The 70238-nt window shown below is 46.2% G+C and overlaps 3 protein-coding genes and 2 long non-coding RNA genes across 9 annotated transcripts; 2 read left to right on the top strand and 3 right to left on the bottom strand.

The window, feature by feature from the left end:
• Nucleotides 1-11290: 11290 nt before the first annotated feature.
• Nucleotides 11291-14141, bottom strand: foxg1a (forkhead box G1a). Its single transcript, XM_029138092.3, has one exon. The coding sequence runs from the start codon at nt 13833-13835 to the stop codon at nt 12501-12503; it is 1335 nt and encodes a 444-aa protein (XP_028993925.1). The 5' UTR covers nt 13836-14141; the 3' UTR covers nt 11291-12500.
• A 5564-nt stretch (nt 14142-19705) lies between these two features.
• sptbn5 (spectrin, beta, non-erythrocytic 5) lies at nt 19706-51281 on the bottom strand. 5 transcript variants are annotated; one of them, XM_029138086.3, is made up of 81 exons: nt 50996-51281; nt 50218-50379; nt 47486-47653; nt 47225-47341; nt 46985-47142; nt 46683-46911; nt 44591-44677; nt 44399-44506; nt 44056-44140; nt 43834-43967; nt 43527-43747; nt 43258-43396; nt 43011-43145; nt 42850-42938; nt 42595-42748; nt 42195-42398; nt 41915-42121; nt 41620-41752; nt 41352-41488; nt 41027-41245; nt 40752-40904; nt 40541-40671; nt 40205-40456; nt 39927-40002; nt 39608-39819; nt 39155-39404; nt 38906-39045; nt 38683-38782; nt 38419-38589; nt 38180-38344; nt 37889-37978; nt 37676-37812; nt 37409-37595; nt 37194-37303; nt 36853-36943; nt 36588-36704; nt 36336-36493; nt 35565-35697; nt 35113-35258; nt 34773-34887; nt 34589-34699; nt 34263-34442; nt 33983-34186; nt 33746-33895; nt 33562-33666; nt 33290-33478; nt 33041-33196; nt 32221-32412; nt 32051-32146; nt 31836-31957; nt 31625-31739; nt 31428-31541; nt 28963-29084; nt 28691-28853; nt 28428-28616; nt 27737-27814; nt 27485-27657; nt 27162-27252; nt 26942-27088; nt 26546-26683; nt 26224-26391; nt 26014-26102; nt 25740-25926; nt 25372-25440; nt 25125-25268; nt 24844-25040; nt 24551-24755; nt 24154-24333; nt 23930-24079; nt 23577-23794; nt 22972-23146; nt 22711-22887; nt 22506-22613; nt 22076-22433; nt 21692-21990; nt 21546-21611; nt 21362-21445; nt 21205-21296; nt 21020-21127; nt 20340-20482; nt 19706-20257 (listed from the first exon to the last, which is right to left on the bottom strand). In XM_029138086.3, the coding sequence occupies exons 2-81, from the start codon at nt 50374-50376 to the stop codon at nt 20043-20045; spliced, it is 12084 nt and encodes a 4027-aa protein (XP_028993919.1). In that variant the 5' UTR covers nt 50377-50379; nt 50996-51281; the 3' UTR covers nt 19706-20042. The 5 variants fall into 5 exon arrangements, with proteins under 5 accessions (XP_028993919.1, XP_028993921.1, XP_028993920.1 ...); XM_029138088.3 differs by having other exon boundaries at nt 41352-41440; XM_029138087.3 differs by having other exon boundaries at nt 50218-50332.
• Nucleotides 20966-29129, top strand: LOC129603654 (uncharacterized). Its single transcript, XR_008693759.1, has 4 exons — nt 20966-21105; nt 21238-26469; nt 26586-26659; nt 28988-29129. It is a non-coding gene; the product is annotated as an uncharacterized LOC129603654 (long non-coding RNA).
• Nucleotides 49391-50232, top strand: LOC121201941 (uncharacterized). The gene is made up of 3 exons (XR_005897168.2): nt 49391-49483; nt 49689-49926; nt 50038-50232. It is a non-coding gene; the product is annotated as an uncharacterized LOC121201941 (long non-coding RNA).
• Nucleotides 51282-51399: 118 nt separating the features above from the next.
• Nucleotides 51400-61090, bottom strand: ehd4 (EH-domain containing 4). Its single transcript, XM_029138091.3, has 8 exons — nt 60626-61090; nt 59446-59622; nt 58646-58743; nt 56712-56878; nt 56498-56631; nt 55654-55765; nt 54159-54323; nt 51400-53382 (listed from the first exon to the last, which is right to left on the bottom strand). Exons 1-8 carry the CDS (start codon nt 60853-60855, stop codon nt 52825-52827), a joined length of 1641 nt encoding a protein of 546 aa, XP_028993924.1. The 5' UTR covers nt 60856-61090; the 3' UTR covers nt 51400-52824.
• Between the last annotated feature and the right edge of the window lie 9148 nt (nt 61091-70238).

Here is a 70238-nt window from a genome sequence, read left to right as displayed (position 1 = left end):
TCACGCTGACGTACGATGTAAAGGAGAGAGAGCGTTCATACGAGGCCTCGCGGTCCGGTCCAGAACCGAGCCTGCTGCAGGCCATGCCTCACCTCCATGAAAACACAGAGCACAGCGTCCGCCCTCCTTCAGAACAGGCCTCGCTGTCCGGTCCAGAACCGAGGCCATGCCTCACCTCCATACTGTCCCATAACGCTTGAATTTAGTCGTAAATATTCGGCGTGTGCTGGTTGGGGGCGGAGTCGGGTGTTAATGAGTCTGGAGCGGTTTGAGTGTCTGTGGCTTTACAGGAACACAGATGTGAAACTGCCGTCACATCATAATAACGATGGGTGTGAACGTGGCTTAAAACAGGAGCAGCTGCAGCCACATTTTCTCACCGTGATCAGGAGCTGCTCCTTCTGCAGGAGCACAGATGTGAGCGAGGCGACTACAGACCTGCAAAGGACAGAATGTAAATAATGACAGACATCATCTGGGTGAGAGGAACAGGGAGCCGGACCACGGGACGGAACCCCAGCACTTCCCGACCCGTTAAGGCTTTGACTTGCTCCTTTCAGGGTTTTATGTTTGACGCCACTAAACAGCGACACTTCAGGGGATATTTGGTTTCCTTTTTCCTCCTGCTGTGAAATGGCAGCAGGTGACTTGTTGGTAGTGAGGTTGAAACCTCTTCCTGGCAGTGACTGGACTTCCCCCCGGCCCGGCCCGGCTCCCTCACTCTCTCCTCTCACCCAGGTGATGACGGCGATGGGAGGACGACATGTTCCCTCGCTGAGCAATAAATCTCTGTTGTGTAACACAAGCCGGCGGTGCAAGTGTCCCACACAGAGGAACCGGCTTCACCACCCGGCGCCGGTCCACCCGGCTGCAGGTCCACCCGGCGCCCGGTCCACCCGGCTGCAGGTCCACTCGGCTGCAGGTCCACCCGGCGCCCGGTCCACTCGGCTGCAGGTCCACCCGGCGCCCGGTCCACTCGGCTGCAGGTCCACCCGGCTGCAGGTCCACCCGGCGCCCGGTCCACTCGGCTGCAGGTCCACCCGGCGCCCGGTCCACTCGGCTGCAGGTCCACTCGGCTGCAGGTCCACTCGGCTGCAGGTCCACCCGGCTGCAGGTCCACCCGGCGCCCGGTCCACCCGGCTGCAGGTCCACCCGGCGCCCGGTCCACTCGGCTGCAGGTCCACTCGGCTGCAGGTCCACCCGGCTGCAGGTCCACCCGGCGCCCGGTCCACTCGGCTGCAGGTCCACCCGGCGCCCGGTCCACTCGGCTGCAGGTCCACTCGGCTGCAGGTCCACTCGGCTGCAGGTCCACTCGGCTGCAGGTCCACCCGGCGCCCGGTCCACCCGGCTGCAGGTCCACCCGGCTGCAGGTCCACCCGGCGCCCGGTCCACTCGGCTGCAGGTCCACCCGGCTGCAGGTCCACCCGGCTGCAGGTCCACCCGGCGCCGGTCCACCCGGCTGCAGGTCGTCAGTACTGCATCGCAGGGTTTTAAGGAATGTTCTTGATGCCGATCCAGACAAAAGGTTCTGTGAGTGTCTGTTGATCGTCAGCGTGATAGTGATTCTGCAACTGCACCGCTGTCACTGGTGATCCGGACCGGGCTCAGCTTGGTTCTGCTGTTCTGACCAGGAACGACTGGTGAACTGTGGCGGTAAAGTCTCTGACCTGCTGTTTGTATTTATGCGCCGTGCATCATCCAACAGGCTGAAAACTAATCTTGATATGTTGAACAACCACGTCCTCTGCCCTGTGTCCCCCCCTCCCCCTTCCTCACCCCCTCTGATAAATAATAAATGACCTTTGAGTGGATCCAATTTATGAGCTGGTGAGAGCGGGGGCCGATAATGGACTAATTAGTTGTATCTCACATTAACTGATATTGGACACTCGGCTCCTCAATGCTAACTTTTATGTCTGGGCCCTGATCGGGACGGACCGCAGCCGGGGGAGGGGGTGAGTGGGGTGGTTCTGTGCTCCGGTGGGCCCGGGGGGGGGGCATGGGTCGACAGCTACAAACAGGTATTTCTGTGTATCAAAGCTTCCACTATCCCCACGGAAACAAAACCAGAGTGGAAAATGCACAAAGTGACAAAGTGGAGTGTTTCAGAGGCTGCTCCTGCAGCAGCGCTGCTGCAGGAGAACCGGGCCGGTGCTGGAACAGGTGAGGCTTTGTTTGGCTGAGTTTCTGAGGTAGATCGGTATCAGGAATCCTCTCCCGCTCTGCCTCGCGCTCTCTCCGAGGCAGATCGCTTTACAGCGTGGAGACTTGCTGTCGCCTCTCCGTCGGCTGACAGACAGACGGGCAGGAAGGGAGGAAGGAGGCGGACGAGGCCGAAGGAGGAGGAGGAGGAGGAGGAGGAGCGAGGAGCGTGGCTGTCGAAAAACCGGATTCAGATGAGATTAGATGGAGGTTTTAGGATCCCTGAGGGGGAAGAGCATCTGCGAACTGGATACTGATAAAACCTGAGAACAGGGCAAACAGAGACCGTTGAAGATAATGCAACATGTACAAACAATAATAAACAATATGAAAATAGAGCAACAGACCCGGATCAGCTCACACTGACGGCGCCGGCGCCGGCCGAACCCTGGGCTCCTCCAGGTGAAGCTCGCTTCTCCACGTCTGTTGACTAAACATTGTGCTGAGGTTGTTCCCGTCTGCTCCTGCTCAGACGTGGGAGCAGGTTGCCACAATTAGTCGCCTCATTTCCACTTAATTAAGGGAGCTCACACCGGTAGCCTGGCTGCAGGTGTACATGAACCCGTGGTGTTTAATGGACAGGAAGTCTGCTAGAACAGCATTTCCCACAATGCCCAGCGGCTGCGAACTGTCTCTACAGTGCAGTGTGTCTGTTCGGGTGGTCTTTGATTATTTTGTGATATTTACATGGTCACGTTAGAAGCTGTGATTGGTCAGTTTGAAGTGGGTGGCTGCGGTTCTGCTGGGAGCGGGTTCTGGCTGCAGGCCCACTGGTCCCATAGTTCCTCGTCTCCTTGTCTGTACACAGCCAGAATGTCCTCCAGCTCTGGCGCTGGTCCCAGTGTGTCAGAGCACATAGCGGATGGAGAGCCGCTCCAGCAGTGTCACCGGCACCGCGGCCCCACAGCGGGTCGACCCGTCCGGCGCTGCTTAGCGACTTAGCTTGATCTCCCTGATCTCTTTATCTCCTGGTGCCGGGATGGTTCTGACTTCCGTGTCCTTTCACTGCTTCAGCTTTACTTCGCTCACGTTCTCGGACCACGCGCCTAAAATAGATCCGATTAGTTTGGCTCCTACCTGCGGGAGGCAAAACCCATCAGGTGTTGGCTGGTGGACCGGCTGGGTCACACCCGGGTCCCAACCCTAAGACGGACCATTGGATTCAACACGGGCACCAACAGAACATTTACTCAGCGCCTTTTATTTTGGAGGAGTCGTGTGCGTGAGCTGATTGACACGGTGTAAAAATAGTAAAATAAGTCACCTGCCGCGTCGATTGTGGTTCTGAAAGTCATTGAGCTCGTGTGAACACGTTGGCTTGTTTTATCCGCCGGTTGTGAAACCCAAATCCACTTTGAATAGAGCTGGTATAAATTAATGAGCAGCGTACGCAGGTCTCCTTTCTGCACACGCATGATGCTTAAGTCCATTTTGACAGGCAATTAGGAAAAAGGCCCACAGAAATATTTTTCAAACAAAAGCTCTTGATGGATTAATGGCTGGTAAATGCGAGCGCCCTGCAGCCGGCGCCGGGTGGGCGAGCCGCGCGCGGCCCCTTAGGACGTCCCCTGTTCTGTGTGTGACCCAACACGGGTTCTACCGGTCCAGTCTGTTCTAGTCGGATCTGGTGCGTACTGTACCTGGCACCTGCTGGGCTGCGGCTGTTCACCATGTTCTGTTCCGGGCATTGGACCCGTTCTGTTCTCTGTAACGAGCAGAACCAGGCAGCTGCAGTGTGAGCAGAGCCCCATCAGCACCAAACGGATCAATGCCGGCTCCAGTCTGGCCAAGCACACGCTCCTTCTGGAGAACCGAGCCTTCCACCACATCAAGCGTGGCCCAGTGCGACGCCCCCGGCACCACAGCAGCAGCTCCAGGAGCAGGTCGGACGGACCCTGGAGCCGGTTGGACTCCTGCTCCAGCGCGTCGGCTGCTGCAGCACAGAAACATATTGGGCTGCAAACAATGAGGCTCATGCGTTCCCGCTGGCTGCAGGTCCATCAGCCCAGAACAGAGGCTGCTTCTGCTTCTGGTTCTGGTTCTGGTTCTGCTCTGTAGCACTAGACTCTGCTGCAGCTGCTAACATGAAATGATGGGAAATGATGTTATGTTCCTGGTTCCTGGTTCCTGGTTGTGGGTTCGGTTATTCTGCAGAACCGTGGGAATGGAGCCCGGCTGCTGGTGTGGATTTTGGTGGTTTTAGTTTTAGCCTTTGAGCAGCCGCAGGTTCAGATGTTACGTGCTCTGTGTTTAGCAGCTACTGAGGGTCTGTGAAGGCCGTCGAGTCCAGGATCACGCCGGCTTTAAGAAAATATTATTACGCCTTGTAATTGGCAGGAATGAAGGGAAGGAGGGGCGGTCGGCTCCGAGTGGAGGAAGGAGGAAGGAAGGAAGGAAGGAGGAAGGACAGGGGTCCAAATTGAAACGACACCACTTTGCACTTTGACAATCGGATTTGGTGAGTTTGTTTAACCCGACGGGCCCCGACCGAGCCGCCTGCTTTTACCGCTCATTAAAACGATTATTCACGAGCCGTCGAGTGTTTTCTGGCTGCGCACACACACACATATACGTGCACATGCACGCACACACACGTGCACACACATATACACACACGTGCACACACACACACACACACACATAAATACACACAAACATTCATGTTCGTGCACACACACACACACACACACACACACACACAGCACATTCTGGTGGTTCAACAGATGAACAGTGTGTTTAGAAACCTCCTCGTAGCTGATGCTGACGCGTCGTTTACTCGCGTGGAGCTGTTTTAGTGCGACTTCCTGTGAATGGAACATAATTGCTTCAGGCTCTTCTATACGTGACAACTGCTGGGGTGACTCTGTGTTTTCATTTACTTTCTAAATGATAAATAAACTTAACGAATAAAATCGATCAATAACTCCTAGTTGAGCATTAGGAGACACAGGATCCAAATAAAGACCTCCACGTTTCCTTAAGACGATGAACGGCTCTGAGCAGATTTAGTGTCTGTAGATCAACAGGTCAGATAATAATAAACATGAGATGTGCTGCAGCCACAGAGCAACCAGAACCAGAACTAGAACCCCTCACCGTCCTGAGCTTCCTGCTCCAGCAGCTCTGGGACCCACCTGGTGATGAAGCATCGCTCAGTCATCTCAGCCAGTGGAGGAAATGCGAGACGGAGGACGACGACCAGCTCGTCCTCCTACAGACGGACACAAACTGACTCTGGTGGCTTTAGTTTATTATTTGGAGCAGATTCGTCGTCCGGAGGCTCAGAAGCAGTTTAATACCAACACATGAGCACAAAGAATGTGAATAGACCAGTGCGGCCGAGCTCCTGCTGGTGTGTGTGTGTGTGTGTGTGTGTGTGTGTGTGTGTGTGTGTGTGTGTGTGTGTGTGTGTGTGTGTGTGTGTGTGTGTGTGTGTGTGTGTGTGGCCCTAGTGACTCTGCGTCCGTTCACACCTGAGCGCTGGTCCTCACCTGCAGTCGCGTCACGTGCTGCTGGGATGTTTCCCTTCACTTCTAGCTGCTGTTTCTTTCTTGGACAAAGACTGAGGCTGAGCCGGTTCATAACTGCCCCGTGGTGCGTTCAAGTCCCCTGAGCTCTGCTTCCCCTGCATTCCTAATATGTTGTTTGTGAGGGGACTTCAGTGAATATATTTGCTGGTTTGGTTTCTGGTCTGAAGTTTCCTGTTGAGTTAAACTCCAAAACTATGAACCAGACACAAAACGGTCGTTTGTGTTTTTGCATGTGATTAAAATCTTAAGAACAGGAACATTAACGAAAAATAGATAAAAGTATAATTTTGCTGATCATCTGACGGATTCAACTTTGACTCCGGGAGTTAAGTCTGCGTTCAGTGGCCACTGAACGCAACACGGCCTCGCGTTCGCTGCAGCTGAATGTCACGTGTCACGCTTCTTACACCTGCAGCTCAGGTGTTTCCGACCAAGTGACGTCTGAGTCATTACGTCAGCCGCGTTAAGGGCGCGAGGAAATATTTATGACAATGATGACGCGCAAAATTATTGCGACGAACAAACGAGCATGAAATGCGCGCGTTTATGAAGCTGCTTTTTCTTGATCAATAATTTCTCAGACGAGTTTCAGCAGATATTATGTTCTTGTAAACAACGTTTTGAGTGGCAGCCAATAAATGTTAATGAATATGATTTCATGTTTAAGTTTAACGTAAATATTAAATTAAAGTCAAAATTAAATGTTAAACGTTTTTCCGCACGCGTGAAATAATTAAAAGCATAAATTAACAAGGTTAATTTTTGTTTCATCTTTTATAAAAGCACTAAATAAAACCGAGAAAATAAAGCTATAAATAAAACGTTAAAGTCGATTGTCTAATAGTGGACGCTTTTATAAAATAATAAAAACACAAAATTACGTCATTATTTCACATTTACTTTATGACTTTGTTTCTGTTTTTATTTGTATTTAGACTGACTTTTTTTTAAAATATAAATTATATATGTAGGTATATATTTATTTTAATATTTGGGTTTAAACTGTTTGAAGATTAATGGACTAAAATAAATTGTTAATTAATTGTTAATACAAATGAAAGCGTAATAAAAAGATATCTATGATAATAACTAGCAAGGTGCCACCAGAGCTTTGCTCTTTAGAATGTGTACAATTATCATGAAGCTGCTCCAGGAAGTAGCCTGAACCAGACCTGCAGACACATCTGACCTTTGACCTCAGAGGATCTAATCCTACAACAGCCGCCTGAACCAGTCTGACCCCCAGGGAGGGTTTAAACGCCGGTACCACAACCGATACCAGCAAATCGACTGGTGATGGACTGGTTCCGTTGGATTGTTGGTGACTGACACAGGTTTTGTGCTGGACAACGTTCAGTGCAGGTAAACAATTTAAAAATAGAGCATGACATAAATCAGGTTGGACAATAATTTACCACATAATATTAATTTAATTGTTATTTTCATTTTACATTTTGACTTTTTTAATCAAATTACTTTTAGTCTGTAAAACATTTTGTTTCTCCCTTTTTTTCTCCAACTAAAGAAAAATAATGAGTGGCTGAATATATACTGTTTATATACTATATATACTATACTATATACTGTTTTCGCTCATACATAAAATTTAAACGTGTAATCAATAAATTAAATTAAAAATGATTAAGTAAATAAAACAACTTATCATTACAGAATAAAAACTCATTAGTACTAGATAACATTTATATTTCCTACCAGGATGTTTCTATATTATTTATGTATAAATGGAAACACTGCAGCACAGGAAGTAGTAGCATGTAGTAATAGTAGTAATATGTATGTAGTTCTGGTAGTAATAGTAAGTGGGGCAGAAGTAGTAGAGTGCTGCTGACGGTTGGGATGGGTCTCCCTCCACATAAGGTACTGCAGTAGTAATACTAATAGTAATAGTAATACTACAAAAATACGAATAGTAATACTGCAGTAATAATACAGTTATATTAAGTGTAATATTATGGTAATACTAATCGTGATAATATAATATTTACTGTGACACTACAATAATAGTAATTGTAATACTAATAGTAATGCTGCAGTAATAGTAATATTAATACTACACTAATACCTATAGTATTACTGTAGCAATACTAATAGGAATACTACAGCATTACTGGTAGTAACACTGCAGTAGTACTAATAGTACTCCAAGCCTGACCCAAATAAAAGCTTGAAGCCGGCTTCATTGTGAGTTCTGCCCGCGGTTTAGCACTCGGCCCGTTGGACGCTTCCTTCTAGTAAACATTTGGTTCTGGGGAGGTTCGGTTTTGATGAAGCCACTTGTTTCTTATTGATTCTCTACTTGAATGGGACCAAATCTGAGTGTGATCCGGTTTAAAGGTTCTGAAATGACAGAGCGTTCGGCTCCAACATCCTAAATCAGACAGATGTGCTCCCTCCCTTCAGCGCAGCGCTCGTCTGATCCTGGATCAGCTCGGCTGCATTTCCTCTCTGCAGACTGTTTGTTGTTAGAGGCTCGGCTGCTCTCGGATCAGACCCCACAAACAACAAAGACGGACTTTCAGCAGCAATTTGTTCGTTTCCTAAAAGAGGGCTCGGAGTTAAACGAGTCCCGCTGTAAAGCAAGAAGCGGCCCCTCCCCCGCGCCGGAGCCGCCGGGAACCCAATCTCCGTCGGCTGATGCTATCTGTGCCGTGTTAAATGGGGTGACCAGCAGTCAGAAGACAAAAGCAGCAACAGAAGGACACGGGGAGGGGACGAGCGGGACGGGGGAGGACGGACACGCGCTTCCGGTCCAACCGACGGCACTGCGTCCAGTCTGGACTCGGATCCGGACTTTTGGATCTTGACCCACAATTTGAGAACGGATATTTTCTGTCTCTGTGTCTGTTGAAGTTTTCAGTGAGGCTTGTTCATATTTACAGGACGACGTCAAATTGATCCAGTAGAAAATCCTAAATAAATAAAGACCTTGCTTCAAATTTGTTGTTTCATCGTTGTCTGCACGGGTTTTCTTCCGGAGCGGAGCCTTTTTGAATTCAGTGTTTTAGCCCAGGTCAAAGATTCTCGGTGATTTAACGTTTAACTAACTATGACGAACAAATTTTGGTTTCACTGAAATGAAAAATGTTCCTGAACCAAAGTGACGCAGCTTCGTTTCTTCAACCTGCAGTTTAATCACTTGGCTTCGGTATAAACGCAGCGGAGTCTCAGGGCACGAGTCCCATCATTAATTTTATTATTTCACTTATTTTTGCTTTAAACGCTGATGGTGACATTTGAGAGACCGGACTGAGCGCGACAGGAATCAAACTCAGGACATCCATCAATATTTATTTAACTTTATTTATTTTTGCCACAGTTTTACTGCTCATATTTTTCCAACATAAAACAAACCTAAGTCCATAAATTCTGGTTCTGGAGGGTGAAAACATGCAGCTATGTTGTCATATCTCTTTCCACACATTCACTTGATTTTGAGAAACAAACCTTCTGCTTCAACCTGAACCTCAAGCACGTGATTTTAATCTTTAATTTGGCCCAATATTCATTATTGTTATTATTATTATTGTTTTATTGGCTCTGTCACGCTCAGAGGTAGGCTCTTGCTTTATTCGGGTCAAAGCCTATTGGACCCTGCACAGTGTGAGGTTCTGTTGCTTTGAAGCAACAATGATACTGCATAGTTTAAGCAGCCACATGTATGAGATTTTAAAGATTAAATTCGTTCATTTTATGATTAAATTCAGATATTTATTCTCCAATTTGGTGCCAAAATTATGAAATTAGCCTGGTTAAAATCTGCTTAGAGCAAACTGACCAGTAAAACACTAAATTCAGGACGGTGAAGGTCCAAACTGAGCTAAAGGGAAACGCAGCTGCACCTTCTAGTGTCAGAATCAACAGAACCAAAACCATCACACGCTGCTCCACCGAGAGCAGGCAGATGTTGAGCAGCTGCGATCAGAGCAGGATCCACCTGTGTCTCAGAACTGAACCCTCCACTGACCTTTGACCCGAAACATGTGCAGTGTGTTGAGCTGTACTTAACATTAAACCATTAGAGGTTTAGAATAAAAGAAAGCTATTTATAATAAAGCAAGTTTATTATTTCAGATATTGATTCAATAGTCAAAACTAAACCGTTTCCGTGGATTCACTAGAGACAAGGTTCCACTGAGGAACAAAACTCTGCAACAACAGCAGGAAAACAAGTGAAGTTCAGAAAAAATGACTGAATAGGACTGAAACTGCAGGAGCAGCTTTGCGGCCGCGCCGCTAAACGGACTCTACGCTCAACTAGTTATTGCATAAAAAACAAACCAAAATGTCGGATTGGACCGAAGAAGCCCCAGAGAACTGCTGAAATCCGCAAACACAAAATGAACCTGCGGCGCTGAGACCCACAGAACCGAGCACCAGAACCGCTCAGAGGTAGCAGGATCTGGAAACTGACCCAGTCTGGTTCCAGACAGCAGCGCCCGCACAGGCAAAGGTCCAAATTTATGCTGCAAACGACGTAAAAATCCAAAGACATTCAGAAAGCCGGTTCCGAGCTTTATCAGAGGAAATAAAGAAAACCCACAGGCTGAAAAAATCAGCTGATTACAACGTACCTCAGAAGCAGACGGAACACGGCCGCGTCCGAAAAGAACCAAGACCGAATTCAGCCTGACACCGAATCCACGGAACGTATTTTAAAACCTAGTTTAAACTAAATCCAACGGTTGGTTCAAAAGAAAACGACGCGAGCGGATGTGAGAAAACAAAAACTACACAAAACCTTTGACGGAAAAAAGTGGACTTTTGTTCAGAAAAAGTGTTTAAGGGGAACGTTTCGTCACAGTTTAAGGCTCAACCCAAACATGAACTGGACACGAGCACAGACAGAGCCTGGTGCGCGCGCACAGATATTTAAGGAATAAATTGAAGTCGTTCGCAACATTTTTTGAGGTTTGATCTGTGAAGTCGGAGGAAGCAAAAGCACAAACACACAAATGTGGACACAGCAACAGATGAAGTGACAAACAAAAACACGGAACCAGCGTCTCAGCACGAATTCAGGTCTGATGCGCGAATACGGAGCCAGAGGTGGAATAAGGCCAACCCCCCCCCCCCCCCCACACACACACACACACACTGCAGCATCAACGCCGCCCGACAAAGGAACAGACATGAAAAGTGGTTCAGTTTGACGTTTTAGCTGCACGAAAAGTCGGACGAATGTGACGTTAGGGACGATTTGCGCAGCTGCGCCTCAGATTCACCGCTGCAACGCTGCGCAGCGCAGCGCGGCGGCCTGGACGCGACCCCTGCTGCATCATTTGACGCAGTCACACAAACGGGCTGGATCCTCAGAGCCTCGAGCGCTGGAGCGGATTTGTTGTGGGATTTAAAATTGTCATGTTTGGTTTCTGTTTTGTCTCCATTAAAACCATAATAATGTGTCATAACCCAACGCCGAACGCCACAAAGTGAAGCTGAAAAGAGCCCAAAGCTCACTGCAATTAGATCTAAACGGGCTTTGGTTCGACTTGATAAATCTGTGACAGGAGCAAAGAAGACAAAAGGATTTGCGTTAGTTATGAATGTAACCTATTCTTTTATTTGTATTGTAGGATTAAAACATTTTTTTCTTTTTTACTTTTGTAAGCGACACACACGGGAATAAGAATAAGACCACAATAGTATCACAACCATAAAAATCGTTTTAGAGACGACAATTAAAGGACAGTCATTCCAGTAGGATTAGATAATGAGGCATTTTCTTCTGTCAAACGAACGGATTTTTACATTGTTCTTCCTCTTTGAAAAAAAATAAAGACAAGCCTAAAACCTTAAATTCAACTCACAGGTGAACATTTCTCTTGTCTAATTGTACAAAACATAAAAGAAGCGTGAACGTCCGTGATCACGTTTACAATCAAATAAGCACATGACGGGCAGCTGCGGAAAACATCCACCAAACGAGACGCTGACGCTCAGGCTGTTGGACGTTCACGCGCAAACGTGGCGGATTAAGGCAAATTCCCTCCAGCTGGTGAAACAACGAGCCCGCGTGAGAAGGCAAAGGCGGGAATCTCGTTTAAATGGATCTTTTCTGCAGTGAGGGAGGCATCGTTGACCTTCACTCGCTCACACTCACTCATTCACTGAGCCACTGGGCCTCGGCTTGTTCTGCAGCTGAATACTGACTACATTCCCTAGAACAGATTCTTTGGTCTACACGAACATGAACAGGTTAAAATGAAGCGATGGAGAAACGGCCTCGCGACTTTCACGTTCTGCCTAGAACACATTTCACTGGATGGAAAATAAAAAGTCAAAATAAAATATTAGTGTTTAAATTTTGTCAAATAAAATCATTCACCGCCGCTTCGTTTCTAAGCGCATGATACCTGATAATACTGCAAACATGCGGGAGAAACGGCCATTAGACATATTTAATTCTTATTATTAGCTTTAGATCTGGAAATTAGACCAAACTATTTTAAATACACATTCTCTAAAAAGTAATGCCTCGTCCAAGAAGAACAGAAGAACAGCTCTCATCACTCTCTCTGTTGAGCTCGGAACACATTGCACGTAGCGGACAGTACTTTACAGACAGACGTTATGTACACACAGTAAAACTGCAGAAGAAGAAGAAGAAGCGCAATAATAATATTAAAAAATACCTGGAACGTCAGGGCTGCGTTCTGCCAGTCTCTCCTCTGTTTCTATAGCGGGCGCCTCATAATCATTTGTTACTCTGTACACTGTAGTTCAGTTCAGTCACGCTCCTTCGGACCGTTAGTGTATAAGCGGGTTGGAGGTCGAGCCCTGGTTCTGATGCGTAAAATAGTCAGACAACCCCCCGGAAAGTCCCGAGGAGAAGGCCGGCAGCGGCGCCGCCAGCGCCGGCCGCAGAGAGTCACAGGGCAGCGAGGACGAGGACGGCGCCTGCGGGGAGTTGGAGGCCGAAGCCCGGGCGGCCTGCAGCGCGCCGCCGCCGCCGCCGCCGCCGCCCTGCGCGGCCATGGGCGGGTGCGACACGTGCGGGAAAAAGTAGCTGGTCTGCCCGGCCAGCAGGTTGACCGAGCACGGGTTCAGCGAGTACGCGGCCCCGGAGCAGGGCACCGACAGGCCGCACGGCACCGCCGAGGCCGCCAGGGCCGCCGCCGTCAGGTGGTGCGTGGCGTACGGGAGGTCCCCGCCGACCAGCCGCTCCATGCTCAGCCCGTTGGACGCGGGGAACGACGAGTGGCTGCTGCCCATGTTCTGCGTCAGCATGCTGCTGTAGGACATGGGGTGGCCCGCGTAGCCCGACGACGCGCCGTTGTAGCCCAGCGCGCTGCTGGCGCGGGGGTGGTGCAGCGACAGGAAGGGCGACATGGGCCAGTAGAGCGAGCCGGCCCGGTCCATGAAGGTGAGGCCGGAGGTGAGGCGCGCGCCCCGCTTGAAGGCCAGCTTGGCCCGGGACGTGGTGGAGCGCCGCCGCAGCTTCCCGGTGGTGCCGCCGATGAAGACGTCGTCGCTGCTCGGGTCCAGCATCCAGTAGTTGCCCTTGCCCGGGTCGTCGTAGTGCCGCGGCACCTTGACGAAGCACTTATTGAGGCTGAGGTTGTGGCGGATGGAGTTCTGCCAGCCCTGCTTGTTCTCGCGGTAGTAGGGGAAGTTCTTCATGATGAACTCGTAGATGCCGTTGAGCGTGAGGCGCTTCTCGGGGCTCTGCCTGATGGCCATCATGATCAGGGCGTTGTAGCTGAACGGGGGCTTCTCGTACTTGCCGCTCTTCTTGTCGCCGTCCTTCCCCGCGGCGCCGCCGCCGCCGCCGCCGCCGCCGTCGCCGTCCTTCGCCTCCTTCTTCTCCTCCTGCTGCTGCTGCTCCTTCTCGTCCGCGCAGCTCTCCTGGTTCGACGCGTCACTTTTGGGCTCCGCTTTTCCGTCCGGTGCAGGAGCTTTCTGCTCCAGCTCGTCCGCGCCGCCGGGCCGGTGGTGGTTCTGGTGGTGGTGCTGGTTCTGGTGGTGGTGCTGGTTCTGGTGGTTGTTGTTGTCGCTTTGCACGGCCTCGGGCACCAAACTGTTTATACTGAACGACGATTTAGGAATCATTTTCACCTCTTTGCGCTCTCCCATGTCCAACATCACCGGCAACGAGGGGAAACGGCGGCGAGCAAAAGCGACGAGCACAGCTGGGCTTCAATGTGTCCTGTCTGTGCCTGCGAACCAGGACGGGAAGGAAGGAAGGAAGGAAGGAAGGGGGGATAGATAGGAAGAAAGAAAGTATAGCCCAACAAACTATCTCATGTTCGGTTTGAGGAGAAAAAACCAAACACACACACACAACACACATGTACACACACATCGATAGGAGACAGATAGCTGCAATTAATTAGGGAGCCACAGCCACTAAAGCAAGTAAAAAACATTGGTTGGACCTTTCCAGTCCTCAGCCAACCAGGGGAACATTAGTATTAAATATTAAGGCGTCCTCTGCGCTTCCAGCCAATCATGACGCACAGGGAAACACACACATCCACCAATGCCGTGCACGCTGCAAAAAATGCCCGCAGTGACGAGCGTTCGCGGCTTATGGAGCCTTCACACAATCTCCGTTCAAAGGAACGAACGCCGCCGATTATTAGTGCTTTTATGATCTGCGGTCAGATTCGTTTCTGAATTCTTGCACATTTCTCCTAATCACACATTTACGTCGATTAGAAAATAAAGCGCATGAAAAAAGTCACCGTACAAAATTTGAATTTTAATCAAATCGTGTCATTGTGATAAACATTTGTGCGTTTTTTCATTTCTGTTTTTTAAAGACTAAACCAAGAAATGAGCCTTGAAAGGCGTGAACTCGCCCCGATGCAACACGGACACTTTTTGCAGCGTAGAAAACGCACTCACCGCTACCAGCGCGCGCCTGCCTCCCCCCCCCCTCCCGTTCTCTCCCCCACCTAAACTACAACCGTGGCTGGAAAACACACACCGTGTATGCGTACACCCAAATCCCCGCCGCACCTCATATTTACACTCCTTCGATTCAAATATTTCCCCTTCGGCGTCTCCAAAACTGTTTACATCCAGACTCGCAGGGAAAATAAACAGGGCGCGGGTGAGGAGTGCGGAGCGGGCGGCCGCTCAGGACGCGAGGGGTGATTTGTGTCAGACCGCAGAAAGGCCACGACTCTCCGCGCGTCCGCGAGCTGCGTCCTTTTCTCCCCGATGCTTCGTGTTGGAGGAAAACTGAACGACACAACGTGAACTGCAGCCACAATCACAGCGAAGGCCGAGGCCGCAGACGAAGCTCACGCAAACATTACAGGAATCACAACTTTATTCGAATCATTACATTTATGCTTTTACCGTCTCCGTCCCCTCATTTGCTCCCACTGCAGTTAAACAGCTCGTGTTGCGCGTGATTCTCTTGTTTTATCAGTCCGTGATCCGCTTAGCTCCAACCAGAACCTCACCGGGTTCTGTAGGTTCTGATACGTGGAGGCAACAGTTAAAAGTAAAAGCAGACACATTTGATGAGAGACCCAGAGCCACTGACGCCAATCTGAGTGTCTGCACTGAGGCCGCACCGCTTCTCCTGAACTACTTCAGATACTTGTTGACGTTTTTATTATTACTAAATTTAGAAAAACCTGCAAATACTATAAATACGGAAAAAAATACTCAATGGATTGTTTTTCACTGCTACCACTGAATATATGAATATTTGTGCTCAGTCAACGTCCTCCCAGTACTCAAGAGTATTATTATAGTATTTATTTGACCACTTGCTAATAAGAAGAAACATTTAAAAATTAAGGCCTCGTGTTTCTTCAGCGTCATAAATTATTACACAAGCTGAGAAGCTATAAAATAAAAGCCCAGGACGCTGCGTGTCATTAATTCAGAGCAACGTCTCGCTCACAAATACATCGAACTAACACGTTTAAGGTGGTAAAAAACCCAGAGTTCACGAAGAGAATAAAGCATAATAAAACCGGGTCCAAAGCAGGACCCGGTTCTGCGGTGACTGGGTTTTGTCGTTGGAACCACAGACTCCAGCTCGTGTGAAGCTGTCGGACACGTTGGACTGAGCCGCAGCTCTGGCTTCGTGGACCGGTTCCGAGAAGAAAGTGCGTGTTTATCTGTGACATGACGCCGAAATGTGAAGACGCCGATAAAGTAGTTCAGCGCGTAGCTGCTTTAAATTTGGCCTAAGAAACAGTTTGAGCGTCACATCAACAGGAAGTTGTTCATGATGAGGAATAAATCTCCCAGCCTTCACACGCACGCGCGTCTGACCGCCTGCTTCCTCCTTCTAAACGCGGTCTCGTGTGGCGCTTTTATTTGCTGTGACTCGGTTCCGCTCGCTGACGCTGTTTCCACCGTCTCGCCGGTTCCGTAGTTTGTGCGTCGTGTTGCTGTTGTGTGTCTGTGAGCGCACAGGAGCAGGACAAAACCCAAGACACAAACCTGCAGCAGGTGAGACGGAACCGGTTCTGATCGAGCCCACACACACCTGTGAATTTAGAATATGAGCTTTAGAGGTTCTGCTCAGACCGAACCACCGAGCCTCCCGTTCGAACTAGAAGCCAAACTTAACCAGGTGCATTTGCTGCAGCGCCAGAGACCGGTTTACTGTCTGCTAGCACCACCTGCCTTTAAACCGAACCGAACCGAACCGGACCGGACCGGACTGGACCAGTCTGTTTGTTTCTGTGGATTTTAAAACGGAACGACGTAAATGAACAGCGCGAGTAAAAGAGGCAGAACGACAGCAGGTGTTGAGTCAAAGCAGCCAATCACAAGGACACAAACATTTAAAAGTAGAAAACTGTTCAGAGGCGTTTGGATCCGAACCACGAAGCTTTGGAGGAAACCGTTTTAGCGCCATGTGATGAAAACCGCCGTGTTTTCACCATCTGCTTTTATTTGAAGGGACCGCTGTTAATTGAAGCCGAACAGGAACATTTGATACTTGCAGCCTCCAGATGTGCTTTAATCCAATTACAAATCAGATTCAAACATTTCCATTTACTACAGTAACGTAGAAGCAGCGATGCGTCACCGTTTATAAGAAATGTAATTATCCCTGAGGAAACTTTCTGCTTTATTTGACGGGATCCGTTTGTTTGGGAGAAGGATCCTTAAATGGAACCAGCGCAGCTCAGCGTTGACCTGTGTCAGTAATTAACGGCTCAGCCATTAAAGAAAGATTAATTCACTTTTAATGGATTTTATTCAAACATCTGTTTTTATTTTCCTTCGCTCGTCGGTTTCACTCCAACTAAATTTAGCTGCGGTGGTTAATCAGCCTGAAAAGTGATTCACGTCAGATTCCTCAGAACTGTCCAAGTGTTTAAAGGCAAAGTTTTGGTTCCTGTTGCTGCGTCTCTGGTTTGAAACCATCTGTTTGTTTCTGCATAAGGTGAAGCATATTTATTTAGTAGGAGGTGAAGGACCTGAGGATCCTTAAGGGATTTCTCCGTGTATTAATGAGTTCTGTGGTTCCTCGTGTTCCTCAGTTCTTCGGCTCTTGCTGATTCATAAGGGGGTTTAGGGTTAAGTCTTTGGTCTCCAGCAGATAAACGGATCTGCACGTTCCTCCTGAAATGGTCCAACAAATTCCTTCTGGCTTTGAGCGCAGTTCTGGAGAGCTTGTGGTTAAGTTTGGGTGAAGGTGTGTTCTCCCTTAAGTGTTATGATAGTTTCATGTGGTTCCACAGTTTCTTCCCTGGGGAATGTTTCCACTGGTTTGTCCTGGAGTCTTAACTGGTTGAAGGATTAAATCTGTGGGAGATGTTTGAGAGGCGTTTGGCCTTTATGGACAAATTCAGGGGTTTGTAGCAGTTTGTTGCAGAGGTTCTTTTTATGGAGGTTCCAGGAGTTATTTAGGAATGTGACTGGATTCTTTGGGGGCTTTGTTGCAGCGTTAAGGAATTCCTAGAGCACTTTCAGGGAACGTTAATGGGCTGATTGGTTCTTCACTGTGTCCAGGAGTCTGTTTCTTTTAATAAGCTTGACCTTAAATAAATATATCTTGTATTTCTTTTTTTTTCTTCACTCAGGAGCTTAAAAACCAAGCCTACATCCCGTGACCTTTTGACCCCTGACCTGTGCTGGGAGGTGATGACCAGGAAGAGCAGAGATGGAATAAACCTGCAGCTTGAATAAAGTGTTGACCTGGACAATTGAGGCCGAATGTTTGAAAACATGGAGGCTGTGATTCCTCAACACGCAGCCTCAGCAGCGTTATTATTAATAATAATAATAATAATAATAATAATAATAATAATGATAATGATAATAATAATAATAATAATATTATTATTAGTTTAAGGCTCAGGCGGAAAGTTGAGCAAAGAAATCAGAGGATCAACAGCAGCAGGGGGAACAGAGTAGGACGGAGGGCGCCCTCCAGCGGCTGAAGCCGGATCTGCACCGATCAGTCTGTTTTATTTTAGCACAAACCTGAATTTACGGCCTTTTGAAAGATTTGGAACGAATCAAACGGTCCTGGATAAAAACCTATTTATACCAAGACACTTCAAGAGGAATAACAATTGACGTTTCAAACGTCTCTTTGCTGTTTAAAGTAAAATAATATCTTTAATCACGGACTCAGCTATGTTTATTATATTATTATTATTATTATTATTGGCTGTAGTGTGTTTACACCTAAACCGTTAACTACAACTGACAGAATCAAAAGTAGATTAGAAAGAAAAGAGGAACAAATTAATTAAAGTGATTCACCTGTTAAATGTCTTGTTACGTTCCAGGTAATTTATTATTATTATTGTATTGAACTTTAACAGACTTAGACTAGACGTAAATTTAAATGTGACTATTTCCTTTTAGTGAAATGCAGATAACCAGAATCACAGAACATTTAACGTTGACAAGGTTTAAGTGAACAGAATAAAACTACGGCTCAGTTCAGAGATCCCGGTCTGGTTTGTAACGGTTTGTGGTTCGGTTCTGTGGAACTAGACGAGGCCCGCAGAGCGAACCAAGCGACAAGCGAAACCCCGTAAAACGGGTTCATGTGAATTAAAGAAAATTCTGTCCGATTATTGATTATTTAGACTTTCGTCTTTTATTTCGGATTAAATGAAACGATTTGAAGTACGATTTGAATATTTAAAGCACTAGAACATGATCGTGTGTTTGTCTTCCTCCGTGACTCAGAACCGAACCGGAGCAAACATGGAGCCTGGGCCGTTGTTGGATGATCAACCGGAGCGTGAGGAGCCGGAAGCGGTTCATCACTGCGGCCACAGCGACGCCGTGAGGCGCGAGGAGGAACTGCAGCGGAGCGTCACCGGAGCCGAAGAGGTTCATAGGAAACCGAGACCTCGACCGGACTCTCACTGATCCTCAGACGGGTTCATGGTTCTGGTGGCACGCTGACTAGTCATTATAACAAAGACCTGATGCAGACACAGCTTCATCACCGTTCTGGTTAGTCTCCTACAACAGCATCACGCACAGTCATCGCTTACATCCACGTGTTTCACGGCCTCCGCGTCCCAGCCTTCATTCTCTTTAGCTGCAGGAAGACGCCACGTGTCGCCTGCAGAGACGTTAACCACTGAAATGAAGGAGAAAGCGGGAAACATTGTTCTGATCAGACCCATAGAGACGAAGTGACATCACGCATCTCTGATGTTTGGAGTCAGGCTCTGAATGAGCTTCAATTGGCTTTAATTTCCCAAAGTGATTAAGTGTATGAGCTCCTGATTTCTGTCACGTCTTAATCTAACTCATTATTTTTAATGATTCTCTTTTTTGATCCGACTAAATGGAGCAGACGAGGCATCTGAAGATGTTTGGATTTGTGGCTCATTAATAAATAAATGCAGTTCATTTCCAGAAAGTATCGGTAACTAAAGTTTAAAAAAGAAAGAATCAGTGAAGCATTAAGCATCATCTGAAAAATGTTTTCTGTCAGATTCCATCAGTGATCTGAGCAAGTGTCACTTTTCTAAAGGTCGAGATGTTTTAATGGAGGCAACTCTTCAGACTCTCCTCAGGGAACATGTAAACACATCATTAGCGACGGATCCAACATCCGTCTCCTGGTGACCAACAGAGGGACGTCGTCTAGTCTCCACCAGGATGTGACTCCTCCGAGGGAAACCAGCCAGGACCAGTCCAGTTCAGGCCTCAGGTCCTCTCCATCAAGGCCCCGACACAGTGAGGGACTGGTCTGAACGTGAAGCAATTAACTTCTTCAGTCACACTCTGAATATGTTTTTAATCATAGAAGTTTTTAACGTCTAAGCTTTCTGTCACCACGTCTGTTTCTCAGGTCCATCACAACCTCAGTAACTGCATCACATGACTTTTCTACTTCTTAGTGAAGAGCTTCCTAAAGACGCTCATCTTGGACAGGGGCGCCGCTGGCCGGTCCTGGTCCTGGTCAGCAGGAGGCCGGTCCTGGTCCTGGTCAGCAGGAGGCCGGTCCTGGTCCTGGTCAGCAGGAGGCCGGTCCTGGTCCTGGTCAGCAGGAGGCCGGTCCTGGTCCTGGTCAGCAGCCGGCTGGGTGTCGAGGCCATGTGAACCTGCAGTACACAGTGACAGACACAGGTCACACACACACACATTAACTTCTCTGCTCGCGTGCAGCAGCAGAGTGAGTCTGACCTGCGGTCCAGCCCTCGCCCCCTTTGGGGTAGCGGTGCCTGTTGTAGTAGGTGTGGGGGGGTTTGGGGGGAGGGGCCTCCATGGATGTCTGTCTCTCCAGGGTCTCTGTTCCTCGGGTCGGGGCCTCGGCCGATGAAGATCTCCTGATCAACAGTCAAGTCAAACATTTAACAACCTGCTGGAGCTTCAGAGTTGTTTGTGCAAAGGAGCCTGTAAACATCTGCTTTAGTCTGCACAGTTTTCCATCATCACAATGAAACCTGTTGTTACTCATCATCAGCGTTTGTAATGATGTTCAGCTTAGCCTAGCTCCACACATCACACGGGCCTCTGATTGTGGCTAATGGACGTCCACACGAAGCTGCTACATCAGAACCACCACTGAACCGTCAACACAAGTAAAAGCTGCTGCTAACAAACACTAGACCTCCTCAAGGCTCAGTTCACTGGATCATCCAAAGCACGGCAGCACCACTACGTTCATTTGGTTCTAATGTGGAGCTTGATGACTCAACATTTGTTTGTGTTTCACCCGCGTCTAAGCAGTTGTGCACATTTTATTCTTTACATGAAGCTGCATTTTGGAAAACAAACCAGAGGCAGCTGAAGTGAATGTCGTGGAGGTGTGTGAGGTAGACGAAGCTGTCTGGGGCGAGGGCCGAGGGGACGCGTGTGCTCACCCTGAGTCGTCCGAGTCAGACCTGAGGCAGCTTTGGAGCTTTTTCACCCACAGCAGCTGCAGCTTCCTGCTAGAGGCAGCAAACAGGTACCGACTGCCATCGTCCAGTCTGAGGACACACACACACAGGCAGTCAGAACCCTGAAGGCTGCTGTGGTTCACGTCCTCTAACACTGGTCCACCTACACCAGTCTGAACGTGTGCTCCTTCCTCCTGTAGAACGAGTTCTCCCTGCAGACGGCTCCAGTCATGTTGATGGGAGGCCAGCGGGACGCTCTCTGGAGAAACACCCACAGTTAGAGGCACAAACGCTGGCTGGAGCGTGCTAGTCGCTCTGTCCCACCTCTGCAGCAGCTGCTCTGTCTTTGAACAGGCTCAACGTGTCTCCCTCCAGAACAGCAAACACCTCCTCCCAGTGCTCCAGGTCCTGCACCACCACAAGTCACATTTCTATGTGAACGGAACTAAACACACATCTGTCCATCATCGTTAGTACCAGTGGTTAATTCAGCATAAAGTTCTCCTACCTTGTGTCCTGTGTGCTTTAGCTTGATTTCCAGCCTTCCCTCCATTCTCACAGACTTGACTGTTACCTGCCACATTTAAGGTCCAATTACAGTTTAAGCACCAGCTTGGTTGTTTGATCGATTTTCATTCATGGGCACTGTTCTACCTCGGGGGTGGATTGTTCTGCTGCTACGTCTTCTACCATCTGTTGTTGCAGCTCTTTGGCTGTGTCACAATCCTCTGCTGGAGGTGGAACAGTTGGGTCAGGATCTGCGACCTGTGTGTCGAGGGTTGGGAGTGGTTTCCCCGTTGGTGGTGGAGGTGGTGGAGGTTCAGTGGGAGCAACAGGCTGTCTCCTCGCAGGTGAGTCAGGTGGCGTAGCCGACAGAGCCAGTTGCTTTGGAGGCTTTGGAGGCAGAGGAGGTCTCGATGTGGGTCGACGGTTCTCCTCCACAGCCTCTTTACCTGAAGAGAGGACAGAGGCGATGGGCAGAGTTCAGGTGAAGGAGACCTGTGGAGAAGAGTGTGGGAGAAGAGGAGCCTGTCCAACCTCTGAGTGGAGGCTCAGACTGGGATCTGATTTGGCTGCTGGATCTGGGACCATAAGGACTTTCAGCCAGTGCCTCTGGAGCTGTGCTGCTGGTGTTGAGTCTGGACTCTGGTTTTGGGCAGAGAGGACTGAGAAGAGGAGCAGCGCTGCTGTGACGAGTCTCCATCATGGGACTGTCCGTCATCCTGTCCAGCGTAGACAGTTGCTTTGTTCCTCCTTCGCTGGCTGGAGGAAGGATGTCTCTACACGACACCTCTGGGTCCGACAGTTTATGTTTCGGGGAGGAAGGTCGAGCTGGAAGCCTCCTGTCCTGGAGGCCTTTGTCCTCCATTCCATGAAGAGCCACTCTCTCTTCTCTCTAAGATTAAAAATGAAACATGTTAGCGTCACAACCCACCGTCCCCAGTTAAGTGTTTGATACCAAACCAACCTGTGTCGTTTTCTTCTCTAGAGCAGTGAAGCGTTCGCTTTGAGCCTGGATCATAGCCTCCACGTCCTCCTGCCTCTTTAGAAGCTCCATTACATCAGAAACAGACTCCTAGAAGACAAACACCTGTAACCCAACCACCTTCATCTCCATGGATCCCCAGTAAAGGACTCTGCTTTGAGCAGTGCTGGTGTAGATGCAGACTTACTCCATAGTCGTCAGCTGTCAGAGTGTTTTCATACGAGCTCAGCCATCGCTCTGCCTGCTCCAGCTCCCTCTGCAGGAACATGATCTCCAGCTCCTCCTCATACAGCTGCCTGGTTTGTTCCCACACCTTCTGCACCTGTACCTCAAGCTCCTCCAGCTCACAGACGCGTTCCTCCACCTGGATGCAGGGAGGTCAGGTAGCTTATTATTAGCAGGCTCTTGTTAAGGTCATGCTCTTGATGTTGCTGGACAATAATGTTACTTCTTGGGACATAAAGCTTCCGTCCTCTATGAGATGCTTCCCTTCCTCCTTCAGAGCCTGTGATTTGCTGAGCTGCCTGTCGATCTGGACTCGATGCTCTTTGTGCTTCTTCATGAGCTGCTCGAGGTCGGTTCGCTCCACGTTTGGCACAGACAGCATCTCCTTCATCGATGACCTGGAAGACAATATACCCAGCTCAGACCTGGCAAACAGAATCTAGATTCTCCTTCACATTCTAGATGCTGTAATACTTCTCACTCATTTAGGTTTTCAGTATAAAATCTGGTTGAATGGTGTGGGGACAATGACATTGTTTAGAACACCACCAAAACAAGACGATCACTGTGGACTGCAGGAGAGCAAGGAAAACGACACAACCCCCCTCCACATACAAGGTGAGGAGGATGGGAGAGTCAACAGTGTCAATTCCTGGGTCTGCACATAAAAAAGGACTTGAAGTGGACCATTTATTGTGTGGAGGCGTTAAACACTCTTTATCTCTATAAAAGCATTCCTGCAGCATCTGTGTTCGTATGGGGAGAATTAATTTACTTTTTAATGTGATGCTACTGAAAAGAGCTGAAAAGAAAAATCATAGAACCTACATAAGTTCGGTCCAGCGGTAAAAATACTTCTGCACAGTTTCTGCTTGGCCCAGTCTGTTGCGGCGCTGGGAGGCCTTGTCCTGGATGCTGGACCAGCAGCTCTCTAGCTCCTCCAGCTTTAGTGTCACAGAGTCTGTGGCTTGAGGCTGTTGTTGGATCAGAGCTTTGACCTCTTCTCTGCTTCTGGTCACTTCCTCAGAGATCAAACTTAGATCCCTCTGACAGGAGACAGACAGTGGAATTAATTTCAAGCATGAGTGTGAATGTTACCTGTAGCGTCACTGTTCTTTTATACTGAGTTAATGTCTGAGCCCTAATGAATGATCCTGTTTCAGGCTTTAAGTGCCTCCCACCTCCAGAGCCTCGTGTTGCCTCAGCAGAGTCTGAGTCGACTGCAGGTCCTGGTCATCTGAGTCCATCACAGCCTCTTTCTCAGCCATCCAGCCCTTCAGCTCATCCACGTCATGATTAAACTGATGAACATCCTTTGCACGCTGAAGCATCTGTTAAACACAGAGTGTTTCTGTTCAGGGATCTGTGTGTCACATCAGAGCAGCACAAAGCGCAGCCGAGTTACCTGTTCTCTGGCTTTGATGCAGCTGTGGAGATCGTCCCAAAGCCTGCTGACAGCATCGTCACTGCTCCGGGCCTGACTTTGCTTCTGCAGCCCTCGGCCCAGCCGTTGCACTGTAGTCAGCCGGCTCCGACCCAGACTCGACACCTCTGACACTAAAACCTCCAGCTTCTTCTGAAGAAGCTGAAGATAAAGAGAGGATGTATGAGATGAGAAAGGCAGTGCTGCTGCTGCCACACACAAGCTATTTCATTACAAGTTAACACAGTGGCTTCATGGACCAAAATATTAGAACCAGCTCAAATTAATGCAATGGGATGATTCTACAGTTCTGATGCAATTAATATGTCACCATGGTGACACTCAATGAGTCCTCTGTGACAATAGGAACCAAACTCACCTCTACATCCTCGAGATCATGTCCACAGTCTTGGGACTCTGCCTCAGCCATCTTGGAAGTCAGCCATGTTTGTAGTTCTTTGGCTTCTCTCTCAAACACATAAAGTTGAAGCTGTTCTTCTAGAGCAGCTCGACGAAAAGCTGAAAGTTGCAACAGCTTCTGAAAGTGCTGTTGAACGGCAGGAAGAGCCTCACTGACCATGTGACTAAGACGGAGGCAGACAGGACAACACGAGACAGGGTTTTAAATATGAACCAGCTCTGCAAACATTTCCAGTAGGTTTAGTGTTGTACCTGTTGGGATGTCCAAGGTGCTGCAGCGAGGCACCACCTTCCTGTAGCTTCTCCACAGTCCTCCTTTGGTTCTCCAGATCTGCATCCACAGAGTCGAGCTTCCTCCTCAGAGCCTCTGTCGCCTCCTCATTCCTCCCACATTCACAGGAGGCCAAACCTGCCCCCTGCTCTTCCAACCACAGCTCCAGCTCCGACACCTCAGCAAAAACACCAACAGGTACACAGCTCATTCCTCGTTCCCTCTGCACAATACTCCACCATGTGATTCAGCATTACTGTACCTCACTGAGGAAGGTGTGGATGCTGAGCGCCCCCTGCAGGAGTTTGCCCTTCTTCTCTGCCTCAATCATCAGTTTTTCATGTAGAGTCTTCAGTTCCTCCAGACGCTCTCGAATATCATGAGATGCAAAGTGACGACCTCTTACCTAGTAGAGTTAAGGTATAAACAAGTAACCTAAGAGAGTACAAGACTAGTGGAGGCCAAGAGGTTTACCAGGCTGCATCGAGCACCCGAGAGCAGCTCCTCACCAGATTATTCCCTGCATCTTGGACTGCCTGGACCAGCGGAGCTCGGCTGGAGATCTCCAGCATCACAGTCTGAGGAAAATAGTCAAAAGTTGGATTTACCTTCACATGTTGTCACAAGTTGATATGACAGTCAGAGAGCAGGTGGGACAGGAAATCAGCTCATTTCTACTTTACCACAAGAGAACAACACAGCTGCACTAAGTTCTACAGAAGACCCAGCTACTCTCATTCAACACATGGTGACTGCAGTGGGAAACAGGTATATTAGACTGTATGCACCATCACATTTTAGTGACTACCAAACAGTTCATGAGTTCATGTTCTAAACAATCACTGGAGGAAGAAACCCAACAGAAAGCCGCCGCTACCTGGTGTTTGTGGAGCAGCTGCTGGGTGATGCTCAGGGAGCTTCCCCAATCCTGAGCAGTGATGGAGGGCAGCCTGTCTCCCAGCCAGGCCACCTCCTCCTCCAGGTCTCTGTAGAACTGGAACAGAAGCTGCCAGGCCTCCAGCGCATCCCTGCGGCTCTGCAGAGGCTCAGATAGGCGGTTGTACCTGACAGAACATGTAAAGGAAACCCAGCACCAAGTGGTTTATGTGTCTATGCTGCATTTGAATTTAGTTTTTTAATCATCTTCAGACCTGTTGATGGTGTGTGTGACTCTTGTCAGCATTTCCTCAGCTCGGAAGTTTCCCTGGGAGTGAAACGTCTTGGCTGTATCCACGAGACCCTGTAAATACATGATAGGAAAGAAAAACACTGCTTGTGGCAATGAGTCCACCAGGTTTAAAGTCTGTGGATTCATCCCGCTGATAAAAGGAGGCCTCCTACTGTCACTCAGTGTGCTTCACCTGAATTCTGTCTCTGTGCTCATCCACCTCCTCCTCCAGGCTCTGCAGACACTTCAGCAGCCTGTTGACTGACTGCAGGTCACTGCCACAGTCCTCACTGAGCAGCTCTCTTTCCACTGAGCCCAACCACTGCTCCATGTCATCCAGTGACCGCTGGAATTGCAGAGCCTAAACACCAGTGGACAATGAATATGGAGATAATTATCCTGGAGGGACAGAAAAGGACTGAAAACTGACAAAACTGAAGTATGGATGAGAAAATCTGTCCATGTTGTAGATAAATTAACGCTTTGCTCTCATGTGGATGTGTATGTGTCTCCACCTGATAGGCCTCCTGTAGTCTGCTCTTCTTCTTCTTGCAGTTGTCTATCAGATCATCCCAGGTGTCCGTCAGCTCCCGGAGTCGTGATCCAATCTTGGCTTCAGCTGAACGGCAGTGAGTTATAAGCTTCTGTCCTTCCTACACAACACAATACTTACCGTAAAGCACTGAACAGCTGGACCACACATTCCACCTTCACCCGCACTTATGTGCAGGTGGTTACTTGCATTACAACCATTAGTTTCACTGAAGCTTGTTTGTCCAACAGTAGTGTGTTAGAGTCATAGTTTGTCACTAAATTCAAACCTACTATAACCCCCACAACTAAAGACTTGACTTAAAACCAAGTGTTCACCCTTTAAAAGAGCCAAAACCTTCTATGTACAGAAATTTCACCTTGTGGAGCACGTCCACTCTGTAGCGGTTAGCAAGGACTTCGGCTTCAAAGCTCTGATGTTTCAGCAATTTGGCCTGAAGGTTGGTTGGTTCCTTCCAGTTGTCGTCCAAAGCCACAGCGTTGCGCTCACTCAGCCACACACACACCTGAAGACAGACATGTTCACACTGACAACATGCAGCAGGAAACAGAAGCTGCTGCACTAGAGCAGAAACCCACCTGGTAGCTGCTGGTCAACAGCTGCTGCAGCTGCAGCGACTGGTCCAGGGCTTTGTGGCGAGCTATGCTCTGCTTCTGCAGCTGACTCCACCTGCACACAGATGGGAGAATTAAACCTTCAGCATCTCAGCTGGAATCTGATCCTTCTGTACTTGCTAAATGAAGAATTGTGCGATGTGTTGATCAGATCTTCTGTTATTGTCAGGTCTATATTAACTGTGCTCCTAGGGTTTTTGACAGTTGGTCACTACCGCTACAGTTTGTCACCTGACAGCGTGCAGACACATTGTACCATTAACAGCAGTTTGTGTTGATGCTCTGACCTGGTAGCGAGCAACCTGCTCTTGGTTCTGATGTTGTCCGAGTCATAGTGCTTCTGTTGGATCATCTTCTGGGCCAGTTTCTGCACTTGGTCCATCTGGTCGACTTGAGCCTCTAAAGCCTCTTCAAACTGAGTCTGCTTCCTCTGCAGTGCTTCCACCTCAGTCACTGAGCTCTGAAAAACACAAGCAAAGCAGTTCAGAGGACAAACACATACATTTATAAATGGAACAGATGAATGGGAAGATGTTTACCCCCAGGTCCTGGCTGGACAGGAAGGCCTCCTTGTTGCTGAGCCAGTTCTCACACTGCTCTACAGAAGCCTGAAAGATCTGCAGGGTGGAGAGAGACTGGCAGCGTTACTGAATCTGCGTCTGTGAACACTAGACAAATCTGTCCTGCTGAGTTTCATACACTTGATATGTTTCATGTCATTTTGCAGAGACTTTTCTACATTTCTAACCAGTAGGTTACTCGGCCTTGTGCTATTATGCAGCAGCGTCCTGGTGAGAGGTGAAGTGGATTTGTGCCAAGGACCTGTGGTTATAATGTCCAGTCCATGTTAACAAGCCCTCATTTGCATAGAACCATTAGAAAAAAGGGGCATGTATGCGAATTACAAAGGAAATGTCATGTTCAGAGAGAAAAACTCCATTTTCCACTTCAAAAGAGTAATTATGTGAAACCTTCCCGCTGCTGGAGACGTTGAATATGTATTCATAAATTCTGGTACTGGCCATTACTAAGACCTTTCATAATATTTAGCAAAAACCATTCTGAAACCTATAGAATTAGCTGTTAGTGCAGGGCTTTAGCTGCTCCAGTAGTTCAAGGCTATTCTGAAATGAACAGAAATTGCCCATTACCCCAAATACATTGATGAACATTTACTTGCTTAATAAAACTGATAGGAGGAAGGAAGGAACTGCTGCAGTTCATCCTCACCGTCAGAGTGTGAGCCTGCTCCAGGGTCACGCCTCGGTCCAGCCAGGCTCGCTCTAGGCCAGCTTTGGCTTCCTCCAGCTGCTTCAGCGCTTTCTGGATCTCTGCCTTTGAGTTGTGACCAGATCGGATCAGACCTAGACCAAAGTCTCGAACAGAGTCCATACGCTCTGCACGGGCGTCAATCTCAGTCTGGAAAACAAAGAGTGTAACATTCCATAAGGTGCCAGTTTCACAAAAACACAAAGCCTCCACCACAGCCTCACCTTCCAGTCCTGATGCTCCTCAAGGAGCTGGTCGGCCTCGACTCTTGTCTTGGGGAGGCCTTTCTCAGCCAGATCACTGCTCTGTTTGATGCTCCAGTCCAGCAGGAGGCGCTGGTTGGCTTTAAACAGCTGCAGCTCATGAGCCTCCTGAAGATTCTCTTTCCTGAACAAACGTTTTCCATGAGACTTTAGATCTTTAGTCATTTAACTTGGTGCTAACCATCTGTTTTAAAGTTTCAAAGGGAATAATTCCACTAATAATGAACTCTGACCTGTGTTTAATCTCTTTGTCCAAAGTGTCCAGAACCTTCCGGACCTCCTTCTCTTTGTTCTTGAGTTTGTCGCTCATCACTGATCGAGACTTGAGGTGATGTGACACGTCCTTCTCCAGAACCTGCGACGAGAGCGAGACAGATTGACTCAGCTTCATCACTTAAAAGGCAACTTTAGAGGTTTCCAAACATAAATAGGACATGAATGTCTATATTTCTGAAAGGTGTTGCTGTATCTACTTCAAAATTAAACTCAGGAAATGTTTGATTTTAAACTTTTTAAAATCAGAATCGGTTTATTCAAACAAGGAATTGCCAGGGGCTGCTGATTCTTGAAGCAAGTTGAGCAAGTTGCAATACAATCAGTACAATACCAAAACTATACAATGATACAGGAGTAGGCACACTACAAGTGGAAACTCGCTGGAATATTTTCATGGACACATCAGACTGGGGGGAATGGGGATAGATAAAACAGACGGTGAGACTGGTCTTGGAAGGGAGGGGAGGTGGTGTACTGTATCTGCTTCAGTAAGGTGAATGTTTGCAGTAGTCCCAGAGTCCTCAACGACTACAGACCCGTGGCTCTGACCTCTCACATCATGGAGGCTTTTGAGAGGCTGATCCTAGACTCCCTGCGCTTCTCTGGTCAAACCCTCAGTCAACCCCCTCCTTGCATATCAACCCCATCTAGGAGTGGATGACGCCATCATACATCTGCTCCATCGCACCTACAACCACCTGCAGCCTGGCGCCTCAGTGAGGATCATGTTCTTTGATTTCTCCAGTGCATTTGACAGCATCCAGCCTGCGCTGCTGGGAGAGAAACTAAAGAACATGCAGGTGGAGCCCCCCCTGATCTCATGGATCATGGACCACCTCACCAACCGCCCCCAGTACGTCCGCCTGCAGAACTGTGTATCCAGGGTGGTGATGTCACAGAGTATCAGGGAGTGGTGGACAGCTTTGGTGTGGACAGAACCACCTCCAACCGAACATCAGTAAAACTAAGGAGCTGTCACCCCTCTCACTATTAAAAATTAAGAGGTGGAGGTGGTGACCCAGTACAAATACCTGGAGTGAACTTGGACCAGGTACAAATACCTGGGAGTGAACTTGGACCAGGTACATATACCTGGGAGTGATACCTGGGAGCAAGCTCAGAGCAGGATGTACTTCCTGAAGAGGCTCAGGTCCTTTAACGTCTGCAGCTCCATGCTGAGGATGTGCTGAGTCTGTGGGTCCAGTGTTTTAGGCTGTGGTCTGTGGGGCAGCAGCATGAATGGAGCAGACAGTAACAGACTGGACAAAGTGATCAGGAGGGCTGGTTCTGTTCTGGGGGTGGAGCTGGACCCCCTACATGCTGTAGCTCATAGGAGGATGCTGGTCCAACTCCTCTCCATCCTAGACAACACCTCCACCCCCACACAGTGTGTGGCTGGACAGAGGAGCACCTTCAGCCAGAGGCTGATCAGTATTAGGTGCTGCACAGAACGCCACCGGAGAACCTTCCTACTGGTGCCATCAGTCTGTACAACTCCTGCTCTGTCTGTAAGGGTTGATCTTCATCCGTGGAATAACATGTACAATGAAACTTTAGCTACTAATTGGATGTAACTAGACAATAGTAATTAGACTTGATGTGAGCGTGTGTAGATGTGTTAGCATTCTATTTTTAATGTCCCGTCCTTCTTGTGTGTACCTCCATCCGTGACAGCGATCAAAGTGTGCAAAATAATTTCCCTTAATAAAGTTTTTTGAATCTTGAAGTTTGTGTGACCGAGGCAACAGTTGTCCTTGAAGGGAGTCACAATAAGGGAAGGAAGATAGAGGCACAGCCAGTGAACTAGATTACACCCGCGAAAGGGAGGGGGAGAGGGACAGAATGCCCTCCAATGCCTTTTACAGCCAATGTAATAAGCATTTGGATCTATGACTTCTTTGACTAGATAAATAATTTGATCGGTCAATCCTTCGATACATGCCGTTCTCTGATGTAATTCCGTTAGTCGGGTGTCCATGGACCCCGGAAGCTCTTTTTCCTCGGTGCACGGGCCAGTGAGGCGGCCACAGATTTGTCAATCTTCCGATAAAACAGGGCACCACCAAAGCCAATTATGAGTAGCCCAGTTATCAAAGTCCAAAATATGAATAGATCCTCTGCATCCTCGATGGACAGAGGTTCCAGTTGATTAGCTCCATGGTGAAAAATATTCCAAAATAGCAAATCAGGGTGCTCAGAAGAACAAAAACAAAGACTCAGACACTGCCAAGCAAAAAAGGAGGGAGCAGAGAGAAAACACTGCACTCTACAAGGTAGGAAGTAGGATACTCTTTGTAAATTTTACATGTTTTCTATGCACTACTTGGAATAAAATGAGAGTTTGCTAAGATCTACTAATCATTCCGGGAGTCTTGTAGGTGCTGAATGTGTCCTGATCTAAACTGAGGGAGTGTAGTCTCACCTTTGACCTCTCCTGGATGACCCTCGCTTCTCTCTCCGTTTCCTCATGTCGTCTGATCAGATTCTCTACACTCTCCACATCGTGACCACAGTCATGACCCTGCAATAGCAACATCTAAAGGCAGATTGGAAGAAAATCATTAGAAGAAGAAAGTCTTTCACAGCCAGTGTGTTTAAGTGAATCCCTGTGACACCGACCTTCTCGTTGGCTCTGTCCCTGACCTCCTCCAACTCTCTGATCAGGGCATGAACCACCAGAGCTGCCTCCAGCTTTTTCTTGTAACTGTTCAAATCACCGTGAAACTTACTCCACCTGCAAGAATTGAAACATTTAGGTTAGGAGTTAGTTATGAATTTAGGAAGTTAGAAATTCCCCCGACAGACGTCAAATTGAAAGCAGAGGCGCTACCGGTCATTGAGCTGTTTGGTCCTCGCTCTGACGGTCACCAGGTCATCAGCGCTCTGCCTCTTCTCCAGACTGGTTGCTAGCTTGTTGATGGCTGTGATGTGAGCAGCATCCACTGTCACTTCCTACAGATTAAAAAAACATATCATTGTTATTGTGACAGAAAATGAACATAGCAGCTTTATTCATTCACATTAGCAGAGTATTTGTAAAATCACCCCGCCTCCAGCGCCTCTGAACTCGCTTAGCTTCTTCATGAGCTGAACTCCGTGCTCAAAATCTGTCCCCACATCTCCAACGTTGATCATTACTTCCTGAGACGCAGAGACAGAGACATTACTCACAGTAAACTCACCGTCCTTCAGTGTGTCCCACCATCATCTTCTACCTTGTGTCTGATCCAGGACTCTACATCGTCAACCTTTTGTAGGAACTCCAGAAAGTCTCTGTTATCCTCCAGAGCTTTACCTCTGGTGGCCAGTGCACTCTTCAGTTCCTCCCAGTGGAGCTGCAGGCTAGCTGATCTCTTCTTTACCTCCTTGGACTTCAGATGGCAAAGGGAGACCAGCTCTTCTCCAGCCTGGACACAGAACAAAATCAAAGTCTGTAGTTTTGAAGTGGTAACCTCACAGGTCTCAAATGCTAAACATTTGGTGTCACCGTCACAAAAGAGCATCTTAATTAAACCCCAGAGTCACCTACATATGTTGGAATATAAACATGCCTTACATTAAATTAAACAGCAGAGTTTAGCACGGCTCAAGTGAATGCTAAGATTCTAAAGAATGGACCAAAGCATGCCAACTATCATATGCCGTGAGTTACAAGCCAAAAGCGACAAACGCTAAGTTAATCACTAGCTAAATGAACAATGCAACATTCAAATATTGTCATATAAAGTCCAAATTACTGGCGACCAAACACATTCTCTGTTATTCCTATGTTCTGGGAAGTGACCTAATCACTCTGGTACTTTCTAACCCTCCCTCATATCACGAGTCCCCTATATTATGACATTAATTGCATTCAAACAGATGTAGAGACGCAGTGATAAACTTTAATGCCGCTCTGCCATTTTCCAGAAGACCTTCAGAAAATAGGCTTGGAGCCTAAGAGGTTTTAAGAGAACAGACTCACTAGTAGACCTGAACAAAGACTGTTTACTCTCATTCTTAATCCATCAACAAACTCGTTTCATCTCGTCTTACCAGAAGCACAGATCTGATTATTTCGCTGTGAGCCAGGATTTCAGCCTCAAACACTTGATGCTTCTGGAGGAGCTTCATCTTGGTCTGCAGATTGCTGAGGTCAGCTTTACTGTCCTCTGCCATCTTCTGCATTCGCTCAGATACCCACTCCTCAGCCTGACTTCATACAGGTGTAAAACCAACTGAAAGTTAAACTGCATCCTTGTGTCAGTTCACAAAACCTCATATATGATGAATTCAACACTTTACCTGGGAAACGTCTCGGTTAAATATGCACAGCCGTCTGGAAAGCTCCAGCTCCTCCCTGCGTTTCACACACAGATCCTTTACCTTCTTGCGTCGCTGGAGCAGGGCTTTGAGCTGCTTGTGGACCAGTCCACTCTTTTGTCTGCTCAGTTCTTTCTTCAGACGCTCAGCGAGTTCAATCAGAGAGGACAGCTGGGGAAACAAAAGAGGAAGTTTGTTTAAAGAAAGCAGCAAAAAGCAGTGCATCCTGCCTTACACACCGAGGCAAAGCACACCTTGTCTTCCTGTGAGCTCAGAAGCTTCTCAAAAGCTTCATGACGTTTGATCAAACCCTCTGTCTCATCGACGGTGCTTCCCAGAGTGCTGTTATGTAAAAGCACCTGTTGAGACACAGCAGAAGTTTCTGACACAGCAGACACTGAATGTGACGCCCTTGGAGAACAACAATGATAAATGTACCTCCTGTGAGCTAGAGGTCTTGTCCATGCTGTTCACATCTCTGTAGAAGACCTGCTCCAGGTGCACAGCTTCTAACCAGCTTTGTTTCTTCTTCCACTGCTTCTCCAGTTTGTCTCTCTCTGCCCGCAGCATATCAAGCTTCTCCAACACCTAGAAGAACAATGAGCAACCAGAGTTATGAACGTCTGATACTTCTAGAAGAACCTATGACCATGCAGATCCAAGAGTCCTGCTCACCTCCTTCCTGTGGCTCCTGTCGTGTGTCTGCAGCTCCTCTCCTAGGTCCAGGGCCTGTTGGTAGGTCTCCTGTCTAGTCTCCATCTCAGCCCACAGCTGCTGGTGCTGGGCAATCTGCAGATCTGCAGTGGTAACGTCACTGATGCTCTCCTCGGCAGCCATTGCACCAACCATCTGGCTGCACCACTGAAAGTAATCCTGCACCTACAGGGAGCAACAACACTTGGGTGAGATACGGGAGCATCACAGGACAGTTAATGAAGTTACGAGTTTTCCTCACCGTGTTGAGAAACATGTATCGCTGACAGGCCAGTTTTAGCTCCTGGTCCCTCTGATCTGTCTGAAGTCGAAGTTCCTCCCACCTTTCCACCACTTCCTGTTGCATTTCCTGTAGACGGACCTTCAGCTCAGGAGTGCAGAGGTGCAGGATGGAGTCAACAGCATCCAGCTGCTCCTGCAACTAAACCAGAACAGTGCATTTATTAAAAAGCATTACTACAGGATCCATTAAGATGGAAATTAAAACATCTAAAGAGCTTAGGCCAGTTCTTCTCTCTGCTACTGGCTCCGCTGAGCTGTCCCAGCCCTGAGATACAGTGTCAATACCTGTTGCTCCATGGCAGCCAGCTCGTGGAGCAGAGCTTCATGTTTCTTCAGCTGTGAAATCACCCCTTGCAGATTCTTGGCCACATCATCAGGGATGCTCTTCTGTCGTTCCTACACGTAGAAGAGTGAGGAAACACAGAGGCAGACACTTATCAAAATATGACGGACGGAGAGATGAACATACCTGGATTAGCGCCAGTGCATCGCTCAGATCCTGGTGTAGACTGTGACATTGTGCTGCTCTCTCCAGCTGATTCTGACGCTCTCTGGCAACAATCCTCAAATCCTCCAAGCTTTCACTGCACATAACACATACTTTGAATTAATACCTCAAACCAAAGGAGACAAGTGTGAGGAGCTACGGTCTGTCAATGTCTTTGCTTTCAAGTTTTTTCTGCTCTTTGAAAATTTTTCATTTTGTTCCTTCTGTCTCAAACATTTGGCCAATGATGCATCATTTGATGCATCTACACCACTGCAACATTATTCTCCTAACTGAAGTGAGTGGCTAAAGGTGTAAACACCTGAGCTGTTGCAGTATCTCTCTGACAGCAGAGACCTGTGGATGCTTGTTGCATATCAGCTGAGCAGCCACACTGCTGCAGCTCTGCAGTCTGTCCTCGCCAGCTTCCAGCTGTTTCAGGAAACCTTCAAACTTCTCACGCAGCAACTATAACATCAACATAAAAGGATTCTGGTTAAGGAGAAGCACAGTGAAAGAAGATTTAATGAAGGCATTCAGTCTTTGCAGCTGTGAGCTAGAGCTTGTTTTACATACTAGTACTTTTATAATCAATATTATAAAAAGCAGAATGATGACAGTAAGGTTGTACTGTCATTGTTCTGCTTTTTTTATAATATTGATAACTTTAGCATTGATTTGCTGTGAATAATAGTTTAGCAAAATATAACTTTAATACATGAATCACCTAAACAAAAATCTCAGTTATTTTAGACAACAAAGATGTTTTGTGACCTGAACATGCTGGTAGTCGTTGCCTAGGTCCTGAGACTCTGCTGTCTGCCTCTGCTGGCTCATCCAGTCCTCCATCTCTGAAGACTCTCGTATGAACTCGTGGAGATGAAGGACGTCTCTTAACCTCTGAGCCCTGATCCAAACAGTAAGTAACACAGAAAGGATTATGAATTACTTGTGTTGTTTAAAGTCAAAAAAACAAAATCCTTCATAAGCCAGACAGAACCTGTGAGAACCACAGCTGGCATCCAGATTGGCAGCATCTCCAACTGTTTACTTTCAATTGTTCTACCTTTGTGTAATCATAATGTTTACACAGTGGAATTGAAGTGAGGGGTTAACCACACACAAATACAGATAGGGTTAATAGGGCCGTCTGCTAATATGTAAACGTTTGCAGAAAGAAGATGTTTGTGTTGCATGTGTAAATGTTAGGAGATGGGAATAAAGTACATCTTCATTAGATAAAAACTTGATGGAAAAAAACAGGCTGTGTTTATTTAGAATTATTGATTAGAGTTGTTAAATGTGGCTTGGTGGCTCAGGTAGAGCGTTAGCTTGGGGAGCGGAAGGTCCCAAGTTCAAAGCCCACCCCTTACTCAAGCACCAAGTGTCCTTGAGTAAGACACCTCGCACTAGCTCCCCGGGCGCCGCACTGTGGTATTAATAATAATAATAATAATAATTATAAAATAAATGAATGAATGAATACAATTTTTGCTGTCAGGCTTGTGAGCATAAACTCAGGAGGAGGAGTCACCACTGCTTCACCTGAGAGCAGCCTGGTGCTGTAGCTGCTGGTTGAGGCTACTGAGGTGCCTGTAGGGACGACTCAGCTCCTCCAGGCTCCAGTTGTGAACTGCCTGCTCCACCTGGTCTCCCAGCTCTTCCACTTCCACCTGCATTACCTCCAGCTGTCCCTCCAACACCTGCAGAGCCGTAAACACGCCAAAAATCCATGCATCACAACAAAAACAAAATACAGCCCACCTAATGCTGGAGTGCCAACACCTCCAGATGTACCTGGTGCTTGGTGCTCAGCCTCAGCGCTGCCATTTGGTCCTTGCCGTACTCGTCACTTTTCACCAAGTCGAGCATCTCGATCAGTCTGGACTCCAGCTCTGAGCAGTCCAACAGCAGCTGGAAAAAACAAGATACACACCCTGAAGACACGTTCATCTTGTAAATGTAAAAGGTAAAGCATATTTCTCTGTGTGGATCAGGGGCAGGTAAGAAGGAAAGGTACTGATTACAACCACACTACTTGTTTACTACTTTGTGTTCTCACCTGTTCTCGAGTCATTGCCTTACTCAGATGAGCTGCTCTCCTGCTGCAGGCCTCCTTCAGCTGCTCCCATTCTGCACTTAGGCTGCTGCACCTGCAAACCGATCATATCTTTCTTACATTATGTCATTCTACTGTGTAGAGAGATGTGTACAGATGTGAGGTTAGCAAACTTTATGCATAGCTGTAGTAAGACCTAGCACTCGTCCTCTTTACATCATTAGTGAACGTTTTTTATGGTTGCTGGACGTAGCTACAGCAGCATTAAGCTAATAGAGCTGGTTGCCATGGATATGTCCTACTTCATAAGTTCCACTATGCTCCATTTAAAGTGAGAGTGTCACCTCTGGAGGACTAGCTCTGCGTCTGCTTCGCTGGATCTGGCCAGGCTCCGACCCTTCTCCAGTATGTGCTGCAGGTGTTTTTGGTGGGCGTTTACTTCTGCCTGCAGCTCCTACACACAAACGTCTAGCATCACTGGGTGTGTTGTGTTAATTTTATGTATACATTTTAAATAAAACATGAACGTGGCAGGTCCATGTTGAGTTCAAATCAGTACCTTATGTGTCTGCATGAGGCTGATGGCTCCAGCCAGAGACTTATCATAACTTGTAGACCCAGAGGAGGGAACATGCTCAGAGATCCAGTTTAGCTCCAGATCCACATCGTGATAAAATCCAAATAGCAGCACAGAGGCCTCTAACTGGGCACGGCGCTGGTCCAGAGGCACCTGGAGGGACTTGAACCTGCAGAAGAGTTCATTCAGTAAAAGCTGAATAGGTTTATTACAACTGTAATAAAATAACTGTTGACAGAGTGGACTTACAGGGTAAGGTAAGTGTCTGTCTCCTGGAGAATCCTTTTAGAGTCAAAGTGGGTGGAAGCGAGGTGTTTGGCCCTGCAGATGATGGAGCTGATCTTGTCTGCTAGTTCTTTGGCCTCCTCCTCCAGCTGCTGATGCTCCTTCACACACAGACAGGAGAGTTTCAGACCACAGATAGATTCCACAGCGTAAGTCTAACTTACTTGGTGGCCTCACCTTCAGTAGCTGTCGACTGGAGCGTAGGTCGTGACCTTTAGCAGCATTGTTCAGCATCCACTGAATAGCCTCAATCTTCAGCTTGGCATCCTGAGGAAGGAGGAAGAATGTTAAGCATGAGACATTTTTAAAACTGGAAACAACTTTAGTTGTGCTGTAACAGAAAGAGGGAGTGACATCTAGTCCCTGTAGATGTGTCACTGTATCTTAGTGCAAAAAAGTGCACAATATGAGTGACTGGTGCTTCAACAGTTGAATAGAGCGGTCAGGTACAGATGTCCTGGTGTTCACCTGCAGCAGGTCCATGAGTTGCTCCTGCTGTCCAGCTTGTCTCAGTTTGTCTCCTCTGTCAGTCATCTTGTCCTGAAGTTTCTTCCAGCGGCTGCGGAGCTGAGCAGACTTTCTGGTGATGCTCAGACTGTTGTAATGATCTTCAGCAAGCATCTCTTGCCCGTGCTGAACAGATAAAGAAACGCTAATGCAACTCCAATCCTTTGGATCTGGACGGGGCCCCAGGGAGCACACGTTACCTGAACAATCCGGTCCAGCCAGACCTGGTTGGCCTGCATCTCCCTCTCTGCGGCCTCGTGTCTCTTCAGCTTGGGGAGAATGTTGGTGGGGTCACGATACGACTCTTCCTCAGCCAACTTGAACTTCTCCTCCATCCACAGCAGCAGCTCATCTGCATCCCTTTGAAACTCCTGCAGCACAAGCCATCATGATGTGTTCAACAACTTTAAACTTTTAACTTTAAAACCTTCACATCACAGATGCATAAGTTATGAAGTAACAACCTGGTATTTCTTGGAGGCCAGCAGCAGACTGCTCCTCTGCCTGCTGCTCTCCTTCAGCCTCGTGTTGGCCTTCTGAAGGCTCCTGCTTCTTTCCTTAATACTGAAAGACAAACTTTGTATGTAACAATGAATTATGGACACATGACTTTTCTGCTGCCTTTTGCCATTTGTCAGTCAACTGATACAGATCATTCTTTGTCCTAAAAGCCTAATGTTCCCTCACTGTTTTGCAGCGTAGTGGTGCTGGTTGATCAGTTTCTGGCTGCACTCAGTGAAATAATGGACCCGTTTTTCCACAGCCTTCAGCAGACCTTCCAGCTCCTCCTGTCGACCCATCAGACGGTGCACACTGTCCACTGAGTCCTGCATCATCGGACACGTTATTAACACTCTGCACTGACTCACGCACACACTGAGAGCCCATGAAGCTCTGATGCCTTGTGCTATGGTTAAAGTCAATGTACGTCCTCACCCCAACATCCTGGACCCTCAGTCGGGCTTCGTGCCCCGACAGTGCAGCCTCAATACGATCTGCCTCCTGGTTCAGCCTCTGGAGCTCCAACTCCTGCTCCAGATGCTGCTTCCTCCGAGTCCATACCCTGTCCAGCTTGACCCAGTCAGTACTGAGGTTCTCCAGCATTTTTTGGATGTTGACACCACCTGTTTTCCCATTAGAGGAGCCCTGAAGAAGAGATCTCCCTAACGTCTCTACCTCCACCAACCTGAGAAAATAAGTCAGAGGTCACTTACACTGCAATTTTGATTTCACTCTAATACTTAATAACAAATGAGACGAGTCAACAAATGCTTATTGACAGGGTGAACACTATTTCACACTGTAAACCATTATCAAAGCTAACATTGTGAATATTTTAATGTTGGCAGCATCAGCGTTTTACTGTTTTGGGTGTATCTTGTTCAGTACCTGTTCCTCTGCTCTTTCATCTCCAGCCAGAGGTCCTGGTGTTGCTGCAGCAGTGCAACAGCTGAGGCCACATCAGTAGCTGCTTGCTCCTGCTGGAGAATCTCCTGCACCAAACCTGCCCAGTGCTGCAGCTCTTTGGCCTGCTGCTGGAAGCCCTGCAGCCTGCGGGCCTCCTCCAGGAGGCGCTGTCTGTCGGTAGCCTGACGCTTCACCTGAGTGAGGCAGAAGAGTAGTGTTGAGGACCAGGAACTTGACCTAAAAGGTTAAAACCGTGATGGGAATTGTATTTAGACACCAGTCATAACAATGTGAATTAAACCTGTCTGAGCAGAGCCTCCAGGGAGCGAACTTCCTTCATGATGCCAGCACTCTCTGCTGGACTGCAGTCCTGCTTCCTGTAACAGAAGATGACACTGGGGTTAACAGTGACTGCAGTCAAGTCTGCTCCAATCCAGAGGTCCAGTCTGATAGTTCCCTCACGCCCTGGGTTCCTTGTTCTGTGAGTTCTGTGTTTTACTAACCTCATGAAATAACAAAGTGGAAACATAGATGTTTCTCATCTTATCGCATTACATTTTAATAAATGTCCTGACATACATTTTTGCTACGTTCTTCAGGTAAGCGATCTTGGCCTCCAGGGTTTGGATATCTCTGACGGCCCGAGTCTGGTTCTTTTCTTCAATCTGCAGGGTGAAGGAGGTGCAGCCTACATCGACTGTGTCAAGCCGGGACAGTTGATCCAGCAACTGAGTTTGAGTCTCTGCACAGCTCTGCAGAAAAGACTGCACATCTGCTGTACTCAGCAGCTCGTGACCTTTCTCATCCTTCACCCTCTGGATGTGATGCCACCTGTGGACACAAAGCCAGACAAGCTTAGAGTCTGCAGGTAGACGCTGATTTGATATCTAAGATGCTGCTGGTGATGCGCTCCACCTGCTGGAAATGCTCTTTAGTCTGCTCTGGATCTCTCTCAGTTTACTGTGCCGCTTTTTCTCCAGCTCCTCTGCCATTTTTGTTATATGAGCAAACTGTCCATGACCACTTGCCAACTGAGTCAAGAAGTTCTGAAAGAGAAGTAAGTGTTATTACAAGCCACACAACACATGTAATTATGTTCTACGTTGGTGCTGAGGGAAGTCTTCACCTCATATTTGGCCTGCACCACTCCCAGGATGTCAGCGTTGGCATTGAAGGTCCTCAGGATGTTCTCTTTGTCCTCTATCCATGACTCAAACTCCTGGCAGATGTTGTAGAATCGATGCATTTGCAGCATCTCATCCAGAGCACTAATCCTTGACTGTAAACACCAAACAACAACAACAACAATTCTAGAATAAAGTCTCACATGTTTTGTAGCTTTAAATGTTCAGTTTTGCAGATCTACAGTATTTTAACTCAGATTACACTTTCTCCTCCCACCTTGACCAAGTTGTACAGGAAATTGTAGTCCTGGTCCAGTTCAGCCTGCGTGCTTTCCACAGTTTCTCTCTGGTACTGTGGGTCGGGCAGTGTTGTTCTTTGGATTTCAGTGGTGCCGCGACGCATTGAGCGGCTGCGCCTCGGACGACTTATCTTCCTGTCTGGGCTTCCTGGCATACGGCTGGTAGAGACCAGTGGGGAAGGAGCAGGAGCCAGAGCCTGATAAGGCAACAGCGGCAGTGTGATTATATCAGATGAGAAGAGGTCCGGAATTGGACCACACTATGGGCACCTATAGATATATGTCATTAATAACTTCTCATACAGGGGCTGGCAGCAGTGTCAGGTAGGTTTTGGGAATGAGCTGCTGGTGGCCTCGACTGTCTCTAGCCAGAACCCTGTCTCCATCTGGTTCTGCACCAAGAACAGCAACAATCTCATTACGATCCCAAGGAAACTGACCTGAAGAAACAATCCAAAAACGATTGTTTTAAATCTGTCTGAATCAGACAATAAGAGTTTACTTGGACACCAGTGGGTAACAGTACCCACAAATATAATGTGTAAAGTGGCCCACAGCAGAGCTACAGTACCTCTGCTGTATCTGAAGCGGACCTTGGCCTTCTTGTCCTCAGTCTGAGTGGGGGAGCCCACCAGCCAACCAGACCCCTCCTCCTCCTCTGAAGAGTCACTGTACTGGATATTTTTTGGCTCCTGCTGCTCCACCTGTACAGGCAGAGTGAGTTTAACCATGTTCCACGTGTTTATGTCGACGTTTATGTTTATGTGAGCATCTGCTCCACCTTTGACCTCACTCTTCTAGTCTCTAGTGTCCACAGACAGGCAGCTGACATCACACTTGCACACATTTATTCTGACTAAACTCACAATGAGAGCTGTAAACTCTGCTGCGCTCCTCGCCTGCTGCGACAGCCTTTTAATCTCTGAGGCATAGGCCACCATCTCTTTCTCCACTCGCAGGTGACGCTGCAGCAAAGCCGCCGTGCTCAACTCATCCTTCCCATGATCACCACTGGTCAGCAGCGGTTTCCTGTCAGCTAGCCAAGAGGTGGCTTCTGCAACATCAGCAAAATACTGCAGGGACAGAAAGGAGTTAGTTCAAATTTGCATGAACAATGAGACAGGAGGCTCGGAAACACTTTGGTACCTGCTTGATAATAGCAGCAGCCTGCATCCTGTCCCGATGCCCCATCACCTCTGTAGTCAGGTGGCTCCACTGCTTCTTTAGAGTCCTGATCCATTTCTGAACAGCTCTCTGGTGTATCGGAGTCTGAGTGGACAGGAGGGCCTGACCACGACACACAACACTCTGGTACAGAGGTCCCTGGGCCTGAAACTCTGCATCCAGCACCTGTTACATTAGAACTGAATTTATTTAAATGCTCACTCTGAGATTTTCCTTTTCTGTACTGCAACTAAAAGTGGGTTTGTGGATTTGTATGTGCTTATGTGGTCTGCACCGCAACCAGTCCAGTACCAAGGTGCTCCTTCAGACACTACATCTGCTTTAGCTGTTGTGTTCCTGACAGTGGTCTTGGTTGCTTCACCTTGTGTTTGTGTTGGGCAAGATGAATATGGTTGAGGTCTTGTCCTAATCCAGCAGTTTGCAACCTCAGCCAGCGTTCATATATCCAGGCCTCCAGCTCCTCACAGTCATTGAAGAACTCAAACAGCTTCAACTCAGCCTCCAACCGTTTCCTCCTGACAAGAGGAAAAAGCGCAGAACAAGGTGAAACAAACAAATCCATACAGGAAAGAAGCTAAATAAACAATAAAAGTTACAAAAGTAGGAGAGAGAAAACCTGTTGCTGCTGAGAGACACCAGAGAGTTGTACTGAGTGTCAAGAGCTCTCACTCTGCTCTGAATCTCTCGACCATCTCCTAGTTTTCCCTGAGAAAAAGAAAGAGCGAGAAAGATGTAGCACTTATCCACGCCCTCTGAAGCGTAACGACAGCAGCCTACCTTCAGTGCTGTGTTGCTTATGGCAGTGATGGATTCACCATGAGCTGAGATTTGAGCTTCAAGAAGATCCTGCTTCTGAAGGAGGGACTGCACCTCTGCCAGCTGCTTACCTACTTCAGAGGAACTGGCCTGAGCCTGGAAACAGAGAAAAAGGTCAATTTAAGGAATGTGGGAGCAGCTAAAGATGTTTTGCCAATATTCTTCATCTGTTCACTGAACAACTAAAATACGTGCTCAGTAAATTTACCTGCAGTTCTCTCAGGTCCTGGGAGAGGAGCTCGATGTCACGTAGGGCGCTGAGAGTCCCAACTACGTTTTCCAGCAGCCCCCTGTGTTCGTTAAGTTGCTGCAGCAGGTGCTTCCATCGCTGTCTTATGTTCTCTTCTCTTTGAAACACAAACACACAAAAATGCATTTTATAACACACACGAACACACAAAATGCCACCTTCACTGTGATGTCACACACAAAGCACGATGTGGTTGGATATAAACATTCTAAGGCTTTGTCCTTCACCTCCTGATGACCTGCTCCTTGCTGTGGTAATTTCCCCTTTGCATGGTTGTGGCCATGTCTCGCAAGGTGGCGAACCGTGGTTCTCTGGCCAGAATGTCAGTGGCGAGGGCCTCTAGACGGCGGCCTGCTGCCTGGGCCTCCTCCAGGGTGGACAGGCTTCTGAGGTCCTGCCTTCGAATCAGACGCAGCGTATCATCCAGGTATCCCTCCCTGAGCGCTGCCTAAGGAAGCAGATGCTTGATTCAGTTCTTGTTTCATCTCAGTGTTTCTGTAATTCAGTTCACTCTGACTCTGTGTGTGCTTTCACCTTCCTTCCAAACTTCTGAGCTATCTGCTCCAGACCCTCTAGGCGGAGCAGTGCCTCCTGCAGATCTCGTTCCCGCTCATGTTCAGCTTTTTCCAGCAAAACCCAACTTTTTTCTACATCACTCAGGGTTTTGCCTTCAGGCACGCACACACACACACACGCACAGTGTTAGGCGTTAGGTAGACACAAACTGAATTGTGACTCGTTTGTTTGTGTCATTACCCTCTGGAGGATTATAAGCCCACTGGTTGTTGGCTGACAGCTGAGTCTTCAGACTGAATAGATGAGCTTCAATCACTCCACGCTCCTACAGTAAAAAGCAGTGAAAGGCTGACAACACAAACTGTAACACACCACATGTCATCTTTCAGACTCGAGCCTTGAAAACCACAGGGCTGGATATGAAGCAGAGCATCTTAGGAAACTATTAGCTTAACGTGACTATATATTTTACACTTTAGCATCTAGTTCTCATTGTTATAAATTGGTCACAGCCTGATGAAGCCCCTGAAATGAATCACCAAGAGGCCTCAGCTGAACTCTAATAAGCTCTAATGTGTCTAACCTGATATTTGGGAGGTTTCTCCACAGTTCTGAAGGTCTTGAATGCTGTCATGAGCGTCTGCATCTCCTTCACAGTGTTTGGGAATCTCCTGTCATTCAGCTGCACCACCTTCAATTAAACTCAGGACATCAATGCCCATCTCTGCTTGTTTACATGTAAACTAATTTAAACTATTAATGGAGATTTGCTTACTTTGGTTTTGATCCAGTGAAGCAGATCTGAGACCATTCTTTCATAGTGAACCTTCATGTCATCCAGCTCCATCAGCATGCCAACAATCTACAAAGGCACAGTCAGTCCGTCACAAGTCAGTCACAACCAAAGCATCACGAACCTTTTGGATTGATGACAGACATGGTTTGATAAGAAGTCATCTTTCAATAACTGTAAAAAGTTTTTGTTATTTAACCTTCATTAAGTTCTAAAGACACCTTAAAACATGACATCTAGGCCCCTGACAAGCACAATACAAGTCATCAAATAGGTGTAATAAAGCTTAGACCACAGCAGCCCTAAGAATTATCTGTAAAGGCCCTAAAAGTTGTTTTGAACAAATTATCATCTAATCAGAGTATAAAGCACAAAAACACCAGCACAGGATTATGAGGCATAACAAACCTTGTGGTGGGATCTTGCTGAGGATTCTCTCCTGTACTCCCTCTTCACCCACTGACCACTGAGATGTCCTCCTGCTAACATACTGCCTACACAGTCCTCACTGATCCACCCAGTTCACCCTGGTTCACTGATAAGCCTCAACTCACCCGGTGCACAATATTTGTGTGACCCGGTGAAAGCCACTGGAGCAGAATGGCCCCGATAGCCAGCTCATGTGTTTATAAAGCTGACCTTCATACGTTTCCTTCTAGATAGGTACGAGAGATACAATTTGCCCCAGTTTGTGCAAAACTACATTGAAATTGTGTGATATTTTAATGGCACCAGTGGTGGTAGAAAAAACGGCTCGGATGTTGTACTGCACGGCTGGTGGCAGGAAGTAAACACTCTCAATTGCAGCAACGTAACTACCTAAGCTTACCGTCCCACCAGGGATCACAGACAGACAGAGCTCAAATCTGAACTAAGACCACATCCTCCGTCCGTTCTCGTTCCCTCTACCCTGCAGAGAGCTTGTGGAGGTGTAACTACTGCTCTCAGCTCTGTGAATGTTCTCCTGCTGCCTTGGGCGCTGTCTCACTGTGTTATCTGTCCTAATTAGCTTAGAATCTGCAGCTCCGCCCACAATCACACAGAATAGAGATTACACAGTTTGCACAAGCCCCTGACATCTAAATAAATAAAGAGGTAATGCGGTGATGCTGCTCTGTGCTCAGTCTGGACACTGCCTCTGTCTAAATCAGCAGGACATTGCACTCACAATATTTACAACATGAAGCAAACCTTCATTACCCTGTGATTTAAGTTGGTTTACCAGGTTAACAGTAATGCTTTATTATGGGGGATTTTTTCATCTGTATTTGTTAATATGATTTATCTGAGAGAACCATACAGTTGCATCTGTAAGTGTGCTAGTGGGTCAGTTCTATGTGTTGTAGCTCTGTCAGCAGGGCACTTCCTGTTAGTCCTGAATCTAATCCAGCCGTAATCCTCACTGTCAGACAAGAAGGAGGCCAAATCAGATTAAACAATGTCACAGTTGTGGCACATTCCACTAGGAAAGCAATGTGTTAACAGCAAACAGTGAAGAACCAGAGAGAAAACTACTGTCTGCAAAACCGAAAGCAGCCTGCAGAGGACATAACAGTCTGGAGATTGGACAATACCCACCATTATCAGCTCTAACGTTAGCTACATTTACAAAAAACAAGCTAATGTGTCTATTGAACTAGGACATTGTAGCCTATGTAACTGGTACTTGCACCTGATCTGCAACTTACTACTTACAGTACACACGTCTCAGGCAGGCATTTACACTTTTAATTACAGTTTTAGAGTTCACATTATAGTATGTACCTATTACCATAACATAATAACAGCTTAATGCTAGGGCAGCTGCGGATCCAACCATCCCCCTGTATCCAGTCCCTGGTCCAACCATCCTGCCTGTGCTCTGTTGTTGCTGTTGTGCTTTTCTCACATCCAGCCTGGTTCTGCTGGAGGTTTCTTTGTTGGGATTTCTTGGGTTTAGTTGTGTAAGGTCTTAAACCTTACCTTGTAAAGTGCCTTGAGATAACTTTGTTGTGATTTGGCGCTATATAAAAAAAATTGAATTGGATTAAATTTGTGTTTTAGTACCAAACCCCCTGGTAGTGTTGGTTCAAACCTTAGCAAGTCTCTTCTGTATAGTCTGTCCCTGTTTCATCTTGGAGAAGTAGTGGTAGTACAAAGACACATAGGTCATGATGGACTTCTCATCTGGATGAGGGACCACCATGTCCTCCACCTCCAGCAGCTGCATGATCCCAAACTCCTGCTCTGCCAGAGAGAAGGCGTGTCCCAGGTTATGACATGGATCATCTCCATGAAGGCGGTGGAATTCAAACAGGTCAGGCCTGGGATGTAGAGGAAGGACATGGAGGAGACTGACAGAGGAAAATGGCAGAAACAAGTCTGTGTGTGTTTTACCTGTGTGCATGAATGAGGGCATTGAAAGCGAGTCCGTCCCTCCAGCTGGAGGAGAAATCCTGCACATTGACCCCATCGTAGCCAGATGTTTTCCTCTGACACCAGATCAGCAGTGCTTCCTTTGCTGAGCGATGAGCCACACTCCCTCCACCTGCCTCCTTTTATTAAAGAACATGAAATTAAGAAAGATAAATTCATATTGTAGATTTTTGTACAGAAAACAGTATTTTCATATCTTACCTCGTCCAGGTTGATGGGACCGATCTGGAACCGGAGGATGATGATCCACAGCAGACCCAAGATCAGTGTACGATCCCCGTCCACCACATTCTCTGGACCAATCAGATCCACCCGAATCTGACAGAGAAGACAGTGACTAGCTTAAATGCAGAGCTTAACAGAGGACAATAACCTTGATGTTCATATGAAGGTATAATTCCACAGGACCTGCTCAACCAGGTGGTGCATCAAAATCCCTGAACAACATGAAGGCTTAGTTACCTTAGATTTGAGGAAGTTAATAGCGATGCAATTGTTCTCCAGATAGTGAACTCTTAGTTTACGTTTACTGGGTGGAGGTAGCGTCTCTCTGGAGATTAACTCCAGAAGACGAATCAGAACTACTCCAGTCTTCAGCTCCGTGTAGACATCAGTCAGATCTATGTCCTCCTGTAGGGAATCAGGACAGTTTAGTACCAACTGCTGTTTTATACAATTCTGTGACACATAAAGAGTGTAATTTAAAAAAATCTACTGATGCTTAAAACCACTATGGTGTGAAATTACACAACATTGCCATCCAGTGGTTTGAGTGTTTATGTTGAGAGTAAATTTGATGCATATGATCCACTCTTTTGTTTTATTCCTGCAAAAACAACACAGCAACAAGCAGTAATATAAACTAATATTCATTTAGAAAGTAAATTACAAGAAGCCTTTTGTTTGTTACAGCTTTGACTCATTCTGCCACGTGTTCAAACTACTAAATAACTAATTCAGCAAGTCAGTCACAGCAAATGCAGCTACTTGAGGTTTTCTCAGCACACAATGTTTACATCTGTGTGACAAGCAAGAAGCTGAGTTTGAAAAGGTTAATGACATCTGACAGGATGTGAAGTGCTGTTTCCGTGTGTTACATAACCTTTCAGTACAGCGTTCAGGACATCCTGGCTCTCAGCAGGTCAGAGGTGAAGTTTGTCTCAAAAGTAAGAGTAGCTAAGTGACAACATTCCTACAGATAAGATCTGCGTCTTCTAAAAGTAAAACAAACACTGACCATCTTCAGGGTTGAACTGACGTTTAGCGATAAGTCTTACCAAACTATGATCATTCTTTAATAGGATTGTTATCGACTGTGTGTGGATGCGTTATAATACGGTTATTACGGTAGACCTGATAGACATCAAACCTTGTGTTACCTTTAGTTTCTGTTTAAGGTGTTGGACGTCTGACTTGCCAGAATGTCCAAAGACAGAGACCATGCTCCTGGACCCATTAAATACTGCCACTGAAAACTCGTTTACCACGTCCTAACTTTGAAGGCCAGGTGTTACGTTTTTACGCGTCGTCCGCCTTCTTATTGAGCCGTTCTGTAGCTTTCCCTTAGCAAGCAGAAGAACGGCGAGTCTGATCAGTTCAAAAGAAAATTTATTATCTTTAACACAACAGGGTCCAGTCCCAACAGCATTCCATGCATCGCCAGATCCTTTCTGCCACCAAAGGTTCCACGTTTTAGGGTTTAATCCACTTTTCGCACGGTAAATGCGCACGCTTCCCTTTAACTCAGCACAGCGCCGTCTGTCGCTACAAAACACTGCGCTTCACTAACACTTTGAAACAAAAAATAGAATTAAACAGCAATCTGGCGTGCACAATATACAACCAAAAATACAATCAATGCAATTATAAATCAAAAAATGCATCAATAACAAACACACAACTAGAGTAACCACACACTACACAGCCAAATTAACAGACAGTAAAGGACTGCTGTCACAGTATGAGGTTAGCATTAGCTACTTGGCTTAGCCATAAGGTCGGTGGTTAATTAATCAGCGCTGTTTGTCAGTTAATTACCTCCGTTCTGGTGTTTTTTAGGAAGAAAGCACCTGGCGTCTGGTTAAAGAGACTCAACTCCGTTCCCGGCTCTGTCGGGCGTCTAATCAACAGGCGGCCGCCATCTTTGTTTTGGATAACAGACAATTTCTAACTTTGGGCAGGATTTATTGTTACAGCTCTAACGGATGTGTGCATTATTAAATACTTAAAGTATGCCTCAAGCCGTCCTCTTCTTATAATAGCGCATTATTAGACAAGCTACCATCTGGCGTCTCTGAATAATGTCGGAAAAGTAGGTTGAGTCTACCTAAAAACGGCGCGTAAATTCTTCTTCGCTTGCTTTTTGCATCGTTCCTACTTAAGGATGGAGTTTAGTGCTGCCAATGGTCAGAGGCAGTACTACAACAGCGGCCGCACGCGTTAGCGGAGCGAAGCCTGCAGGTTTGAACTGTAGAATTCTCCGTTATATTCTGGGTGGTTTAAATAGGCCTTAATAGGCAGATATGTGACGGTTAATAGAGTTGCTAACATAATGACGGACAGACATAAAACAAATTAGTAATAATATAAATGATGCCTTCAAATGAGGGGATAAGATAACGTTAGCCCAGAATATATTTTCATAAACATTATGATCTCATTACAGGACAAGAAGCTCAAAGCTGCTGCCACCCTGCAGAAACCTCTGAGGAATCCTGGGAATGGGGATCAGCAGCAGGTCTCATCCAACAGCTGGCACAGAGTTATCGCTAAGAAATAAGAGCTGTAATCTCTCTAACTCCTTATTCCCTAGCCTACATTCAGTTTGTTATGACCAGGTCATAGAGGTCCAAAGGGAAAATGTCCAACATCACGTTAGTCAGCTGACGGCCTACATATTTCAGGTGACCCTGATAAAGGGGCCTTTGCCCTTGTGAATCAAAGAGCAGATTTCAGAAACTGCTGAAGCTTTAACGCATCAGCTTCAACAGTTTTATCTGTGTTTGCTTCAACAGCATGTTTCTGAAAGCACAGCCTCCATCTTTATCACAAACAACAAACTGAAACATGTGCTAAAAGAACAAACAGTGAACCCGCAGCATCAGAAGGAGCATCCTCACACACACTCTCTGGGTACAGTTCCCATGGACAAACCCGTAAACGAAGCCCACACCCCTTAGGCTGTTCTGTCTCACCCCATTTTTGGAGAAGACGCTGTTCATCCACTTGGTGAAGGTTTTCTTCTGGACCGCCATTCTCTGCTGCTGCAGCTCCCGGACCCGGCCGGCGCCGTCCTCCTCAGCCTCCATCCTGGCAGAAGAGTAGGAAGTGTTCCAGGTACAGTCTGTTACCATAAACTGAATAAACAAAGATTTCTGAAACTCAGTAGATGGAAAAGTACAGAACAGGATTTAAGTCCGACTTTATTGACCCCCTTGTGGAAATTGTTTTCTTTACATAAAACCCTTTCACACAAGGAGTAGCAGCGAGGAACTCCCACACAAGAGGCGCTCAGGGAGCTAGTGTAAAGTGTCTTGCTCAAGGACACACCTGGTGGGATCTACTTCTGCTTTTCAGACTAACACTTTACCCAGAGCTACCAGGCCACTATTTCATGATACAACCAAAGTTCATTACACAACTCTCTGGGTGTGTGAAGTTCTAGTGAGGTTTTGTGACACGAACAGTCACACCTTAAATACACTGCTGTAAAAATTCCTCATAAGTCATGCAGTCACGCGCCGCGTCATCTGATGTTCGGTTCCCAAAGCTCATCCGTTCGATGCAGTCAGTCATGTACCAGGCCGTCTGCTGGGTCGTTCTCTTGTCCTAACTGATGGTTTAACCTTTAAATCAGTTTAAATCCCTCACACCTGACCCGCTCTAACAGCCAGAGTCACTAACATGGGAGGATGTCAATACACATGGGTTAGGGTTATTACAGTCAGAAGGAAGCTTTGGCAGGTGTCTTACCTCTCCACCTCCTGCAGCTCTGCACTGTCTTAGTTCGAAAATCTCAGTCCGAGTGACAGATCCACAGACGCGTTGAAAGTGCGATCAGTCCCTGATCCAGATGCAGCTAGAGTGGTGTCTGTGTGTGTGTGAACTTTGAAGTCATTGGATTTACAGCATGAGCAGCTTCTCTTACCTGACAGCAGCAAAAACCTACAGGGATCAAAGTTCACACTGACAGTATCCAAGCACACAGTTGTACCTGCAGCACTTCGTCCTCTTTGTTATCAATTTCCTGGATGGACATTTTTCTTTTCTCTTTGTGCTCATTTAAGCTATTTGTGTCTTTGCACTGGTGTCAAGCTGAGTGAATAAGTCTTTGTGTCATGTACGGTGCGGTTTAGTAAACAGTCAGAACTAGAAAATGATGTATTACTCATTTATTCCTTTGGCATCGAAGGAACAATTCTGGAGAGGAAACATGAGGTGGAGGCTGTAATAAACACAGCGAGCCAGAGAGACGCGCGTCTGTTTCCTGCGTGGATTAAGATTAATGATACGCGTCCGTCATCCTGCACGGAAACAGACGAACAGAACGCTGAACCACTCCGTGCTCAGCCCTTTACTCACATATGCACTGACTCTGGTCATCCTTGAATACATGGACTCAACCAACTTTATTAGCTTCCAGCTCTGTGAACATGGGTTATACTGTATATAACATGTCCACAATGGGATATAAAACATATGAGAATTAAAAAATACAAGCTTTGATTCAGATAAATGTAGGATTGAATGATTTACTCTTTGTGTGAGAGCAGGTGGAAACATTAGACGAATCCTCCAGGGCGACCTCAGTCCTGTCATTGGAACTGACAGCGTCTGTGAAAGGCACGAACGACTGCAGCTATAAACACAAGGAGGCTCTGCTGTAAAAAGGGTTTTAGCAAAGTCAGCCCAAGAGCTTTAAAGTTCAAAGGCTGTAAAATGAGGCAGATTTGAATGTTCCTGGTGACATCATCTCTTTTCACCTTTAAGAGAGCAGCTGATGTGAACTGTTACCAGCTACAGATTAACAGTCCAGGGTTTGAGGGGGTTTTGTATAGTGCAGATGAGCAGATCACTCAAGGATCACATGGGGCCTAAAGGGCTCGTTATGGAGAGTGATGCAACTTTACTACAAAGATACTAAACACATAAATACAAAGTGACTAAAGTGAGACCCAACAACTACTGAGTCTACGCTGGAGAGAAGGCCCCAAGTTCATGTCTGATGTCACTGAGTACAGTGTGCAGTCAGCAGAGGTCAGAGGTCTCCTGCTCCACTGCTCTTTACAATGTGAGGAAACCGAAGAAGGCAAGTGTTTCAGGACGTCGTCCGTCCCCAGAGGCGACTTAATGTTGAGCCAAGCATCAGACCCCCCCCCCGGCTGCCTGTCTGCTGTTCAAACAGGACAGACTCTGACCCCTGATCTTTGGCCTCTGAATCTAGACTGAACACTGGCAAAGTGACACTACTGAAGCAAATAAATGAAACCGGTGAATGGAAAGCAAAGGCTCAGCTAGACTGCAGCCTCTCTGCTCCCTCTCCACTCAGCTGATGTTTGTTATTCATTTTTATTACCAAATTCATCAATGACGCTTACATTGTGACTGATGAACAGAAACGTGAAGTGACCACTAGAAGCCGATTCCTCATGGCAGGCACGCATTGCCTGTCTGTAGCCTGCAGCCTTCTCTCACAGGCCACGTATCAGGGAGCAGACAAGCGTTGGGCCAAATATGAGGAGTCCAATATAAGCATTAGTAGAAACAGAAAGGCTGAGAGCTTCACTGTCAGATGGCGTGTTCTAGTCCTCGGTGTGGTTGTACAGGGCGTCTGCGGTGGAGTTTTTACGATGGGCTGGGGGCACCAGGTGGTGGGGGAGCTCAGTGGGCAGCTCGTAGCCCTCCAGTTTGATCTTGATGAGGTGCTGGGCGAGGGCAAACTCCTCGTCGTCCAGCATGCCGTCCCGGTCGCAGTCGGCCAGCTTCCAGATCTTCCCCAGCACGGTGTTGGGCAGCCGCGAGTTCATCATCTCCTTCTTGGCGTTGACGCCGGTGATCTTTCCGTTGATGGGCATCAGTGTGTAGAAGATCTCGTCGTAGCGGTGCTTGTCACGGCTTACGATCCAGTCCTCGGCGTCGGCCCCGGCGCTGATGCCCTCACCGTAGCCCTGACCGAAGGGCCCGTCCTGGGAACCCTCGAATGCACCGCCGGACACCATGGCTGGAGGCTGCTTGGATTCCTCCTCCCGGATCATGGACATCAGGACAGCAATCTTTGTGGCCAACATCTTATCGACAGACTCGATCAACTTGATCTTCAGTGATGGGAACTTACTGAAGTCATAGTGTTGCAGCATGTCCTTCAGAAGGAGGAAAGAAACAAAGTCAGGATAACTAGAAACCGAACCTGATCCACAGGTTTTCAGTTCACAACAAAAGTTCAGCACTTCCTTCACGTTAAAGTGCAAGAACTCTGAGCAGGTCCAGTTCAAAAGGTCAGGATCAGATTTATACTGTATCTACTTGATATGCAAGTTATGATTAACTTTTACAGCCTAATGAAACAGTTTTATTTCTATCCACCAATAAAAATACTTCAAAGCTGCAGCTTGTATTTTATATGGCAGCTGGTCCAGCAGGAGGAACCCGACAACGCTGATTAGGGGACAACTTTACACACAGAGTCAACATCCGACTGATGCTCGATGAGGCCCAGGACCAAACCTCCCGCCTTCTGCAGCTGGACACGTCCACCGACGGCCTCTGACATGAATGCTGAGCACAAGTGATAAGACGAACCAGAAGGTCCACAAGTCACGTTGGACTGTGTTTTTGTCTCACCAGGGAACCTAAAAATCTGAGACATCCTCGAAGCTACGGGCCAAAAAGCAAGAGCGTGGCTGGGGAGCACACAGCTGGAGGGAAGCATCTCTGCAGCTGCTTCTTTTACTTCTACTTCACATCTCTGACATCAGCTGCAGATGCTTCCCATCACAAATTGTTCTGTGGGTGTTTGTGTTGTTGTGCTTGCATTCGGGTCATCATCGGACGTTGCTTTGTTGCTACACACAGGTCATAGGTGTAAAGCAGAGCTCTCCCATCAGCTGATGATGTTTACAAAGACACCCTGTTGTACCTGCATCTTGGTGACGTTCGGGAAGTCTCCTGGGCTGATGTGATGCTCTCTCTGCAGGATGGTGTAAATTTCTGGCAGCCTCATTATCAGCTCCTCCTTCTTCTTCTCGCGCCCAAACAGGGACGGCATCTCCTTCTTCAGGTAGCTGATGATGTAAGCGTGCACCTGCAGCAACAACACACCAGCTTTGACTGTGTGTTTTTACTGTCCCCACTCAGACGCACACGTTCAGAGTCCCCTACAGTTTGAACTTGGCTCAGTGCTGTGTATCAATGGCTCTGTTTAGACAACGGTTTCCTCAATCTCTTCCTTGAAACCACTAAACCACGGACGCAGAGAGAACAGCTAAGACAAATGAAATTCTACCCACACACTCACAAAGGAAACAAAGGAAAGATGTTGACTTTCATCAACAGACACAGGAAGAACCAAAATAAAGTATAATAGACGCCAGATGATGAAGGTTGGAATAAATTAATTGTAATTGTTTACTAGAAGTGTGAGTAGCATAAATCCAAATAGTGTATTTTTATCACTTTCTCTCAGACCATATCTCCTAAAACGTGGTAGATGTGTTTAAAGTGTTCGACGGTAAAGTCCAGGTGTAACCACGGTGACCACGCCAACCTGAGAACTCCTACTCATGACTGCATAGCTCAACATAAGCACTAAGAAATAACCAATGTACGCTGTATGAACCGCTTCAACAGTAAGCAGCAACTCTCCCTAAGGAAACAAACGAAACACTCTCACTGCTCTCATTAACACTAACATCCTTCTCGAGCTAAACCAGGAAGAACAGGACAACAACAACCCCCCCAATGAGCAAAACACAGCAAAGTTCTATGCACAACAACCAAATCTGGCAGATAAAATGTTCTAACTGCACAAGACATCACCACAATAAATATTGTGCATTGTTCAAGTTACGTCAGGTGAAATATGAATAACAGGAAAGAGGTGGAGGAAGGTCAGTGTGTGAAGAAAGTAAAAGAGCAAAGGAATGTGAAGCAGGTGACAGACATGGGGAACTGAAGGGGAGTTAGTGGAGGTTAGTGAGTGTGACCTTGACGGAGGCATGAACAGGAAACAGTTTTGTCCAACCTCAACATTAACACAAGATGATGGACTAGATTCTCATTTAGAACCTGACGCTTCACAGAAGCTTCACGAGGGTTGTTGCTCAAGAATGAGGAAATCCTGCTATAAAATCCCTCCAGTCAACTCCAGGACCGAGGTCTGAGTCAGGGAAGACTTTCCACTGCATCAGTGAATTTACTCATACTTCTGCTTTCTATTTCACAAGAAGAGCAGAACGGTGTGTCTCCATTACTCTTAAACTAGATTCTCAATATGTTCAGCCGCAGAAGGTAAATTCATATGAAGTCACATAGAATCTGACACGACACAAAGTGTTTTACGTCAAAGGACTCTGCCCCGATCTGTTGAGAATGACCCAATAGTCTCAGCATGCGAGTGTCATTTCCTGTCTCACCTTAGCCAGACGAGCCCTTTTGATGAGGTCATTGAGTTTTCGGAGAGCAGCGTTCCTCGGAAGACTCTGGATGTCCCGGAAGAGGTCCTGGGATTCAGCTTCAAACAGGCGCCTAGGAGAGAGAGCACAGAGAGGTATGGATGGAGGGAGGAATGGAGGGAGGGAGAGATGGATGGATGGATGGATGGATGGATGGATGGATGGAGAGAAGGAGAGATGGATGGATGGAGGGAGGAATGGAGGGAGGGAGAGATGGATGGATGGAGGGAGGGAAGGAGAGATGGATGGATGGATGGATGTATGGATGGATGGATGGATGGATGGATGGATGGAGGGAGGGAGGGAGAGATGGAGGGAGGGAAGGAGAGATGGATGGATGGATGGATGGATGGATGGATGGATGGATGGATGGATGGAGGGAGAGATGGATGGATGGAGGGAGGGAAGGAGAGATGGATGGATGGATGGATGGATGGATGGATGGATGGATGGATGGATGGATGGATGGAAGGAGAGATGGATGGATGGATGGATGGATGGATGGATGGATGGATGGATGGAGGGAGGGAGGGAGAGATGGAGGGAGGGAAGGAGGGATGGATGGATGGATGGATGGATGGATGGATGGATGGATGGAGGGAGGGAGGGAGGGAGGGAGGGAGAGATGGATGGATGGATGGATGGATGGATGGATGGATGGATGGAAGGAGAGATGGATGGATGGATGGATGGATGGATGGATGGATGGATGGATGGATGGATGGATGGATGGATGGATGGATGGATGGATGGATGGATGGAGGAATGGAGAGAAGGAGGGATGGGGGATAAGGTCCTCTCTGACCTGTTCTCCGTGTTCTGCAGCGGTTTGGCCCAGAAGGAGCCCAGGTAAACCCTCACCACCTCTGGAGTATTAATCACCTTCCCCAGTGACCACATGAGGGCGCCGTACACCCGCATCAGCTGCTGGGTGTCCACCTGAGAGCACAGGTGAGAAAGGCATGGTCACAGGTGAGCAGCAGGGGGCGGCTTCTTTCCTACGGTCCTCGTGGCCTTACCTGGTCGGCCTTGTTGAGGACCACCCGGATCTTGTCGTCTTGTCCCTTCAGAGCCTTGATGGCCTCGGAGAACTCGTCAGAGATGTCCAGTTTGTGAGCGTCGAACAGTAAGATGATCCGGTCCACTCGCTCTCCAAACCAGCGCAGGACCTCAGCAAAATCATAACCTGAGGAGGGACAGAGACAGTGTTTCTATGAGCCAGAGGCTCAACTAGTTCACACTACACACAGACGCCACAACCAGGACACTTCCACACAAACGGCTGCGTCTGCAGGAGCTTCACTCTTTGACTGGTCTGAATCCACCGCCATTTCTGTCTGGACATTAAATCACTGAGGTGTCAGATGCTGAGGTTCCTGCACCCGTGGGAGACTGATGGCAGCACTGGGCGGAACTGAGGCTGGATGGTCTCAGACCTTCAGCCTGTGTGCTAAGATGTGAACACGGGCCAGAGGTGGAGCTGCTGGTTCTATTACAGGACGACTGGTGAACTCACATGTTCCACTTCCTGCTGAAGGGAAATGCCTTCAGTGGAACAATACTACATCCTCCTCCGCCGCGTCACTCTGTATTCGTGCAATGTTTGGCAGAGGAAACCTGACAGAAATGGATGGATGATGAGGTGTTGATGAGGTGAGGATCACGTTTCAAATTCCACAGCTCCAGACCTGGAGCTCCTCTGCTGCAGAATCACAGCCATCAGGACACAATCTCTTCCTTTAACAAACAGTGAGCAGCATCTCAGAACCAGAGGCTGCTCTGACTGAGCACTGGTGATGTCATGCTGTGCAGAGTCACTGGGTTCATTGACTGGATTGGGATTAATGGTGACAAACCAAAAACCAGCACCAGACCAGGGAGCAGGGAGGGGAACCTGGACAGAGCCCAGCATGAAACACTGACGCTTAGGTTAAGGAATTTAAATGAAGTGACTTGTTGAAATGTAAAGTTTTAAATCTGAGAAGAAACACGTGAGAGAAGAGGAAAGATGAACCTGAGCCTGACAGAAACATGGAGCATAGTCTGAACCAATGAACCATACTCTGACCTTCGCTGACCTGAGTTAACCTCCGTTAACCTGCGCTGACCAGAGTTAACTCGAGTTAAACTCCGTTAACCTGCGCTGACCTGATTTAACTCGAGTTAAACTGCGCTGACCTGAGTTAACTCGAGTTAACCTGCGCTGACCTGAGTTAACTCGAGTTAACCTCCGTTAACCTGCGCTGACCTGATTTAACTCGAGTTAAACTGCGCTGACCTGAGTTAACTCGAGTTAACCTGCGCTGACCATGACGAGCCTCTGTTGAGCAGATTCGTGTGCTGGCGACCGACCGAGCCGACGCCCTGGAGGCTCCACTGCCATCAGTTACATTCCGCCCTGTGAAGCTGGAGACCGGTTCTAGATCAGTGCGTGTGGGCAAACAGCAGCTGTGCCAGACATGCAAACCAAAACACACAGAACCCGGCCCACTTCTTTGTAGCGCTACGTCACTCCTCCATCTACATCAGCAGAGACAGAGCCCGACGGCTCACGTCAGGGCTCGTCTGACTGACCCTACAGGCTGACGTCAGTCCGCTGGAACTGCTTCCAGATGGAGGGAACACCCCACTGCCTCCTCTCAGCTGATGCTCAGATCCAGTTACGAGAGTAACCGGGACAGAACCAAGTCGCAAAGTGTCATAATGGACCGAACGCAATGAAGATGTGTTCTGTCCTGCTGCTTCATCCACATGTTCAGGGACTCGAAGACGCACAAGAAGCTAAACGTTCTTATCAAACACACTCAGCTACAGATGTGTGAGCAGAAACGCCCGACAGCTGCTTCCTGTGAGGCCGCTTTCACATCTGCATTTATGCAACAAGCTGCAGTGACTCAGAGGAAGCAGATAGCGCGGGCTCGTGGCGTGGCAGGGATCATGTGCATGCGAGTACCTCTGCTGATGCGCTGCTTCTCTCCTGACAGGATGCCGGGCGTGTCGATGATGCTGATGCTCTGGAGGACCTGGTTGGGCATCTGAGAGCAGATGAACCTGCAAACACAGAGGCAGAGCACCGTGCTCACGGTTCTACTCCCGTCCTGCTGGTTCCCCAACGCTCCCTGCTGATCTCCTTGATCAGGTTGTCCGTCGCTGCTGACTGGTCAAGGTCATATTAGCTGGACAGAGTTGTAAAAAGCAGCAGGACAGTGGCTCTCGAGGACCGGGGCTGGACTCAGACGTCACGTTTACAGCAGAGGAGCCGTTGCTCTCATTATTTCTTATTATTATGTGATCATAGTTATTGTTATAACGGAAGCGACTATTGTTTTTAAAAGCTCCATCGTGTGGATCGACGCTGCAGGCGCGCGGCCTCTGTGTGTGAGCCTCGTCTGGCTGTGTAGTAAACATCTGTACATTTGGCCGTCGGACACCTGCTATAAATGGTGGCGGCGCAGCAGGAAACAAACACCACCTCTCTGACACGTGGTGACGCACACACACTTCCCCCGGGAAACAATAGGTCATTGTGGACGGTTCCTCGGTGGGATTCCTGGTTAGAGGGACGCCTCTGGTACTCAACACTCACTTCCTCTTCCCCGCTGCCACTCAGACATATTTCTGGAGCGAAAGAGGAAGCGGGTCTGGACTGAGCGTCTTGGCTGGTTGGGGGGTGTTCACTTGTTGGGGGGGGGGGTTGCTCAGGACCCGCTGCTCTGGTTCACCTGACTTTAACTCAATAACCGAGTCTCTTACCTGTTGAGGAACGAGTTGCCGAACGCGTTGAGCTTCCGGAAGGGTTTTTTGGGGTCCACCACCAGAGCGTTGCCGGGGACAACGCCCTCGTTCTCACCGTACATCACAGCGATGAAGCCGTCGGTGGTCGGCTCCGGGCCGATTCTCATCCCCGGAAAATCCTGCTCCAGGAGATACCTGAAGGAACGGGGCACAGGAGGAAACATCAGTCTGACCCACGGAGTTCAGAGCAGCAACGTGTCCTTTAAGACGAGTACAGAGCAGACGGACGGGATTCTCCTCATTAAAGCACAGTGAGAAAGGAAGGAAGCGATGGCAGGCGCTGCAGTGAGCTTCCTGTTGTCACAGCCTCACACCAACATCAAAGGGGGAGAGATGGAAAGTGCGTTAGGGGCAGTTTGTGATGCAGCTGTCAGCCTCTGGCCCTGCGCTCATCCACCAGCACCGATCCAAGAACCTGGTTCAGCCTGGTCCCGTGTGACCCATCCGAGGCCGCGCTCTGACCCGCTCAGGGTCCTCCACCCATGTGTTGGAGTCCATCAACTCTGCTGTGTGTAAAATCTGTCCACTCTGCATTCGCTGGCAACCTGCTCCCATGATTCATTGCTGCCCTCTGGGCCGGGCGGAGCCTGGCTTCGGCCTGAACTGATTGCAGGTCAGTTGTACATGGTTATTTACACAAACACTCTCACACATTTCCTTCCTTCAGGCCAGTGTTCACTTTCCCTCGCGGCCAACAGACCTGAACCACTGCGGTCCATAATTTGACCTTGAAGCCTTCAGGACGATTATGAACTCTGAGCGTTATAACAAAGGCAACTTTAGAGGTAAATCACCTGATTGAGGTCACGTTAAGACCCTGATGACGAAACACAAGCTGCAGTTTCAGAACAGCACAGAAACCCGCTGTCCGCTGTGTCTGAGGTCACGTCACCTGGAGGCAGAGCAGCTACGTAGAGTGAGTAGAGTAACGCTGTAATAAGCACCGAACCGAAGCTCACCGCTACGGAACCAGCGGCCGGGCCGGGCCGGGCCGGGCCGAGCCGAGGCTGGACGGGCTTCAAGCAGCATCACTTGAAGCTTGTAGAACTAAGCAACACACGCGTGTTCTTTTGAACGGCTCGGTTACACCTGTGGCTCTGAACTGACCTGAGAGCAGCTAAGAGCCACTGAGCGGTACCTGATGAACGTGGTCTTCCCGGTGGAGTACTGGCCCACCAGCAGCACCATGGGCTTGCTCTGGAAGTCGGCGGGCTCCAGCGCCGGGGAGTGGAAGTCGTGGAAGAGGTACGTGTCCTCCAGCGGCAGCAGCTTCTTGGTGTAGAGGCTCTGCAGCCCCTCCGTCACCGTCTCGTACATCTCGCCCTCTTTGTTGCGGCCGCCCTGCTCCTGTCTGACCCAGCTGAACATGGTCTCCAACAGCCCGGGACTTTCGATCCGCTCGCGCTCACGAGTCCAACTTCCCTGTTTTGCTGCGTCCGGCTGTTCTCGACACAGTTCGTCCGCGAGGAAACGCTCTCGGTGCGCGTGCGCGCGCGCGTGTCGTGCTGCCGCGGCCGCTGCTCGTGCGCCTACCTGGAGGAGGCACCGCCCGTCCTCTGTGACGAAGCACAAACACTCACGCACGCGCACACGTTAGTTATTGGAATATTTCCTCAAACGTAGGTTTCGGAGCAACAGACAGTTGGTTTATACGTTCTGGGTGAAACTTGAATGAAAACAAGCAAACACACAAAGCTTGACACTGCATTACGCCATACAACACTTATTTAGACTTCCTTGTTGTATTTAGCATTATCCACTCTTCCGTTGGACTTCCAACAAAATAAAGATAAGAAATAAATGAAAACAGTACAAATAAATGTCAACAGTTCTGATCAGATTAACAGTTAATCAGGTGAAAAGTTCACTTGCTAACCCTTTTCTGGATCGTTTAGTTGATGATAAAGAATAAAATAAAAAACTACAGAATGAGCTACGTGAAGCTCGACTTGTGTCCTATGGCCCCACCTGCTGGATTAACATGTAAACTACAGCACCCTCAGCTTTATTTATAACAGCCTTGCCTGACCAAAGTGCTGTACACAGCCAGTGAAGAAATAAAAACAAGCAATTAAAACAACTGCAATGTGGAGAAGTGAAACTGGGTTTAGTGTCTAGCTTCAATGCTTTACTCATTTATTAATACAATTCAGAATAAATGTGATATTTAGTGGGAGAGCTGAACAGCTCTCACACTATTGTTATCTTCGGTCTTTATTAGTGGGAGAGCTGAACAGCTCTCACACTATTGTTATCTTCGGTCTTTATTATTATTATTATTCTTCTTCTACTTATTCCGCCCTTTTTTTGATTGCTATCTACTTTTTAACGCTTCATCGTAGAATCGTCGTTCAACTTTCTAAACGTGTGTCATCTTTAGGAGATGTGGGCTATTACTTTTTATGTTTTCAGCTTTTCAACTTTTAATGTTATTCAACTTTTTTCATCGTTTTTTTATAATGGTCGTCTATGGGAATCATCGTTCAACTTTTTGTCAACTTCCCTCTTTTCATCAGCGTCTATCATCTTCATACTTTGGCGTAGAAACGTCATTTCAACTTCAAAAGCGTCCATCATCGCTCAACTTTCTCCTCGTAAATCAGCGTTGTCGTATCTTCTATACTTTTTGACTCGTGAACGTTTAAATATGGTGTGGTTTTTGTTAAATTTTCAGCTTTTCCATTAGTGTGTATTGGGTCAGTTAGAGTGCGTGATGTCACAGCTACAGTGAGAATGTGCGCTTTTTTAAGACAGAACTTCTGTCTCTAACTTGTCACTACAGCCACAGTTTTTACTCTATCAACGTAATTATTTCACTAAATCGTAGTCATACTTGTCTTCTTTCTAATGATGTGTCTGGCTTTACCCTCAGACTTATACTTTAGTCGCTATCGACCTCAAAGCACAGAGAGATCCTGAAATTCTCCCATAGACTCTAATGATAATTTTTGGCAGACGTCTGGAGAAAAAAAAGGAGGAGACATATTTTGAAATTGCGACTGTGGCTACAAACGTTTGTCCTCAAACATAAAATTCACACCATTTGCTCATTGAAGCCTTGGGACTCGTAAAATGAAATAATTTTTGTGATAACTATCATGGTTTAGCTGGAACAAGCCTGTTTATACAGGGTGAAACTCTGCTTTTACAGAGCAGAGTGAGCCTGATTTTCCCGCCTTTCGTCTCCATGGCGACGGCGCAGCTGCAGATTTCACTGACAGGTCAAACTCCTGATGCTCAGTGTAGGCAGCAGTTTCATGCTTATTACTGATTACTCAACTACACTATTGGATTGTGTAGTAATTAAGCACACACTTCCTCTAAATCCTTTCAAAATAAAAGCACCAAGCCAAATAATTAGCTTTAATAGCAATATTTCTGCTTTTAGATGGGTAATTATGACTATTTAAAGATACATTAACAGTTTAGTAATTACCCACACATGCTTCCTATACGTCCTTTCAAAATAAAAGCACCAATGCAATTTATTAGCTTTAGCTGCACTGTTTTTGCCTTTGAATGGTTAATTATGATTATTTAAAGACTAATTAACAGGTACGCTATTACCCCCACACATTTCCTCTAAATCCTTTCAAAATAAAAGCACCAATTACAATTTATTACCTTTTAATGGCAAGATTGATTAGAACATTTCTGGTTCTGAATACTTACCAATTTTTAATGAGACTATTTAAGAGTTCAGCAAATAACCACTCACACTTATTAGGGTGCTTTTATTCTGAAAGGGCTTAATCTAAATTTTTTGCTTTAATAGGGCTATTCTTGCTAGTGAATGATAAATTATGACTATCTAATGACTATTTTATAGTTTAGTAATCACTCACACACAACCTCTAAATCCTTTCAAAATAAAAGCAACAATGTAATTTATTACCCTAAATGGCAAGATTTTTGTTTCTGACTGGTAAATTTTTAATAGTTATTAAACTATTATTTTTTATTTGCTATTATTTTATTTTTATTTATTATTTAATTATTTACAAATACTTTCTTCAAATTAAAAAGCTAGTTAGCTAATTCATGATTGTCAACTTTTTAATATTTGACATCTTTTTACCTTGGTCAACTTTTGAATCATTGTCATATTTTTAATCTTGTCTTAGTGTGACCATGGTCATCTTTTTAATCATCATCTTTTTGATCGCCATCTTTTGTCATCGTTTTAATCTTTGTCAACGTTTTCTTGTTTTCATCGTTTTCATCGTTTTGCCGTAGTCAACTTTTGGACGTCAGCAGCTTAATCAGCGTTTGTCATCGTTGCGGCAGCAGATCAGCTCTCCCACGTAATTTCTCGAGAAATTACTTTTTCTAGTTAGTGGGAGAGCTGAACAGCTCTCACACTATTGTTATCTTCGGTCTTTATTAGTGGGAGAGCTGAACAGCTCTCACACTATTGTTATCTTCGGTCTTTATTATTATTATTCTTCTTCTACTTATTCCGCCCTTTTTTTGATTGCTATCTACTTTTTAACGCTTCATCGTAGAATCGTCGTTCAACTTTCTAAACGTGTGTCATCTTTAGGAGATGTGGGCTATTACTTTTTATGTTTTCAGCTTTTCAACTTTTAACGTTATTCAACTTTTTTCATCGTTTTTTTATAATGGTCGTCTATGGGAATCATCGTTAAACTTTTTGTCAACTTCCCTCTTTTCATCAGCGTCTATCATCGTCATACTTTGGCGTAGAAACGTCATTTCAACTTCAAAAGCGTCCATCATCGCTCAACTTTCTCCTCGTAAATCAGCGTTGTCGTATCTTCTATACTTTTCGACTAGTGAGCGTTTAAATATGGTGTGGTTTTTGTTAAATTTTCAGCTTTTCCATTAGTGTGTATTGGTTCATTTAGAGTGCGTGATGTCACAGCCAGAGTGCGAGGGTGCGCTTTTTAAAGACAGAACTTCGGTCTTTAACTCGTCGCTACAGCCACAATTTCTACTCTATGAACGTAATTATTTCACTAAATCGTAGTCATACTTGTCTTCTTTCTAATGATGTGTCTGGCTTTACCCTCAGACTTATACTTTAGTCGCTATCGACCTCAAAGCAGAGAGAGATCCTGAAATTCTCCCATAGACTCTAATGATAATTTTTGGCAGACGTCTGGAGAAAAACAAGGAGGAGACATATTTTGAAATTGCGACTGTGGCTACAAACGTTTGTCCTCAAACATAAAATTCACACCATTTGCTCATTGAAGCCTTGGGACTCGAAAAATGAAATAATCTTTGTGATAACTATTATGGTTTAGCTGGAACAAGCCTGTTTATACAGGGTGAAACTCTGCTTTTTACAGAGCAGAATGAGCCTGATTTTCCCGCCTTTTGTCTCCATGGCGACGGCGCAGCTGCAGATTTGACTGACAGGTCAAACTGCTGATGCTCAGTGTACAGAGCATTTCCATGCTTGTTACTGATTAGTCAACCACACTATTGGATTGTGTAGTGATTAAGCACGCACTTCCTCTAAATCCTTTCAAAATAAAAGCACCAAGCCAAATAATTAGCTTTAATAGCAGTATTTCTGCTTTTAGATGGGTAATTATGACTTTTTAAAGATAGATTAACAGTTTAGTAATTACCCACACATGCTTCCTCTAAATCCTTTCAAAATAAAAGCACCAATTCCAATTATTAGCTTTAACTGCACTGTTTTTGCTTTTGAATGGGTAATTATGATTATTTAAAGACTAATTGACAGTTACGCTATTACCCCCACACATTTCCTCTAAATCATTTCAAAATAAAAGCACCAATAACAATTTATTACCTTTAATGGCAAGATTGATTAGAAAATTTGTGGTTCTGAATACTTGCCAATCGTTATAGAGACTACTTTAGAGTTCAGTAAATAGCCACTCAAACTTATTAAGGTGCTTTTATTCTGAAAGGGCTAAATCTAAATCTTTTGCTTTAATAGGGCTATTCTTGCTATTGAATGATAAATTATGATTATCTAATGACTATTTTATAGTTTAGTAATCGCCCACACACAACCTCTAAATCCTTTCAAAATAAAAGCACCAATGTAATTTATTACCTTAAATGGCAAGATTTTTGTTTCTGACTGGTAAATTTTTACTAGTTATTAAACTATTACACAGGTAATTATTTACAAATACTTTCTTCAAATTAAAAAGCTAGTCAGCTTATTTATGATTGTCAACAATGCACTCTGGTCAACTTTTTAATCTGTGATATATTTTTTACCTTGGTCAACTTTTGAATCATTGTCATATTTTAATCTTGTCCTAGTATGACATTGGTCATCTTTTTAATCGCCATCTTTTGTCATCGTTTTATTCTTTGTCAACGTTTTCTCGTTTTCATCGCTTTGCCGTAGTCAACTTTTGGACGTAGTCAACTTTTTTGACGTCAGCAGCTTAATCAGCGTTTGTCATCGTTGCGGCAGCAGATCAGCTCTCCCACGTAATTTCTCGAGAAATTACTTTTTCTAGTTATTATTATTATTCTTCTTCTACTTATTCCGCCCTTTTTTTGATTGCTATCTACTTTTTAACGCTTCATCGTAGAATCGTCGTTCAACTTTCTAAACGTGTGTCATCTTTAGGAGATGTGGGCTATTACTTTTTATGTTTTCAGCTTTTCAACTTTTAATGTTATTCAACTTTTTTCATCGTTTTTTTATAATGGTCGTCTATGGGAATCATCGTTCAACTTTTTGTCAACTTCCCTCTTTTCATCAGCGTCTATCATCTTCATACTTTGGCGTAGAAACGTCATTTCAACTTCAAAAGCGTCCATCATCGCTCAACTTTCTCCTCGTAAATCAGCGTTGTCGTATCTTCTATACTTTTTGACTCGTGAACGTTTAAATATGGTGTGGTTTTTGTTAAATTTTCAGCTTTTCCATTAGTGTGTATTGGGTCAGTTAGAGTGCGTGATGTCACAGCTACAGTGAGAATGTGCGCTTTTTTAAGACAGAACTTCTGTCTCTAACTTGTCACTACAGCCACAGTTTTTACTCTATCAACGTAATTATTTCACTAAATCGTAGTCATACTTGTCTTCTTTCTAATGATGTGTCTGGCTTTACCCTCAGACTTATACTTTAGTCGCTATCGACCTCAAAGCACAGAGAGATCCTGAAATTCTCCCATAGACTCTAATGATAATTTTTGGCAGACGTCTGGAGAAAAAAAAGGAGGAGACATATTTTGAAATTGCGACTGTGGCTACAAACGTTTGTCCTCAAACATAAAATTCACACCATTTGCTCATTGAAGCCTTGGGACTCGTAAAATGAAATAATTTTTGTGATAACTATCATGGTTTAGCTGGAACAAGCCTGTTTATACAGGGTGAAACTCTGCTTTTACAGAGCAGAGTGAGCCTGATTTTCCCGCCTTTCGTCTCCATGGCGACGGCGCAGCTGCAGATTTCACTGACAGGTCAAACTCCTGATGCTCAGTGTAGGCAGCAGTTTCATGCTTATTACTGATTACTCAACTACACTATTGGATTGTGTAGTAATTAAGCACACACTTCCTCTAAATCCTTTCAAAATAAAAGCACCAAGCCAAATAATTAGCTTTAATAGCAATATTTCTGCTTTTAGATGGGTAATTATGACTATTTAAAGATACATTAACAGTTTAGTAATTACCCACACATGCTTCCTATACGTCCTTTCAAAATAAAAGCACCAATGCAATTTATTAGCTTTAGCTGCACTGTTTTTGCCTTTGAATGGTTAATTATGATTATTTAAAGACTAATTAACAGGTACGCTATTACCCCCACACATTTCCTCTAAATCCTTTCAAAATAAAAGCACCAATTACAATTTATTACCTTTTAATGGCAAGATTGATTAGAACATTTCTGGTTCTGAATACTTACCAATTTTTAATGAGACTATTTAAGAGTTCAGCAAATAACCACTCACACTTATTAGGGTGCTTTTATTCTGAAAGGGCTTAATCTAAATTTTTTGCTTTAATAGGGCTATTCTTGCTAGTGAATGATAAATTATGACTATCTAATGACTATTTTATAGTTTAGTAATCACTCACACACAACCTCTAAATCCTTTCAAAATAAAAGCAACAATGTAATTTATTACCCTAAATGGCAAGATTTTTGTTTCTGACTGGTAAATTTTTAATAGTTATTAAACTATTATTTTTTATTTGCTATTATTTTATTTTTATTTATTATTTAATTATTTACAAATACTTTCTTCAAATTAAAAAGCTAGTTAGCTAATTCATGATTGTCAACTTTTTAATATTTGACATCTTTTTACCTTGGTCAACTTTTGAATCATTGTCATATTTTTAATCTTGTCTTAGTGTGACCATGGTCATCTTTTTAATCATCATCTTTTTGATCGCCATCTTTTGTCATCGTTTTAATCTTTGTCAACGTTTTCTTGTTTTCATCGTTTTCATCGTTTTGCCGTAGTCAACTTTTGGACGTCAGCAGCTTAATCAGCGTTTGTCATCGTTGCGGCAGCAGATCAGCTCTCCCACGTAATTTCTCGAGAAATTACTTTTTCTAGTTAGTGGGAGAGCTGAACAGCTCTCACACTATTGTTATCTTCGGTCTTTATTATTATTATTCTTCTTCTACTTATTCCGCCCTTTTTTTGATTGCTATCTACTTTTTAACGCTTCATCGTAGAATCGTCGTTCAACTTTCTAAACGTGTGTCATCTTTAGGAGATGTGGGCTATTACTTTTTATGTTTTCAGCTTTTCAACTTTTAACGTTATTCAACTTTTTTCATCGTTTTTTTATAATGGTCGTCTATGGGAATCATCGTTCAACTTTTTGTCAACTTCCCTCTTTTCATCAGCGTCTATCATCGTCATACTTTGGCGTAGAAACGTCATTTCAACTTCAAAAGCGTCCATCATCGCTCAACTTTCTCCTCGTAAATCAGCGTTGTCGTATCTTCTATTCTTTTCGACTAGTGAGCGTTTAAATATGGTGTGGTTTTTGTTAAATTTTCAGCTTTTCCATTAGTGTGTATTGGGTCATTTAGAGTGCGTGATGTCACAGCCAGAGTGCGAGGGTGCGCTTTTTAAAGACAGAACTTCGGTCTTTAACTCGTCGCTACAGCCACAATTTCTACTCTATGAACGTAATTATTTCACTAAATCGTAGTCATACTTGTCTTCTTTCTGATGATGTGTCTGGCTTTACCCTCAGACTTATACTTTAGTCGCTATCGACCTCAAAGCACAGAGAGATCCTGAAATTCTCCCATAGACTCTAATGATAATTTTTGGCAGACGTCTGGAGAAAAACAAGGAGGAGACATATTTTGAAATTGCGACTGTGGCTACAAACGTTTGTCCTCAAACATAAAATTCACACCATTTGCTCATTGAAGCCTTGGGACTCGAAAAATGAAATAATCTTTGTGATAACTATTATGGTTTAGCTGAAACAAGCCTGTTTATACAGGGTGAAACTCTGCTTTTTACAGAGCAGAATGAGCCTGATTTTCCCGCCTTTTGTCTCCATGGCGACGGCGCAGCTGCAGATTTGACTGACAGGTCAAACTGCTGATGCTCAGTGTACAGAGCAGTTCCATGCTTGTTACTGATTAGTCAACCACACTATTGGATTGTGTAGTGATTAAGCACGCACTTCCTCTAAATCCTTTCAAAATAAAAGCACCAAGCCAAATAATTAGCTTTAATAGCAGTATTTTTGCTTTTAGATGGGTAATTATGACTTTTTAAAGATAGATTAACAGTTTAGTAATTACCCACACATGCTTCCTCTAAATCCTTTCAAAATAAAAGCACCAATGCCAATTATTAGCTTTAACTGCACTGTTTTTGCCTTTGAATGGGTAATTATGATTATTTAAAGACTAATTGACAGTTACGCTATTACCCCCACACATTTCCTCTAAATCCTTTCAAAATAAAAGCACCAATTACAATTTATTACCTTTAATGGCAAGATTCATTAGAAAATTTGTGGTTCTGAATACTTGCCAATCGTTATAGAGACTACTTTAGAGTTCAGTAAATAGCCACTCAAACTTATTAGGGTGCTTTTATTCTGAAAGGGCTAAATCTAAATATTTTGCTTTAATAGGGCTATTCTTGCTTGAATGATAAATTATGATTATCTAATGACTATTTTATAGTTTAGTAATCGCCCACACACAACCTCTAAATCCTTTCAAAATAAAAGCACCAATGTAAATTATTACCTTAAATGGCAAGATTTTTGTTTCTGACTGGTAAATTTTTACTAGTTATTAAACTATTACACAGGTAATTATTTACAAATACTTTCTTCAAATTAAAAAGCTAGTCAGCTTATTTATGATTGTCAACAATGCACTCTGGTCAACTTTTTAATCTGTGATATATTTTTTACCTTGGTCAACTTTTGAATCATTGTCATATTTTAATCTTGTCCTAGTATGACATTGGTCATCTTTTTAATCGCCATCTTTTGTCATCGTTTTATTCTTTGTCAACGTTTTCTCGTTTTCATCGCTTTGCCGTAGTCAACTTTTGGACGTAGTCAACTTTTTTGACGTCAGCAGCTTAATCAGCGTTTGTCATCGTTGCGGCAGCAGATCAGCTCTCCCACGTAATTTCTCGAGAAATTACTTTTTCTAGTTATTATTATTCTTCTTCTTCTACTTATTCCGCCCTTTTTTCGATTGCTATCTACTTTTTAACGCTTCATCGTAGAATCGTCGTTCAACTTTCTAAACGTGTGTCATCTTTAGGAGAT

Source organism: Betta splendens, chromosome 22, assembly GCF_900634795.4.
Source record: "Betta splendens chromosome 22, fBetSpl5.4, whole genome shotgun sequence".
Lineage (NCBI taxonomy): Eukaryota > Metazoa > Chordata > Actinopteri > Anabantiformes > Osphronemidae > Betta > Betta splendens.
The sequence above is the reverse complement of the archived record's forward strand: the minus strand, read 5'-3'. Positions and strand labels throughout refer to the sequence as shown.

What these genes read in the sequence shown, in the direction of transcription:
- foxg1a (XM_029138092.3), bottom strand. Translation starts at nt 13,835, where the DNA reads ATGTTGGACATGGGAGAGCGCAAAGAGGTGAAAATGATTCCTAAATCG.
- sptbn5 (XM_029138086.3), bottom strand. Translation starts at nt 50,376, where the DNA reads ATGGTAACAGACTGTACCTGGAACACTTCCTACTCTTCTGCCAGGATG. An exon ending in TTCACTGGATCAAAACCAAA is followed by an intron (nt 44,507 to 44,590) that starts GTAAGCAAATCT and finishes GTTTAATTGAAG; the next exon opens with GTGGTGCAGCTGAATGACAG. An exon ending in GGGACAGAGCCAACGAGAAG is followed by an intron (nt 31,542 to 31,624) that starts GTCGGTGTCACA and finishes ATCTGCCTTTAG; the next exon opens with ATGTTGCTATTGCAGGGTCA.
- ehd4 (XM_029138091.3), bottom strand. Translation starts at nt 60,855, where the DNA reads ATGTTCAGCTGGGTCAGACAGGAGCAGGGCGGCCGCAACAAAGAGGGC. An exon ending in GAAGCAGCGCATCAGCAGAG is followed by an intron (nt 56,879 to 58,645) that starts GTACTCGCATGC and finishes GTCCCTCCTCAG; the next exon opens with GTTATGATTTTGCTGAGGTC. An exon ending in TCCTCAACAAGGCCGACCAG is followed by an intron (nt 56,632 to 56,711) that starts GTAAGGCCACGA and finishes CTGTGCTCTCAG; the next exon opens with GTGGACACCCAGCAGCTGAT.